Raw genomic sequence first — 72,089 nt, 5'->3', positions numbered from 1 at the left:
CGGATATAGCAGAGAACGGATATATTATATTAAAATAAATAAAAGTTAACTAACAACAACTGCACTGGTCACTGTGGTAAACTCTGTCTGACTCTGCACAATCTCTCTCTCTCTTCTAATCTAATTTCTAATGGAGAGGACGCCAGCCACGTCATCTCCCTATCAATCTCAATGCACGTGTGAAAATGGCGGCGACGCGCGGCTCCTTATATAGAATCCGAGTCTCGCGAGAATCCGACAGCGTCATGATGACGTTCGGGCGCGCTCGGGTTAACCGAGCAAGGCGGGAGGATCCGAGTCTGCTCGGACCCGTAAAAAAAACATGAAGTTCGTGCGGGTTCGGTTTCAGAGAAACCGAACCCGCTCATCTCTAATAACAACAACAAGACCCTTACAGTGTTGCTGTGTTTTCCTGCATCAGACCAGTGGTAGTGTTCTGTGCATCAACCATCAGTCATTCCAGTGACCAGTCACAGTGGTATACTCTGCTGCCATATGTCCAGTGCTGCTGTATAATAACAACAAGGCCATTACAGTGTTGCTGTGTTGTCCTGCATCAGACCAGTGGTAGTGCATACCTCCCAACTGTCACGATTTGACAGTCCCATTTCTTGGGGACTGTCCCGCTGTCCCACCCGCGGGCCGCAGTGTCGCGCTGGGGGGGGGGGGGGGGGCAGTTGGTAGTCTCCGTCTCTCGCTGCCCTGCTTAGCAGAGCAGCGGTGAATAGACGCTATGCGCATGCGCACAGCGTCTTTTCAGTGCAGACAGAGGGAGAAGGGGTATACCAGCGGCTCACAGAGCGCTGGGCATGCCCCCTCAGTGACGAAAACGGGAGCGTGGCTCGCGATCGTTGGTCCTCAGTGAAGCCACGCCCCCTTTTCCATAGGTCACACCCCCTTTTCGGGAGCGTGGGCGGCTTCGCCGCGCATGTGTCCCTCTTCCCGACGGGACAGAGTTGGGAGGTATGGTAGTGTCCTGTGCATCAATCATCTGTTATTCCAGTGACCAGTCACAGTGGTATACTCTGCTGCCATATGTACAGTGCTGCTGTATAATAATTACAACAAGTCCCTTACAGGGTAGCTGTGTTGTCCTGCATCAGACCAGTGGTAGTGTCCTGTGCATAAGCCATCAGTCATTCCAGTGACCAGTCACAGTGGTATCCCCTGCTGCCATATGTCCAGTGCTGCTGTATAATAACAAGTCCCTTACAGTGTTGCTGTGTTGTCCTCCATCATACCAGTGCTAGTGCCCTGTGCATCAGCCATGCCAGTGACCAGTCACAGTGGTATTCTCTGCTGCCATATGTCCAGTGCTGCTATATTATAATACCAAGACCCTTACAGTGTTGCTGTGTTGTCCTGCATCAGACCAGTGGTAGTGTCCTGTGCATCAACCATCAGTTATTCCAGTAACCAGTCACAGTGTTATTCTCTGCTGCCATATGTCAAGTGCTGCTGTATAATAATAAGTTCATTAGAGTGTTGCTGTGTTGTCCTGCATCACACCAGTTGTAGTGTCCTGTGCATCAGCCATCAATCATTCCAGATAACAGTCACAGTGGTATCCTCTGCTGCCATATGTCCAGTGCTGCTGTATAATAATAACAACAACAAGACCCTTACAGTGTTGCTGTGTTTTCCTGCATCAGACCAGTGGTAGTGTTCTGTGCATCAACCATCAGTCATTCCAGTGACCAGTCACAGCGGTATCCTCTGCTGCCAAATGTCCAGTGCTGCTGTATAATATAATAATAATAATAATAACAAGGCCCTTACAGTGTTGCTGTGTAGTCCTGCATCAGACCAGTGGTAGTGTCCTGTGCATCAACCATCAGTCATTACAGTGACCAGTCACAGTGGTATACTCTGCTGCCATATATCCAGTGCTGCTGTTTAATAATAACAAGGCCATAACAGTGTTGCTGTGTTGTCCTGCATCAGACCAGTGGTAGTGTCCTGTGCATCAGCCATCAGTCATTACAGTGACCAGTCACAGTGTTATAATAATAATAATTGTATAATAATAAGTCCCTTACAGTTAGTGATGAGCGGGTTCGGTTCCTCGGAATCCGAACCCCCCGAACTTCACCCATTTTACACAGGTCTGAGGCAAACTCGGATTCTCCCGTATGGCTCGGTTAACCTGAGCGCGCCCGAACGTTATCATCCCGCTGTCGGATTCTCGCAAGATTCGGATTCTATATAAGGAGCCGCGGGTCGCCGCCATTTTTCACTCGTGCATTGGAAATTATAGTGAGAGGACGTGGCTGGCGTCCTCTCACTTTGTTTCAGGGGGCTGCAAATATCTTTATTCTGGGGACCAGCAGTATTATAGGAGGAGTACAGTGCAGAGTTTTGCTAACCAGTGACCACCAGTATTATACATTCTCTGCCTGAAAAACGCTCCATATCTGTGCTGCATTGTAGTATATAGTAGGAGTACAGTGCATAACTTTGCTGACCACCAGTATATAATATATAGGAGTACGGTACAGAAGGCCACTGCTCTACCTACCTCTGTGTCATCACGTATACTATCCATCCATACCTGTGGTGCATTTCAGTTTTGCACAATTAGCTGACCACCAGTATATAATATATAGCAGTACGGTACATTAGGCCACTGCTCTACCTACCTCTGTGTCGTCAAGTATACTGTCCAACCATACCTGTGGTGCATTTCAGTTTTGCACAGTTTGCTGACCACCAGTATATAATATATAGCAGTACAGTACAGTAGGCCACTGCTCTACCTACCTCTGTGTCGTCAAGTATACTATCCATCCATACCTGTGGTGCATTTCAGTTTTGCACAGTTTGCTGACCACCAGTATATAATATATAGCAGTACGGTACAGTAGGCCACTGCTCTACCTACCTCTGTGTCGTCAAGTATACTATCCATCCATACCTGTGGTGCATTTCAGTTGTGTGCAGTATATATATATAGTAGTAGGCCATTGCTATTGATACTGGCATATAATTCCACACATTAAAAAATGGAGAACAAAAATGTGGAGGGTAAAAAAGGGAAAGATCAAGATCCACTTCCACCTCGTGCTGAAGCTGCTGCCACTAGTCATGGCCGAGACGATGAAATGCCGTCAACGTCGTCTGCCAAGGCCGATGCCCAATGTCGTAGTAGAGAGCATGTAAAATCCAAAAAACAAAGTTCAGTAAAATTACCCAAAAATCAAAATTAAAAGCGTCTGAGGAGAAGCGTAAACTTGCCAATATGCCATTTATGACACGGAGTGGCAAGGAACGGCTGAGGCCCTGGCCTATTTTCATGGTTAGTGGTTCAGCTTTACATGAGGATGGAAGCACTCCTCCTCTCGCTAGAAAAATGAAAAGACTTAAGCTGGCAAAAGCACAGCAAAGAACTGTGCGATCTTCTAAATCACAAATCCCCAAGGAGAGTCCAATTGTGTCGGCTGCGATGCCTGACCTTTCCAACACTGGACGGGAAGAGGTGGCGCCTTCCACCATTTGCACGCCGCCTGCAAGTGATGGAAGGAGCACCCGCAGTCCAGTTCCTGATAGTCAAATTGAAGATGTCCCTGTTGAAGTACACCATGATGAGGATATGGGTGTTGCTGGCGCTGGGTAGGAAATTGACAAGGAGGATTCTGATGGGGAGATAGTTTGTTTAAGTCAGGCACCCGGGAAGACACCTGTTGTCTGTGGGACGAATATGGCCATTGACATGCCTGGTCAAATTACAAAAAAAAAATCTCTTCGATGTGGAATTATTTTAACACAAATGCAGACAGCAGGTGTCAAGCCGTGTGTTGCCTTTGTCAAGCTGTAATAAGTAGAGTTAAGGACGTTAACCACCTAGGAACATCCTCCCATATACGATACCTGCAGCGCATTCATCATAAGTCAGTGACAAGTTCAAAAACTTTGGATGACAGCAGAAGGAGTCCACTGACCACTAAATCCCTTCCTCTTGTAACCAAGGTCCTGCAAACCACACCACCAACTCCCTCAGTGTCAATGTCCTCCTTACACAGGAAAGCCAGTAGACCTGCAGGCCATGTCACTGGCAAGTCTGACGAGTCCTCTCCTGCCTGGGATTCTTCCGATGCATCCTTGAGTGTAATGGCTACTGCTGCTGGCGCTGCTGTTGTTGCTGCTGGGAGTCGATCGTCATCCCAGAGGGGAATTAGGAAAACCACTTGTACTACTTCCAGTAAGCAAGTGACTGTCCAATCCGCTGTCGGATTCTCGCAAGATTCGGATTCTATATAAGGAGCCGCGGGTCGCCGCCATTTTTCACTCGTGCATTGGAAATTATAGTGAGAGGACGTGGCTGGCGTCCTCTCACTTTGTTTCAGGGGGCTGCAAATATCTTTATTCTGGGGACCAGCAGTATTATAGGAGGAGTACAGTGCAGAGTTTTGCTGACCAGTGACCACCAGTATTATACGTTCTCTGCCTGAAAAACGCTCCATATCTGTGCTGCATTGTAGTATATAGTAGGAGTACAGTGCATAACTTTGCTGACCACCAGTATATAATATATAGGAGTACGGTACAGAAGGCCACTGCTCTACCTACCTCTGTGTCATCAAGTATACTATCCATCCATACCTGTGGTGCATTTCAGTTTTGCACAATTAGCTGACCACCAGTATATAATATATAGCAGTACGGTACATTAGGCCACTGCTCTACCTACCTCTGTGTCGTCAAGTATACTGTCCAACCATACCTGTGGTGCATTTCAGTTTTGCACAGTTTGCTGACCACCAGTATATAATATATAGCAGTACAGTACAGTAGGCCACTGCTCTACCTACCTCTGTGTCGTCAAGTATACTATCCATCCATACCTGTGGTGCATTTCAGTTTTGCACAGTTTGCTGACCACCAGTATATAATATATAGCAGTACGGTACAGTAGGCCACTGCTCTACCTACCTCTGTGTCGTCAAGTATACTATCCATCCATACCTGTGGTGCATTTCAGTTGTGTGCAGTATATATATATAGTAGTAGGCCATTGCTATTGATACTGGCATATAATTCCACACATTAAAAAATGGAGAACAAAAATGTGGAGGGTAAAAAAGGGAAAGATCAAGATCCACTTCCACCTCGTGCTGAAGCTGCTGCCACTAGTCATGGCCGAGACGATGAAATGCCGTCAACGTCGTCTGCCAAGGCCGATGCCCAATGTCGTAGTAGAGAGCATGTAAAATCCAAAAAACAAAGTTCAGTAAAATTACCCAAAAATCAAAATTAAAAGCGTCTGAGGAGAAGCGTAAACTTGCCAATATGCCATTTATGACACGGAGTGGCAAGGAACGGCTGAGGCCCTGGCCTATTTTCATGGTTAGTGGTTCAGCTTTACATGAGGATGGAAGCACTCCTCCTCTCGCTAGAAAAATGAAAAGACTTAAGCTGGCAAAAGCACAGCAAAGAACTGTGCGATCTTCTAAATCCCAAAGGAGAGTCCAATTGTGTCGGCTGCGATGCCTGACCTTTCCAACACTGGACGGGAAGAGGTGGCGCCTTCCACCATTTGCACGCCGCCTGCAAGTGATGGAAGGAGCACCCGCAGTCCAGTTCCTGATAGTCAAATTGAAGATGTCCCTGTTGAAGTACACCATGATGAGGATATGGGTGTTGCTGGCGCTGGGTAGGAAATTGACAAGGAGGATTCTGATGGGGAGATAGTTTGTTTAAGTCAGGCACCCGGGAAGACACCTGTTGTCTGTGGGACGAATATGGCCATTGACATGCCTGGTCAAATTACAAAAAAAAATCTCTTCGATGTGGAATTATTTTAACACAAATGCAGACAGCAGGTGTCAAGCCGTGTGTTGCCTTTGTCAAGCTGTAATAAGTAGAGTTAAGGACGTTAACCACCTAGGAACATCCTCCCTTATACGATACCTGCAGCGCATTCATCATAAGTCAGTGACAAGTTCAAAAACTTTGGATGACAGCAGAAGGAGTCCACTGACCACTAAATCCCTTCCTCTTGTAACCAAGGTCCTGCAAACCACACCACCAACTCCCTCAGTGTCAATTTCCTCCTTACACAGGAAAGCCAGTAGACCTGCAGGCCATGTCACTGGCAAGTCTGACGAGTCCTCTCCTGCCTGGGATTCTTCCGATGCATCCTTGAGTGTAATGGCTACTGCTGCTGGCGCTGCTGTTGTTGCTGCTGGGAGTCGATCGTCATCCCAGAGGGGAATTAGGAAAACCACTTGTACTACTTCCAGTAAGCAAGTGACTGTCCAACAGTTCTTTGCGAGGAAGATGAAATATCACAGCAGTCATCCTGCTGCAAAGCGGATAACTGAGGCCTTGGCAGCCTGGGCGGTGAGAAACGTGTTTCCATTATTCACCGTTATTTCACAGGCAACTACAGACTTGATTGATGTACTGTGTCCCTGGTACCAAATACCATCTAGATTCCATTTCTCTAAGCAAGCGATACCAAAAATGTACACAGACCACAGAAAAAGAGCCACCAGTGTCCTAAAAAATGCAGTTGTACCCAATGTCCACTTAACCACGGACATGTGGACAAGTGGAGTAGGGCAGACTCAGGACTATATGACTGTGACAGCCCACTGGGTAGATGTATTGCCTCCCGCAGCAGCGGCACCAGTAGCAGCATCTCGCAAACGCCAACTCGTTCCTAGGCAGGCTACGCTTTGTATCACTGCTTTCCATAAGAGCCACACAGCTGAAAACCTCTTACGGAAACTGAGGAACATCATTGCAGAATGGCTTACCCCAAATGGACTCTCCTGCGGATTTGTGACATTGGACAACGCCAGCAATTTTGTGCGTGCATTACATGTGGGCAAATTCCAGCACGTCCCATGTTTTGCACATACATTGAATTTGGTGGTGCAGAATTATTTAAAAAACAACAGGGGCATGCAAGAAATGCTGTCGGTGGCCCGAAGAATTGCGGGCCACTTTCAGCATTCAGCCACCGCGTGCCGAAGACTGGAGCACCAGCAAACAGTCCTGAACCTGCCCTGTCATCATCTGAAGCAAGAGGTGGTAACGAGGTGGAATTCAACCCTCTATATGCTTCAGAGGATGGAGGAGCAGCAAAAGGCCATTCAAGCCTATACATCTGCCTACGATATAGGCAAAGGAGGGGGAATGCACCTGACTCAAGCGCAGTGGAGAATGATTTCAACGTTGTGCAAGGTTCTGCAACCTTTTGAACTTGCCACACGTGAAGTCAGTTCAGAGACTGCCAGCCTGAGTCAGGTAATTCCCCTCATCAGGCTTTTGCAGAAGAAGCTGGAGACATTGAAGGAGGAGCTAAAACAGAGCGATTCTGCTAGGCATGTGGGACTTGTGAATGGAGCCCTTAATTCGCTTAACCAGGATTCGCGGGTGGTCAATCTATTTAAATCAGAGCACTACATTTTGGCCACCGTGCTCGATCCCAGATTTAAAACCTACGTTGTATCTCTCTTTCCGGCAGACACAAGTCTGCAGAGGTTCAAAGACCTGCTGGTGAGAAAATTGTCAAGTCAAGCGGAACGTGACCCGTCAACAGCTGCTCCTTCACATTCTCCCGCAACTGGGGGTGCGAGGAAAAGGCAAAGAATTCTGAGCCCACCCGCTGGCGGTGATGCAGGGCAGTCTGGAGCGAGTGCTGACATCTGGTCCGGACTGAAGGACCTGCCAACGATTACTGACATGTCATCTACTGTCACTGCATATGATTCTCTCACCATTGAAAGAATGGTGGAGGATTATATGAGTGACCGCATCCAAGTAGGCAAGTATACTGGCAGGAAAAAGAGGCAATTTGGAGGCCCTTGCAGAAAATGGCTTTATTTTACCTAAGTTGCCCCCCTCCAGTGTTTACGCCGAAAGACTGTTTAGTGCAGCCGCTCACCTTGTCAGCAATCAGCGTACAAGGTTACTTACAGAAAATGTGGAGAAGATGATGTTCATCAAAATGAATTATAATCAATTCCTCCGTGGAAACATTCACCAGTAATTGCCTCCAGAAAGTACACAGGGACCTGAGATGGTGGATTCCAGTGGGGACGAATTAATAATCTGTGAGGAGGTGGATGTACACAGTGAAAGGGGTGAGGAATCGGACGATGAGGAGGAGGTGGACATCTTGCCTCTGTAGAGCCAGCTTGTGCAAGGAGAGATTGATTGCTTCTTTTTTGGTGGGGGCCCAAACCAACCAGTCATTTCAGTCACAGTTGTGTGGCAGACCCTGTCGCTGAAATGATGGGTTTGTTAAAGTGTGCATGTCCTGTTTATACAACATAAGGGTGGGTGGGAGGGCCGAAGGACAATTCCATCTTGCACCTCTTTTTTCTTTCATTTTTCTTTGCATCATGTGCTGTTTGGGGACTATTTTTTAAATCGACCATCCTGTCTGACACTGCAGTGCCACTCCTAGATGGGCCAGGTGTTTGTGTCGGCCACTTGGGTCGCTTAGCTTAGTCATCAAATGACCTCGGTGCAAATTTTAGGACTAAAAATAATATTGTGAGGTGTTCAGAATAGACTGGAAATGAGTGGAAATTATGGTTATTGAGGTTAATAATACTATGGGATCAATATGACCCTTAAATTCTATGATTTAAGCTGTTTTTGAGGGTTTTTTTGTAAAAAACACCCGAATCCAAAACACACCCGAATCCGACAAAAAATTTTCAGGGAGGTTTTGCCAAAACCGCGGAACCGAATCCAAAACCAAAACACAACCCGAAAAATGTCCGATATCTTGGAGGAAAGAATTTGATTCTAAAAAAATTAAAATAAATTGAAATTAAAATAAATTGAAATTAAAATAAATTAATTCTAAAATATTGTCTTTTTTATTCTTTGCCTTAGTCATTTTTTTGTGAACTGAAATCTTGAGCCTTTTTTAAGTCCACCCAGTACTCAGATGTTCCCAGTTCTTAATGTGGACAAGGAAACTATTGGAGACTGAGCAAGTGCAAGGAATATGCTGGACTAGACACTCACCTGGCTCAGAGTGGCTTAAAGCTGGACAGATAGGCACACAGTAGATGAGGACTAGGCAAAACTGGACTGGCAGTTACTGGTAAATAGCAGGAGTATAGCAATCAGTGGGATCAGGACTGGATAAGACACACATCAACTGGTACATAAATGACAAGGAATGCTCTGAACTCACAGTGGTCACTACAGGCAACAACAGAAATGCATGACAATAGAATACAGACAGAATGCTCCAAGCCAGTGGATGTTACTCCTGGCAACCGCATTTACGAACACAAAGGAGCAGAGAAGACTGAGACAAGGAATTGTTCAGAAGGGTGGTCTTCTGGTTGCCGACTGTCGGGATCCCGGTGCCCAGTATACCGGCGCCGGAATCCCGACAGCCGGCATACTGACAGATTTTCTCCCTCGTGGGGGTCCACAACCCCCCTGGAGGGAGAATAAATAGCGTAGCGCGCCACCGTGCCCGCAGCATGGCAAGCACAGCGAGCCCGCAAGGGGCTCATTTGCGCTCACCACGCTGTCGTTATGCCGGCAGTCGGGCTCCCGGCACTGGTATGCTGGTCACCGGGAGCCCAGCCACTGGCATACCATACTACACCCGTTCAGAGAACAGACTAATAGTACTATGACAATGTACACAGATAAACAGGTCAGAGAGAGACTGTAGTGGAATGGTACTGTGATAATAGAGACACAGGTGGCGGTATGTGTAAAACAACTTTATGTAATGAAATTATACTGAATAACAGAAAGACCAAGATACAGACAAGACAAACTATAGTGTGGCGAAATCCCCACTGCAGCTAAAGCCAAGACAGACAGGAACCAGACAGGTCTGGCTCTGACAAGGACACTTTAGCACAGGATCTTACAGGACAAGAATATAAAATAGAGAGCAAAAGGCTTCCACGGCAAACAGGATCTATGACCAGCAGGGAGTAATGGGCAGACTGGGAATATAAAGAGAGCACCAACCAATGACGTGGTTCAATGCAGCTAGATCACCTTTAATTACTAACTCAGTACAACTGTGCTACTGCACATAACCCAGGCTCCTGACTTAAACAAAAACCACATGCTGAAGTCGGATAACGAAGCACTCCCAGACAGGTGTGCTGCAACACACAGAAACCAGTCTTCAGGTTGCTAGGAGACAGCCAGATCGGCAAGCAGGAATGAGCTGCTGCTGCAACTCAAAACAGTACCTCGGTGCAACCTTTTGGCCTAAACTGGATGCAAACAATATATTGTGAGGTGTTCAGAATAGTCTGGAAAAGGAGATTTATGGTAAGAACTTACCGTTGTTAAATCTTTTTCTGTGAGGTACACTGGGTTCCACAGGGATAACATAGGGGTGTAGAGTAGGATTTTGATCCGAGGCACCAACAGGCTAAAGCTTTGACTGTTCCCAAGATGCTCAGCGCCACCTCCTCTATAACCCCGCCTCCGTGCACAGGAGCTCAGTTTTATTAACCAGTCCAATGCAGTAACAAGCAAAAGAGACAACCGTTAGTAGCCACATACACCACATTCTCACGATAGAAGGCATCAGCGGCTAATGCCATACAAACTCAAAGAAGCTAAGTGTGTCAGCGTGGGCGCCCTGTGGAACCCAGTATACCTCGCAGAAAGATTTAACAATGGTAAGTTCTTACCATAAATCTCCTTTTCTGCAGCGGGGTACACTGGGCTCCACAGGGATAACATCGGGGATATCCTAAAGCAATTCCTCATGGGAGGGGATGCACTGTAGCGGGCATAAGAACCCGGCTTCCAAAGGAAGCATCCTGGGAGGCAGAAGTATCGAAGGCATAGAAACTTATGAACGTGTTCACTGAGGACCACGTAGCTGAATTGCACAATTGTTCAAGGGTCACAACGGCGGGTCGCCAAAGAAGGTCCAACAGACAGAGTAGAATTTGCTTTGATGGTAGCAGGAGCTGGGAGGCCAGCCTGTACATAAGCATGTGCAATCACCATTCTAATCCATCTGGCCAGGGTCTGCTTATTTGCAGGCCAGCCACGTTTGTGAAAACCAAAAAGGACAAAGAGAGAATCAGACTTCCGAATGGAAGCTGTTCTCTTTACATAGATACGGAGAGCCCGTACCACATCCAAAGGCCGCTCTTTGGACCACAATCTCTTGGTTAAGGTGGAAAGAAGACACCACCTTAGGTAGATAACCAGGGCGTGTCAGAAGAACCGCCCGGTCACGGTGAAAAATTAGAAAGGGAGACCTACAGGATAAGGCACCCAAATCTGAAACCCGTCTAGCAGAGGAAATAGCCAGCAAAAATAAGACCTTAAGCATAAGCAATTTAAGGTCCACAGACTCAAAAGGTTCAAATGGAGACTCTTGTAGGGCATTCAGAACAACGGACAAATCCTAAGGAGGGACAAAGGGGGGCTGAATCCGTAAAAAACACCCTGAGGGAAAGTATGAAGGTCAGGCAGAGATGCACTTTTCTCTGAAACCACACCGACAAGGCTGAAATATGAGCCTTGAGGTAGGCCAGACAAAGGCATAAGTCCTGGCCCTGTTACAGAAAAGCCAAAAGTTTGGCAGTACTTAACTTGTATGCATCGTAATTCTTAGCTGCACACCAGATGAAGTAAGAATTCCAGACCCTATAATAAATCTGAGCCGAAGCTGGTTTACGGGTATGTGTAGGTAAGCATCCTGTATGTCCATATAGTCCCTGGGCTCCAAAGCCAGAACAATAGAGTTAAGAGTTTCCATACAGAATTTGGATACCTTCACAAATGTGTTTAAAGACTTGAGGTTGAGAATGGGCCGAGAGGATCCATTTGGCTTCGGGACTAGGAACAGCGTTGAATAGTACCCCCTGCCCCTCTGAGACAGAGGTATCGGCACTATCACTCCTGTGTCCAGGAGGGATTGTACCACCAAATGTAGAGTTTTTGCTTTTAACGGATCCGAAGGGATAACCGAAGCAAAACTGGTGAGAGGGACGTGTCTTGAAAGAGATGGCGTATCCATGAGTGACTACTTCCCTCACCCAGGCATCTGAAGTGGTTTGTAACCATACCTGGGTGAACCCCAGAAGTCGGCCTTCCACCCTGGGAGGGCGAGGCACAGGGCGAGGCACACCACGTCATGCAGTAGGCTTGTCTGGTTTGGAATAGAGATGTGCACCGGAAGTTATTCGGGTTTTGTGTTTTGGATTCGGTTCCGCAGCCGTGTTTTGGATTCGGACGCGTTTTGGCAAAACCTCCCTGAAAATTTTTTGTCGGATTCGGGTGTGTTTTGGATTCGGGTGTTTTTTTACAAAAAACCCTCAAAAATAGCTTAAAATCATAGAACTTGGGGGTAATTTTGATCCCATAGTATTATTAACCTCAATAACCATAATTTCCACTCATTTCCAGTCTATTCTGAACACCTCACACCATTATTTTTAGTCCTAAAATTTGCACCAAAGTCGCTGGATGACTAAGCTAAGCGACCCAAGTGGCCGACACAAACACCTGGCCCATCTAGGAGTGGCACTGCAGTGTGAGACAGGATGGCAGATTTAAAAAATAGTCCCCAAACAGCACATGATGCAAAGAAAAAAAGAGGTGCAATGAGGTAGCTGTGTGACTAAGCACTGTATAGTACTGCGCACAACTAAAATGCACCACAGGTATGGATGGATAGTATACTTGACGACACAGAGGTAGAGCAGCGGACTACTGTACCGTACTGCTAGATATTATATACTGGTGGTCAGCAAAATTATGCACTGTCCTCCTACTATATATACTGCGCACAACTAAAAGGCACCACAGGTATGGATGGATAGTATACTTGACGACACAGAGGTAGGTAGAGCAGTGGCCTACTGTACCGTACTGCTATATATTATATACTGGTGGTCAGCAAAATTCTGCACTGTCCTCATACTATATATATATATATATATATATACTGCGCACAACTAAAATGCACCACAGGTATGGATGGATAGTATACTTGATGACACAGAGGTAGGTACAGCAGTGGACTACTGTACCGTACTGATAATACTGGTGGTCACTGGTCAGCATAATTCTGCACTGTCCTCCTACTATATACTACAATGCAGCACAGATATGGAGTGTTTTTCAGGCAGAGAACGTAGATATTTTCAGCACACTGAGCACAGATATTTGCAAGCACACTGAGCACAGATATTTGCAGCACACTAAACACAACTGAGAGAATGCTGCACATCCTCTCCCTATCATCTCCAATGCATGAGTGAAAATGGAGGCAACACGCGGCTCCTTAGAAACATAGAAACATAGAATTTGACGGCAGATAAGAACCACTTGGCCCATCTAGTCTGCCCCTTTTTTATTTTATCCTTTAGGCAATCTCAACCCTTTTTTAACCTTAATTCTTTGTAAGGATATTTATATGCCTGTCCCAAGCATGTTAAAATTGCCCTACAGTCTTAGCCTCTACCACCTCTGATGGGAGGCTATTCCACTTATCCACTACCCTTTCTGTGAAGTATTTTTTCCTTAAATTTCCCCTGAACCTCCCCCCCCCCCTCCAGTCTCAATGTATGCCCTCAAGTTCTAATACTTCTTTTCCTTTGAAGAATGTTTCCCTCCTGAACTTTGTTAAGACCCTTGATATATTTGAAAGTTTCTATCATGTCCCCCCTTTCCCTTCTCTCCTCCAAACTATACATGTTAAGATATTTTAGCCTTTCCGGGTAAGTTTTGTGATGTAGGCCATGCACCATTTTAGTTGCCCTTCTTTGTACACTCTCTAATGTATTTATATCCTTCTGGAGATAGGGTCTCCAGAACTGGACACAGTATTCTAGATGGGGCCGTACCAATGACCTATACAGTGGCATTATCACTTCTTTTTTCCTGCTACTGATTCCTCTCCCTATGCAACCAAGCATCTAACTTGCCTTTCTCATTGCTTTGTTGCATTGCTTTCCTGCCTTCAAGTCACTTGAAATAATTACTCCTAAATCTCTTTCCTCCTCAGTAGTTTCCATTATTGTACCCTTGATACTATTCTTAGCCTTTGGGTTTTTGAAACCCAAGTGCATGATTTTGCATTTTTTAGCATTAAACTGTAGTTGCCACTTTCTTGACCATTTCTCAAGCCTACCTAGGTCATTAATCATTTGTTTGACCCCTCCCGGTGTGTCTACCCTGTTGCATATCTTTGTATCATCTGCAAAAAGGCATATCTTCCCTTCAATACCATCTGCAATGTCACCAACAAAGATATTAAAGAGAACTGGACCAAGTACAGATCCCTGGGGTACTCCACTGGTAACATTTCCCTCCATAGATTGCACTCCATTAACTACGACTGTCTGTTTCCTAACCTGCAACCAGGTTCTTATCCATTTAACTGATTTATAATCCACCACCAGGCTTTCAAGTTTATTTAGCAGTCTGCGATGTGGGACAGTGTCAAATGCCTTACTAAAGTCTAGATATGCTACATCTACAGCTCCCCCTTGATCTATTATTTTCATCACAGAGTCAAAAAAGTCAATAAGATTTGTTAGGCATGATCTCCCACCAGTAAATCCATGCTGTTTTGGATCCTGTAAGTTGTTTGATTTAAGATATTCCACTACTCTTTCTTTTAATAGTTTTTCCATTACTTTCCCTACTACTGATGTAAGGCTTACTGTCTGTAGTTACTTGCTTCTTCCTTGCTTCCACTTTTGTGCAGTGGAACTACATTTGCTCTTTTCCAGTCCTCTGGAATAGCACCTGTATTTAGTGACTGGTTAAATAATTATAATTCTGTTAAAGGTGTAACCAGCACATCTTTTAGCTCTTTGAGTATCCTTGGGTGTATCCCATCTGTTCCCATTGATTTATCCACTTTTAGTTTTGAAAGTTCTGTTAGGACCTTCTCCTCTGTAAATGTATTTTCATCTACCTTATTTTTATGAATGTCCTTGCAACTTAACTGTGGCCCCATCCCTTCTTCTGTAGTAAATACTGAGCAAAAATAATTATTTAGGTGATCTGCTATTGCCTTGTCTCCCTCCACCAAATGCTCACTCTCTGTCTTAAGTTTTATGATTCCTCCATTTGATTTTCTCCTTTCACTTATATACAGGTTGAGTATCCCTTATCCAAAATGCTTGGGACCAGAAGTATTTTGGATAAGAGATTTTTCTGTATTTTGGAATAATTGCATACCATAATGAGATATCATGGCGATGGGATCCAAGTCTAAGCACAGAATGCATTTATGTTTCATATACACCCTATACACACAGACTGAAGGTCATTGTAGCCAATATTTTTGATAACTTTGTGCATTAAACAAAGTGTGTGTACATACACACAATTCATTTATGTTTCATATTCACCTTATACACACAGCCTGTAGGTCATTTAATACAATATTTTAATAACTTTGTGTATAAAACAAAGTTTGTGTACATTGAGCCATCAGAAAACAAAGGTTTCACTATCTCACTCTCACTCAAAAAATTCCGTATTTCGGAATATATGGATATGGGATACTCAACCTGTACTTAAAAAAGTTTTGCCCCCTTTATCTACTGACTGGGCCATTTTCTCCTCAGCTTCTGCCTTTGCACGTCTGATCACTTTCTTAGCATCCTTCCGTCTGTCCAGATACACCTCTGTCGTTATTATTTTGAGTCTGTTTGTATTTCCTAAAAGCCATCTTTTTTGCTCTCACACTAGTTGATACTTCTTTTGTGAACCAGACTGGCTTCCTTTTCCTGGTGCTTTTCCTAACCATTTTGATACAAAGGTCTGTTGCACTTAGTATTACACTTTTCAGTTTTTTCCACCTCTCCTGCACTCCTTCCAAGTTTCTCCAGTCTGCCAATGAATCACTTAAACATCTCCCCATTTTTGCAAAGTCAGCATTTCTAAAATCCAACACCTTTGTTTTTGTGTGACAGGAGTTGGATCCTGTTTTTATACTAAACCATACTGCTTGATGATCACTGGATCCCAGGTGCTCACCCACACATATATCAGATATCCTATCACCATTTGTAAGAATTAGATCTAATATTGAGTCTTTGCGAGTGGGCTCCCTCACCAATTGCTTGAGAGATGCTCCCTGTAAGGAATGTAGAAATTTGCCACTTGTAGCTGAACTTGCAAAAGACCCCTCCCAATTTACATCAGGTAAATTAAAGTCTCCCATGATTATGACTTCTCCCTTTAAAGCCATTTTAGAGATGTCCAGCAATAGGTTCCTGTCCAAATCCTGCCACTGGCCTGGTGGTCTATAGATCACCCCAATGCGAATAATATCCTTCTTCCCAGTTTCTATGGTGACCCAAAGGGCCTCAGTTTTGGCCTCAATATTTTGTATTAAAGTAGCATTTATGTTTTTTTTCACATACATTGCTACCCCTCCTCCTTTTCTTCCTATTCTATCCTTCCTAAATAAATTGTATCCTGGTATAGCCAATTCCCAGTCATGATTCTCATTGCACCAAGACACTAATTGCCACAAAATCTAGGTTATCCCTTGTCATTATCGCAATTAGCTCTGGAATTTTGTCTCCTAAGCTCCTAGCATTTGCAGACATAGCTTTAAGAATTTGGTCTGTGCATTTGTTATTAGTAGCCATGTCCAGAGCGTACAAAATAAATGACAAGTTTAAAGTTGAAATTACCTGTTTGGGGATGTTGCTCAGTATTTGTTTTCTTTTACTAATCAGTAATCATACTCTGTCCTTTACACCATGACTACACCTTATTAAATATTAGAGATGAGCGCCTGAAATTTTTCGGGTTTTGTGTTTTGGTTTTGGGTTCGGTTCCGCGGCCGTGTTTTGGGTTCGAACGCGTTTTGGCAAAACCTCACCGAATTTTTTTTGTCGGATTCGGGTGTGTTTTGGATTCGGGTGTTTTTTTCAAAAAACACTAAAAAACAGCTTAAATCATAGAATTTGGGGGTCATTTTGATCCCAAAGTATTATTAACCTCAAAAACCATAATTTACACTCATTTTCAGTCTATTCTGAATACCTCACACCTCACAATATTATTTTTAGTCCTAAAATTTGCACCGAGGTCGCTGTGTGAGTAAGATAAGCGACCCTAGTGGCCGACACAAACACCGGGCCCATCTAGGAGTGGCACTGCAGTGTCACGCAGGATGTCCCTTCCAAAAAACCCTCCCCAAACAGCACATGACGCAAAGAAAAAAAGAGGCGCAATGAAGTAGCTGTGTGAGTAAGATTAGCGACCCTAGTGGCCGACACAAACACCGGGCCCATCTAGGAGTGGCACTGCAGTGTCACGCAGGATGTCCCTTCCAAAAAACCCTCCCCAAACAGCACATGACGCAAAGAAAAAAAGAGGCGCAATGAGGTAGCTGTGTGAGTAAGATTAGCGACCCTAGTGGCCGACACAAACACCGGGCCCATCTAGGAGTGGCACTGCAGTGTCACGCAGGATGTCCCTTCCAAAAAACCCTCCCCAAACAGCACATGACGCAAAGAAAAAAAGAGGCGCAATGAGGTAGCTGTGTGAGTAAGATTAGCGACCCTAGTGGCCGACACAAACACCGGGCCCATCTAGGAGTGGCACTGCAGTGTCACGCAGGATGTCCCTTCCAAAAAACCCTCCCCAAACAGCACATGACGCAAAGAAAAAAAGAGGCGCAATGAGGTAGCTGACTGTGTGAGTAAGATTAGCGACCCTAGTGGCCGACACAAACACCGGGCCCATTTAGGAGTGGCACTGCAGTGTCACGCAGGATGTCCCTTCCAAAAAACCCTCCCCAATCAGCACATGATGCAAAGAAAAAGAAAAGAAAAAAGAGGTGCAAGATGGAATTGTCCTTGGGCCCTCCCACCCACCCTTATGTTGTATAAACAAAACAGGACATGCACACTTTAACCAACCCATCATTTCAGTGACAGGGTCTGCCACACGACTGTGACTGATATGACGGGTTGGTTTGGACCCCCCCCAAAAAAGAAGCAATTGTGTACTTTGTGGAGGCAATTGCTGCTGGTCAATGTCTCCGCGGAGGAATTGATTATAATTCATTTTAATGAACATCATCTTCTCCACATTTTCTGGATGTAACCTCGTACGCCGATTGCTGTCAAGGTGAGCGGCGGCACTAAACACTCTTTCGGAGTACACACTTGTGGGAGGGCAACTTAGGTAGAATAAAGCCAGTTTGTGCAAGGGCCTCCAAATTGCCTCTTTTTCCTGCCAGTATAAGTACGGACTGTGTGACGTGCCTACTTGGATGCGGTCACTCATATAATCCTCCACCATTCTATCAATGTTGAGAGAATCATATGCAGTGACAGTAGACGACATGTCCGTAATCGTTGTCAGGTCCTTCAGTCCGGACCAGATGTCAGCATCAGCAGTCGCTCCAGACTGCCCTGCATCACCGCCAGCGGGTGGGCTCGGAATTCTGAGCCTTTTCCTCGCACCCCCCAGTTGCGGGAGAATGTGAAGGAGGAGATGTTGACAGGTCGCGTTCCGCTTGACTTGACAATTTTGTCACCAGCAGGTCTTTCAACCCCAGCAGACTTGTGTCTGCCGGAAAGAGAGATCCAAGGTAGGCTTTAAATCTAGGATCGAGCACGGTGGCCAAAATGTAGTGCTCTGATTTCAACAGATTGACCACCCGTGAATCCTTGTTAAGCGAATTAAGGGCTCCATCCACAAGTCCCACATGCCTAGCGGAATCGCTCCGTGTTAGCTCCTCCTTCAATGTCTCCAGCTTCTTCTGCAAAAGCCTGATGAGGGGAATGACCTGACTCAGGCTGGCAGTGTCTGAACTGACTTCACGTGTGGCAAGTTCAAAGGGCATCAGAACCTTGCACAACGTTGAAATCATTCTCCACTGCGCTTGAGACAGGTGCATTCCACCTACTATATCGTGCTCAATTGTATAGGCTTGAATGGCCTTTTGCTGCTCCTCCAACCTCTGAAGCATATAGAGGGTTGAATTCCACCTCGTTACCACTTCTTGCTTCAGATGATGGCAGGGCAGGTTCAGTAGTTTTTGGTGGTGCTCCAGTCTTCTGTACGTGGTGCCTGTACGCCGAAAGTGTCCCGCAATTCTTCTGGCCACCGACAGCATCTCTTGCACGCCCCTGTCGTTTTTTAAAAAATTCTGCACCACCAAATTCAAGGTATGTGCAAAACATGGGACGTGCTGGAATTTGCCCATATTTAATGCACACACAATATTGCTGGCGTTGTCCGATGCCACAAATCCACAGGAGAGTCCAATTGGGGTAAGCCATTCCGCGATGATCTTCCTCAGTTGCCGTAAGAGGTTTTCAGCTGTGTGCGTATTCTGGAAACCGGTGATACAAAGCGTAGCCTGCCTAGGAAAGAGTTGGCGTTTGCGAGATGCTGCTACTGGTGCCGCCGCTGCTGTTCTTGCGGCGGGAGTCCATACATCTACCCAGTGGGCTGTCACAGTCATATAGTCCTGACCCTGCCCTGCTCCACTTGTCCACATGTCCGTGGTTAAGTGGACATTGGGTACAGCTGCATTTTTTAGGACACTGGTGACTCTTTTTCTGAGGTCTGTGTACATTTTCGGTATCGCCTGCCTAGAGAAATGGAACCTAGATGGTATTTGGTACCGGGGACACAGTACCTCCAACAAGTCTCTAGTTGGCTCTGCAGTAATGATGGATACCGGAACCACGTTTCTCACCACCCAGGATGCCAAGGCCTCAGTTATCCGCTTTGCAGTAGGATGACTGCTGTGATATTTCATCTTCCTCGCAAAGGACTGTTGAACAGTCAATTGCTTACTGGAAGTAGTACAAGTGGGCTTACGACTTCCCCTCTGGGATGACCATCGACTCCCAGCGGCAACAACAGCAGCGCCAGCAGCAGTAGGCGTTACACGCAAGGATGCATCGGAGGAATCCCAGGCAGGAGAGGACTCGTCAGAATTGCCAGTGACATGGCCTGCAGGACTATTGGCATTCCTGGGGAAGGAGGAAATTGACACTGAGGGAGTTGGTGGGGTGGTTTGCGTGAGCTTGGTTACAAGAGGAAGGGATTTACTGGTCAGTGGACTGCTTCCGCTGTCACCCAAAGTTTTTGAACTTGTCACTGACTTATTATGAATGCGCTGCAGGTGACGTATAAGGGAGGATGTTCCGAGGTGGTTAACGTCCTTACCCCTACTTATTACAGCTTGACAAAGGGAACACACGGCTTGACACCTGTTGTCCGCATTTCTGGTGAAATACCTCCACACCGAAGAGCTGATTTTTTTGGTATTTTCACCTGGCATGTCAACGGCCATATTCCTCCCACGGACAACAGGTGTCTCCCCGGGTGCCTGACTTAAACAAACCACCTCACCATCAGAATCCTCCTGGTCAATTTCCTCCCCAGCGCCAGCAACACCCATATCCTCCTCATCCTGGTGTACTTCAACACTGACATCTTCAATCTGACTATCAGGAACTGGACTGCGGGTGCTCCTTCCAGCACTTGCAGGGGGCGTGCAAATGGTGGAAGGCGCATGCTCTTCACGTCCAGTGTTGGGAAGGTCAGGCATCGCAACCGACACAATTGGACTCTCCTTGTGGATTTGGGATTTCGAAGAATGCACAGTTCTTTGCTGTGCTGCTTTTGCCAGCTTGAGTCTTTTCATTTTTCTAGCGAGAGGCTGAGTGCTTCCATCCTCATGTGAAGCTGAACCACTAGCCATGAACATAGGCCAGGGCCTCAGCCGTTCCTTGCCACTCCGTGTCGTAAATGGCATATTGGCAAGTTTACGCTTCTCCTCCGACAATTTTAATTTAGGTTTTGGAGTCCTTTTTTTTCTGATATTTGGTGTTTTGGATTTGACATGCTCTGTACTATGACATTGGGCATCGGCCTTGGCAGACGACGTTGCTGGCATTTCATCGTCTCGGCCATGACTAGTGGCAGCAGCTTCAGCACGAGGTGGAAGTGGATCTTGATCTTTCCCTAATTTTGGAACCTCAACATTTTTGTTCTCCATATTTTAATAGGCACAACTAAAAGGCACCTCAGGTAAACAATGGAGATGGATACTAGTATACAATTATGGACTGCCTGCCGAGTGCAGACACAGAGGTAGCCACAGCCGTGAACTACCGTACTGTACTGTGTCTGCTGCTAATATAGGCTGGTTGATAAAGAGATGTCTATGTAACTATGTATGTATAAAGAAGAAAGAAAAAAAAAACCACGGTTAGGTGGTATACAATTATGGACGGACTGCCTGCCGAGTGCCGACACAGAGGTAGCCACAGCCGTGAACTACCGCACTGTACTGTGTCTGCTGCTAATATATAGACTGGTTGATAAAGAGATAGTATACTCGTAACTAGTATGTATGTATAAAGAAAGAAAAAAAAACCACGGTTAGGTGGTATATACAATTATGGACGGGCTGCCGAGTGCCGACACAGAGGTAGCCACAGCCGTGAACTACCGCACTGTACTGTGTCTGCTGCTAATATAGACTGGTTGATAAAGAGATAGTATACTCGTAACTAGTATGACTATAAAGAAAGAAAAAAAAACCACGGTTAGGTGGTATATACAATTATGGACGGGCTGCCGAGTGCCGACACAGAGGTAGCCACAGCCGTGAACTACCGCACTGTACTGTGTCTGCTGCTAATATATAGACTGGTTGATAAAGAGATAGTATACTCGTAACTAGTATGTATGTATAAAGAAAGAAAAAAAAACCACGGTTAGGTGGTATATACAATTATGGACGGGCTGCCGAGTGCCGACACAGAGGTAGCCACAGCCGTGAACTACCGCACTGTACTGTGTCTGCTGCTAATATATAGACTGGTTGATAAAGAGATAGTATACTCGTAACTAGTATGTATGTATAAAGAAAGAAAAAAAAACCACGGTTAGGTGGTATATACAATTATGGACGGGCTGCCGAGTGCCGACACAGAGGTAGCCACAGCCGTGAACTACCGCACTGTACTGTGTCTGCTGCTAATATAGACTGGTTGATAAAGAGATAGTATACTCGTAACTAGTATGTATGTATAAAGAAAGAAAAAAAAACCACGGTTAGGTGGTATATACAATTATGGACGGGCTGCCGAGTGCCGACACAGAGGTAGCCACAGCCGTGAACTACCGCACTGTACTGTGTCTGCTGCTAATATATAGACTGGTTGATAAAGAGATAGTATACTCGTAACTAGTATGTATGTATAAAGAAAGAAAAAAAAACCACGGTTAGGTGGTATATACAATTATGGACGGGCTGCCGAGTGCCGACACAGAGGTAGCCACAGCCGTGAACTACCGCACTGTACTGTGTCTGCTGCTAATATATAGACTGGTTGATAAAGAGATAGTATACTCGTAACTAGTATGTATGTATAAAGAAAGAAAAAAAAACCACGGTTAGGTGGTATATACAATTATGGACGGGCTGCCGAGTGCCGACACAGAGGTAGCCATAGCCGTGAACTACCGCACTGTACTGTGTCTGCTGCTAATATATAGACTGGTTGATAAAGAGATAGTATACTCGTAACTAGTATGTATGTATAAAGAAAGAAAAAAAAACCACGGTTAGGTGGTATATACAATTATGGACGGGCTGCCGAGTGCCGACACAGAGGTAGCCACAGCCGTGAACTACCGCACTGTACTGTGTCTGCTGCTAATATATAGACTGGTTGATAAAGAGATAGTATACTCGTAACTAGTATGTATGTATAAAGAAAGAAAAAAAAACCACGGTTAGGTGGTATATACAATTATGGACGGGCTGCCGAGTGCCGACACAGAGGTAGCCACAGCCGTGAACTACCGCACTGTACTGTGTCTGCTGCTAATATATAGACTGGTTGATAAAGAGATAGTATACTCGTAACTAGTATGTATGTATAAAGAAAGAAAAAAAAACCACGGTTAGGTGGTATATACAATTATGGACGGGCTGCCGAGTGCCGACACAGAGGTAGCCACAGCCGTGAACTACCGCACTGTACTGTGTCTGCTGCTAATATATAGACTGGTTGATAAAGAGATAGTATACTCGTAACTAGTATGTATGTATAAAGAAAGAAAAAAAAACCACGGTTAGGTGGTATATACAATTATGGACGGGCTGCCGAGTGCCGACACAGAGGTAGCCACAGCCGTGAACTACCGCACTGTACTGTGTCTGCTGCTAATATATAGACTGGTTGATAAAGAGATAGTATACTCGTAACTAGTATGTATGTATAAAGAAAGAAAAAAAAAACACGGTTAGGTGGTATATACAATTATGGATGGGCTGCCGAGTGCCGACACAGAGGTAGCCACAGCCGTGAACTACCGCACTGTACTGTGTCTGCTGCTAATATATAGACTGGTTGATAAAGAGATAGTATACTCGTAACTAGTATGTATGTATAAAGAAAGAAAAAAAAACCACGGTTAGGTGGTATATACAATTATGGACGGGCTGCCGAGTGCCGACACAGAGGTAGCCACAGCCGTGAACTACCGCACTGTACTGTATCTGCTGCTAATATAGACTGGTTGATAAAGAGATAGTATACTCGTAACTAGTATGACTATAAAGAAAGAAAAAAAAACCACGGTTAGGTGGTATATACAATTATGGACGGGCTGCCGAGTGCCGACACAGAGGTAGCCACAGCCGTGAACTACCGCACTGTACTGTGTCTGCTGCTAATATAGACTGGTTGATAAAGAGATAGTATACTACTAATATTATATATACTGGTGGTCAGGTCACTGGTCACTAGTCACACTGGCAGTGGCACTCCTGCAGCAAAAGTGTGCACTGTTTAATTTTAATATAATATTATGTACTCCTGGCTCCTGCTATAACCTATAACTGGCACTGCAGTGCTCCCCAGTCTCCCCCACAATTATAAGCTGTGTGAGCTGAGCACAGTCAGATATATATATACATTGATGCAGCACACTGGGCTGAGCAGTGCACACAGATATGGTATGTGACTGAGTCACTGTGTGTATCGTTTTTTTCAGGCAGAGAACGGATATATTAAATAAAACAAACAACTGCACTGTCTGGTGGTCACTGTGGTCGTCAGTCACTAAACTCTGCACTCTCTTCTACAGTATCACAGCCTCAGGTCAATCTCTCTCTCTCTCTCTCAACCCTAATCTAAATGGAGAGGACGCCAGCCACGTCCTCTCCCTATCAATCTCAATGCACGTGTGAAAATGGCGGCGACGCGCGGCTCCTTATATAGAATCCGAGTCTCGCGATAGAATCCGAGCCTCGCGAGAATCCGACAGCGTCATGATGACGTTCGGGCGCGCTCGGGTTAACCGAGCAAGGCGGGAAGATCCGAGTCGCTCGGACCCGTGAAAAAAAACATGAAGTTCGGGCGGGTTCGGATTCAGAGAAACCGAACCCGCTCATCTCTATTAAATATAAAGATATAGTACACCTGACCACAATGGATAAATGTTCAAAGGAGGTAAACACCAGTCAGTATGCAATAAACTGTTTCACCGAGCAACTTCCCCACACATGCAATGACATTTACAAGAAATCATTACATCAAGAAACATACACAAGTTTGCATAAGAGAGAACTGTAGTGAGCAGATTTGGAATGCCTTTTCATAGGTTTTTAAAATCAGATAATATGCATACGATGAATTACATACTTTTGAGGCATTAAGGCAGACCATTTGTGGTAGTGTTGGTGTGTTGATGTTTCCCTTCTGTTTTCCTTCGGTTTAACGCTATTTTTATAATAACACTTTTATGTCAGCACTTCTATGGAAGCACTACCAGCCGATGGCTATCCAGCCGTATACTAGACTTTAAATAGGAACAATATCCATGTGAATGCAATGATTGCAAACTCCACCCAATACAATCCCCCTTTAAGCTAAGGCCATAAATTAGCTTAGAAAAACAGACATTACATACCAATAAGGCAGCCAACTATATCTTTACACAGAGAAAAACATACAAAAAAAAAACCTTGCTTTTTCAATATACCTAAACTATTCAATCATGATATTCATTTGACATAATCAGCAAATGCAGTACAACTTGCTGGGATGTGCAGTTCCACGAATCATACCTAAACTATTCAATCATGATATTCATTTGACATAATCAGCAAATGCAGTACAACTTGCGGGGATGTGCAGTTCCACGAATCATACCTGTTGAGCACAAAGAGTGATGAGGAGTTGGCTCACAAAGTTCACAATCGATAACAGCTGATGATATAACTTAACGCAGGTATAACGCTATTTTTTTAATAACACTTTTATGTCAGCACTTCTATGTAAGCACTACCAGTCGTCGATGGCTATTCCTTATATAGAATACGATTCTCGCGAGAATACGACAGCGGAATGATGACGTTCGGGCGTGCTCGGGTTAACTGAGCAAGGCGGGAAGATCCGAGTCTGCCTCGTACTTGTGTAAAATGGGTGAAGTTCGGAGGGGTTCGGATTCCGAGGAACCGAACCCGCTCATCTCTAGTTTGGAAGCAGGCGGACGGGCAGCCCAAGAACGTTTAGGCTTGGGGTTACAGGTTTTGGAAATGCGAGCCTGTTTTGGGTACGCCTGACCCTTTGCTTTACTTGGAGGTCGAAAAAGGAACGAAAGGAGGTACTTTTAGCCTTCGGAGCCGAAGGATTAGTACTTGGCAGACATGCAGTCTTAGCAGCTAAGTCAGCAACAATCTTGTTCAAATCTTCCCCGAATAGTATGTCTCCCTTAAAAGGGATCACCTCCAAGGTCTTTTTAGAGACCAGGTCCACTGACCAGGACCGCAACCACAGAAACCGGCAAGCCAGAATGGATGTAGTAGACGCTTTGGCCGTCTGAATACTGGCATCAGAGGCCGCCTCCTGAATGTAATGAGAAGCTGTGGTAATATATGAAAGACACTGTCTACCATTATCAGAAAAACTAAGAGGTAGCTCTACCTCAACAGCTTGAACCCAGGCTTCAATACCTTTAGCAGCCCAAGAAGCTGCTATAGTGGGTCTATGTATGGCACCCGCAAAATAGACTTCAAGCAACCCTCCACACGCTTATCCGTCGGTTCCTTCAGAGAGGTGACTGTAGTGACAAGCAGAGTAGTAGACACCACAAGAAGAGCGACATGTGAGTCCACAGATGGTGATGTTTCCCATTTCTTACCTAACTCTGCAGAGAGGGGGTAACGAGCTAGCATCTTTTTAGACAGGGAGAATTTCATTCCTGGAGACTCCCAGGATTCCGGACGTATGTCAACTAAATGGTCAGAATGTGGCAAAATTAATTAAGTAACCTTCTGTCGTTTGAACTTATCAGGTTTCTTACATGTATCTGGAGGTTCAGTTTCATCATCAATCTGAAGAATCAGTTTGATGGCCTCCAATAGGTCAGGAACATCAACCTGAGTTGTAGATTCCTCAACAGAGGCATCTGCATCAGTGTCTGATAGGTCAGTATATATCCCATCTTTATTGGATGAAGTTTCCGAAACATGAGTGGATTGTGAGGAAGAAGTGGCCTGCTTAGATGACCCTTTGGTCCTAGGAGGGCGAGGGTTAGGATTTTGTTTAACCAAAGACTGATTTAACCACTGTAACTGAGTTGACAGAGTATCTGCCCAAGGCGGATTAACTACAGGTACAATATGTGGCTGTAATGGCACAGGAGGTCCCACAGGGGGCAGAAGTCTCATTATAAGCGTAGTCAGTAAATTAGAAAAAGCAGCCCAAGGTGGGTCTTGGTGTGCCACCGGTGCTGCAGACTGACTGAGGGGTGCAGAACCCCCGATACTTGGACCCTCAGCTGGAATATTTTCCTCAGCTAAATCTGCGGCGTCAGCCCTGTATGAGGCAGGATCAGCCACGGATCACCCGCCCTGTGTAGCAGACATTATATGGAAACGTAGCCTTAGGGCATAACAGTACAAAATAGTCAGGCACAGTACCTGACAAAAAAATCCCTGCGGAGTGTGACTGCAAATGCAGAACACAAACAGAGGCTTTAAGTGGTATATGGTGACTGAAATACACAGAGGAAAATACAACAGTATATCCTGTGACACATACATACACACACACACACACACACACACACATTATATATATATATATATATATATATATATACATACATACATACACACACACACACACATACATACATACATACATACATACATACATATACATGGGACCCTGACGCACTTAGCCCCCTCAGGGTACAGAATATAGTGATAGCAATATGTGATACACGGAATGGAAACCACACAGCAGCTATAGGCACACACAGTCACATGTACAATGCAGAAATTATTACACACAACAATAAGACTGCACTGGACTAGTAATACTACATACAACTATGTATGTATACAGATATAACAATGCCCAGTAAATACTGGATGTATATCACAGAATACTTGTACTAAATATTCCTGTAGCAATGCACTTGTTCTTAACTAACACTGTCTAAATGACATGTAGAATACTTAAGTGTCCTGTAACTGCACAGCGCTGATGAGGCAGGTGGCTTTACAGAAAAGACAGTGCCCAGCAATCCAAGAATCAGTGCAACTCTTGTAATGGCGCCCAAGCGCTGACAGGGAGTGAGGGAGAGAGATGCAGCTCCAGGGTGGGAACATCTGCTGTAGATGGCGCCTGGGGCTGGGGGAGGGACTACAGGTCAGCGCCTTATCCCATCTGCTGGACTTCACCACCGGGTACTATGGAGCCTGTAATAAACGGATTTTAGTAAATCCAACCTGTGCTCCCTGCCCTGGTGGATATAGTGGGGACCCTGCACAGTTAGTGTCCACGCCTGCGACGTGGTCCGTCTGGCGTTGCCTAGCAACCTAAGCAAGGGGAAGCTGTTAACCGATTCAGCTGCACTGTGCCAGCTAGTGAGAAGTGAGGGTTTCTTTTAGGAAAAATGTAGGTGTCTCACCCAGGTTGTCTCCAGTATATGGGTAAATGGTACCTATATAGCCACATATCCCCATAAATCCAAGTTAATAGGATATCCATGTCAGAGTGTCACATGTATGTAATGTGGTGGCTACGTATGTAATGTGGTGCTATTTGTGTAATGAGGTGCTACAGGTGTAATGTGTTGCTATTCCTGTAATAATGTGGTGGCTACGTATGTAATGCAGTGCTATTTGTATAATGAGGTGCTATACGTGTAATGTGGAGCTATTTGTGTAATGCTGTGCTATACATCTGATGTGGTGCTATTAGTGTAATGTAGTGCTATTTTGTAATAATGTGGTGACAATGGGGGCTATTTGCTAAGCCTTGGCTGGAGATAAAGTGGATGGAGATAAAGTACCAATCAGCTCCTAACTGACATGTCACAGGCTGTGTTTGAAAAAATAAGATTTTACTCACCGGTAAATCTATTTCTCGTAGTCCGTAGTGGATGCTGGGAACTCCGTAAGGACCATGGGGAATAGACGGCTCCGCAGGAGACTGGGCACATCTAAAGAAAGATTTAGGACTATCTGGTGTGCACTGGCTCCTCCCCCTATGACCCTCCTCCAAGCCTCAGTTAGGACACTGTGCCCGGAAGAGCTGACACAATAAGGAAGGATTTTGAATCCCGGGTAAGACTCATACCAGCCACACCAATCACACCGTATAACTCGTGATAGGAACCCCGGTTAACAGTATGATAACAAATGGAGCCTCTGAACAGATGGCTTGCCATAACAACCCGATATTTGTAACAATAACTTTGTACAAGTATTGCAGACAACCTGCACTTGGGATGGGCGCCCAGCATCCACTACGGACTATGAGAAATAGAATTATCGGTAAGTAAATTCTTATTTTCTCTAACGTCCTAGTGGATGCTGGGGACTCCGAAAGGACCATGGGGATTATACCAAAGCTCCCAAACGGGCGGGAGAGTGCGGATGACTCTGCAGCACCGAATGAGAGAACTCCAGGTCCTCCTCAGCCAGGGTATCAATTTTTTAGAATTTTGCAAACGTGTTTGCCCCTGACCAAGTAGCAGCTCGGCCAAGTTGTAAAGCCGAGACCCCTCGGGCAGCCGCCCAAGATGAGCCCACCTTCCTTGTGGAATGGGCTTTTACAGATTTAGGCTGCGGTAGTCCACCGCAGAATGCGCAAGCTGAATAGTGCTACAAATCCAGCGCGTTTAGTCTGCTTAGAAGCAGGAGCACCCAGCTTGTTGGGTGCATCCAGGATAAACAGCTTGTCAGTTTTCATGACTCCAGACGTCCTGGAAATAAAAATTTTCAGGGCCCTGACTACGTCCAGTAACTTGGAATCCTCCAAGTCCCTAGTAGCCGCAGGCACCACAACAGGTTGGTTCAAGTGAAAGACTGATACCACCTTCGGGAGAAAGTGAGGACGAGTCCTCAACTCTGCCCTATCCATATGGAAAGTCAGGTAAGGGCTTTTTCATGACAAAGCCGCCAATTCTGACACATGCCTGGCCGAAGCCAGAGCCAACACATGACCACTTTTCATGTGAGATATTTCAAATCCACGGTTTTAAGTGGCTCAAAACAATGTGATTCCAGGAACTCCGAAACCACATTGGGATCCCAAGGTGCCACTGGGGCACAAAAAGGGTCTGAATATGCAGCACTCCCTTACAACGTCTGAACTTCAGGCTGACATCCTTCCTGGCTTTGATCAGGATAAGAATGACTTCCTCCGGAATGCCTTTTTCACTCAGGATCCGGCGTTCAACCGCCATGCCGTCAACGCAGCCGCGGTAAGTCTTTTAACAGACAGGGCCCCTGCTGCCGCAGATCCTGTCTGAGTGGCAGAGGCCATGGGTCCTCTGAGATCATCTCTTGAAGTTCCTGGTACCAAGCCCTTCTTGGCCAATCCGGAACAATGAGTATAGTTCTTACTCCTCTTTTTCTTATTATCCTCAGAACCTTGGGTATGAGAGGGAGAGGAGGGAACACATAAACCGACTGGTACACCCGTGGTGTCACTAGAGCATCCACAGCGATTGCCTGAGGTTCTCTTGACCTGGCGCAATATCTTTTTATTGAGGCGGGACGCCATCATGTCCACCTGTGGTCTTTTCCAACGGTTTACCAGCATTTGGAAGACTTCTGGATGAAGTCCCTATTCTCCCGGGTGGAGTCTGCTGCGGAAGGCTGCTTCCCAGTTGTCCACTCCCGGAATGAACACTGCTGCCAGTGCTACCACATGATTTTCCGCCCAACGGGGAATCATTGTGGCTTCTGCCATTGCCCTCCTGCTTCTTGTGCCGCCCTGCCTGTTTACATGGGCGAGCACCGTGATGTTGTCTGATTGGATCAGTACGGCTGGTTTTGAAGCAGGGGCCTTGTTTGGGGTTAGGGCTTTGTAAATGGCTCTTAGCTCCAGAAAATTTATGTGAAGTGAAATCTCCTGTTTGGACCACAGTCCTTGGAATTTCACTCCCTGTGTGACTGCACCCCAGCCCCGAAGGCTGGCATCCGTGGTCACCAGGACCCAGTCCTGTATTCCGAATCTGCGGCTCTCTTGTAGATGAGCCCTCTGCAGCCACCACCGCAGCGACACCCTTGTTCTTGCCGACCGGGTTATCTACTGCTGTATCTGGAGATGGGACCCGGACCATTTGTCCAACAGGTCCCACTGGAAATTCCTTGCGTGGAACTTTCCTAATGGAATTGCTTCGTACGAAGCTACCATTTTTCCCAGGACTCGTGTGCATTGATGTACCGACACCTGTCCCGGTCTTAGGAGGTTTCTGACTAGAGATGACAACTCCACGGCTTTTTCCATTGGAAGAAACACTTTTTTCTGGTCTGTTTCCAGAATCATTCCCAGGAACAGAAGACGTGTCGTCGGGACCAGCTGTGACTTTGGAATTGAGAATCCAGCCCTGCTGTTGCAGCACTTCCCGAGAAAGTGCTACCCCCACTACCAACTGTTCCTTGGAGCTCGCCTTTATCAGGAGATCGTCCAAGTACGGGATCATTAAACTCCCTTCTTGCGAAGGAGTATCATCATTTCGGCCATTACCCTGGTAAAGACCCTTAGTGCCGTGGATAATCCAAACGGCAGCGTCTGGAACTGATAGTGACAGTCCTGTACCACAACCTTGAGGTACTCCTGGTGAGGAGGGAAAATGGGGACATGCAGGTAAGTATCCTTGATGTCCAGAGAGACCCTGTAATCCCCCTCGTCCAGGTTCGCAATAATCGCCCTGAGCGATTCCATCTTGAACTTGAATCTTTTGTTATATGTGTTCAAGGATTTTAAATTTAAGATGGGTCTCACCGAACCGTCCGGTTTCGGTACCACAAACATTGTGGAAAAGTAACCCTTTTCCTGTTGAAGGAGGGGTACCTTGATAATCACTTGCTGTGAATACAGTTTTTTGGATAGCCACCAACACTGCCTCCCTGGCAGAGGGAGTTGCCGGTAAGGCAGATTTTAGGAAACTGCGGGGGGGAGACGTCTCGAATTTCAGCCTGTACCCCTGAGACACTGTTTGAAGAACCCAGGGATCCACCTGTGAGAGAGCCCACTGTGCGCTGAATTTCTGAGAGGGGCCCCCACCGTACCCGGGTCCGCCTGAGCAGCCCCAGCGTCATGCTGTGGACTTACCGGACGCAGGGGAGGACTTCTGCTCTTGGGAACTAGCTGTGTGCTGCAGCTTTTTCCCTCTACCTTTTCCTCTTGGCAGAAAAGATGAGCCTCTAGTCCTCTACTTTTCTGGGGCCGAAGGGACTGTACCTGATAATACAGTGCTTACTTTTGCTGTGGGGTAGCTTGTGGCAAAAGTTTTGATTTCCCAGCCGTAGCTGTGGAAACGAGGTCTGAAAGACCATCCCCAAACAGTTCCACCCCCTTATAGGGCAAACTGCCATGTGCCGTTTTGAATCGGCATCGCCCGACCATTGCAGAGTCCATAACCCCCGTCTGGCGGCAATGGTTTTACATATCGCTTATTAGTGATGCCAGTCGGCAAATATCCCTCTGTGCATCACGCATGTATAAGACAGCGTCTTTTATATGCTCTATTTTCAGCAAAATATTGTCCCTATCCATGGTTTCAATATTATCCGACAGGGAATCTGACCACGCAGCTGCCGCACTGCACATCCATGCCGAGGCAATAGCAGGTCTCAATATAATGCCCGTGTATGTGTATATAGCTTTAAGGGTAGTTTTCTGCTTTCTATCAGCAGGTACTTCAGGGCGGCCGTATCCGGAGACGGTAGTGCCACCTTTTTTTTTTAATAAGCGTGTAACCGCTTTTTCTACCCTAGGGGGTATTTCCCAACGTGACCTATCCTCTGGCGGAAAAGGGTACGCTGCTTAGAAATTATCAATTTCTTATCGGGGGAAGTACACGCTTCCTCACACACCTCATATCAATTCCTCAGATGCAGGAAAACTACTGGTAGTTTTCTGTCACCAAACATAATACCCTTTTTTGTGGTACCTGGGGTATTATCAGAAATGTGTAATACATTTTTCATTGCCTCAATCATGTAACGGGTGGCCCTATTGGAAGGTACACTAGTCTCATCGTCGTCGACACTGGAGTCGGTATCCGTGTCAACATCTGTGTCTGCCATCTGAGGTAGCGGGCGTTTTAGAGCCCCTGATGACATTTGAGACGCTTGGACAGGCACAAGCTGAGCAGCCAGCTGTCCTATGTCGTCAAACCTTTTCTGTAAGGAGTTGACACTGTCACGTAATTCCTTCCATAAGTCCATCCACACCGGTGTAGACCCCGCAAGGGGGTAACATCCCATTTACAGGCATTTGCTCCGCCTCCACATCATTATCCTCATCATACATGTTGACAGCAGTACCGACACACAGCACTCACACAGGGAATGCTCAGACAGAGGACAGGACCCCACAAAGCCCTTTGGGGAGACAGAGGGAGAGTATGCCAGCACACACCAGAGCGCTATATATCACAGGGATATCACTATACAGAGTGTTTTTCCCTTATAGCTGCATAATATATTTATACTGCGCCTAATTTGTGCCCCCCCCTCTCTTTTTAACCCTTTTCTGTAGTGCAGGACTGCAGGGGAGAGCCAGGGAGCGATCCCTCCAGCGGGGCTGTGAGGGAAAATGGCGCCAGTGTGCTGAGGGAGATGGCTCCGCCCCTTTTTCAGCGGGCTTTCTCCCGCTATTGTAAAAGTTCTGGCAGGGGTTAATAAACACCAATATAGCCCCTGGGGCTATATATGGTGTCAGTTCGCCAGCCAAGGTGTTAATATTGCTGCTCAGGGCGCCCCCCCCCCCCCCAGCGCCCTGCACCCATCAGTGACCGCAGTGTGTGGTGTGCATGAGGAGCAATGGCGCACAGCTGCAGTGCTGTGCGCTACCTTGGAGAAGACAGAAGTCTTCAGCCGCCGATTTTCCGGACCACCTTCTTGCTTCTGGCTCTGTAAGGGGGACGGCGGCGCGGCTCCGGGAACGGACGACGAGGTCGGGTCCTGTGTTCGATCCCTCTGGAGCTAATGGTGTCCAGTAGCCTAAGAAGCCCAAGCTACCACCACTTAGGTAGGTTCGCTTCTTCTCCCCTTAGTCCCTCGGTGCAGTGAGCTTGTTGCCAGCAGGTCTCACTGAAAATAAAAAACCTAACATATACTTTCTTCCTAGGAGCTCAGGAGAGCCCCTAGTGTGCATCCAGCTTAGCCGGGCACAGAAATCTAACTGAGGCTTGGAGGATGGTCATAGGGGGAGGAGCCAGTGCACACCAGATAGTCCTAAATCTTTCTTTAGATGTGCCCAGTCTCCTGCGGAGCCGTCTATTCCCCATGGTCCTTACGGAGTTCCCAGCATCCACTAGGACGTCAGAGAAATGACAGTTGGGAGCTGATTGGCTGGCACTTTCTCTCTGTCTACTTGATCTCCATCCAAGGCTCAGTAAATAGACCCCTATGTATGTAATCAGGGGCGGATTGGCCACTGGGACAGATTCTGCTGAACTGGTCCTCTGTGTCTATGTTTCACTACTTGTGTGTGCTCAGTCCCTGTACTGTTCTGTGCTGTATGTAGTGTGTGCTCTGTCCCTGTACTGTGCTGTATGTAGTGTGTGCTCCGTCCCTGTACTGTGCTGTATGTAGTGTGTGCTCCGTCCCTGTACTGTGCTGTATGTAGTGTGTGTTCCGTCCCTGTACTGTGCTGTATGTAGTGTGTGCTCCGTCCCTGTACTGTATGTAGTGTGTGCTCCGTCCCTGTACTGTGCTGTATGTAGTGTGTGCTCTGTCCCTGTACTGTGCTGTATGTAGTGTGTGCTCCGTCCCTGTACTGTGCTGTATGTAGTGTGTGCTCCGTCCCTGTACTGTGCTGTATGTAGTGTGTGTTCCGTCCCTGTACTGTGCTGTATGTAGTGTGTGCTCCGTCCCTGTACTGTATGTAGTGTGTGCTCCGTCCCTGTACTGTGCTGTATGTAGTGTGTGCTCCCTCCCTGTACTGTGCTGTATGTAGTGTGTGCTCTGTCCCTGTACTGTGCTGTATGTAGTGTGTGCTCCGTCCCTGTACTGTGCTGTATGTAGTGTGTGCTCCCCCTCCTTGTACTTTGAAACATATAAGGTTGAAAAAAAATTGGTTTGTAGAATGAAAAATAAATAAAACCAGAAGTAGATTAAAAAGCATAACTGCAGTGTCAGTAGACACTGAAAGTGGGCATATCATTCCTGGTATATTCAGAAGTACGGCTGTACAGTACATCAGGGAAGGGTACTGCAGCAGCATATGCAGGTAAACATTAGCATAACGTAAAACAAAGGAGGCCCCAACTGTGTCTAACTCAGAATCAGGACCTCTGAGGAGTGACCCAGCCTTATTGACAGACTCCTCCCCCTCCGACTTAACCCCCATTTAGGGCTGCTTTCATAATTTTCCCGGGCAGGTGTTCATTCCCAATCCGCCCCTGGGTTCAGCCAATAAAGTTGCAGCTTCCACTGTAAGCAATAGAGACTCCTTATGGAGGACTGTGATGCACGAACAAAACTCTCCGGAAACACTGCTACAGATTTGTCGATTTTATTTTTGTTTCACAAGTAAATAATACCAGAGGAAACCTCTTTATGTACATGGCACGAGCTACACCGGGAACAAACATAGTAGTGACAGAGACTGTGACCAGGGACATCTACTGATCTATTCATTATTGACGGAGTGTGAAAATTTGTAAAATATTTTTGTGGTCAGACAAGATTTAATTTGTTCAAATCACAAAGCATCCATTTTGCGTAACCTTAAAAATAATGGATTGTTACTTGTGTAGAGAGATACATTAACATTCCCCGCATCTTATCCTTCCTATTGCATACGCTTATGAATAACAGATCAGAATAGCATTTTTCAATGATTAGAAAAGAATGATCTCTTCAGCTGTGTAATGTATCAGGCTGTAATCAGGTTTCTGTTGTGTTTCTTATACTGTGATCAGGCTTCTTTCATTTGCTGGTGCCACCCGGGTTATTACTGCAGAAAGAATAGAGAGAGTTACTATAACGCCATCACTGTCCTCCACCTTTCATAAATGACCATGCAGGAGAGTTGTACAGTGTTGTCAGACCAAGACATTTCACCAAACAATTTCATTTCAAGTCCATTAGGAAACAGTTGGAACAAGTAATGCGCACCTGAAAACCTTTCAAAGTCAAACTCTGGACAATACAGTCCTACACCAAATCCACTCAATCCTACAGAGACACACCCGCCCTTCTTTGTATGCCAACAAATCCACGCAAACTCCCATTTTGGAATCCACGTAGAAAACGCTCACAAAATCAGAACTATTGGAATTTACTTTTTAATTTATGACCCTAGATATTATCTACTATGCAGATGCATCCTCATACACTGTTGAGCTCGCCGAAAAAGGGGTGGGGCTTCAAATGAAGGGGCGTGGCCTCACCAGAATGACCACCTTTTTCATCAGTTTTGGGGCGTGCCGAGCGCTAGCTGGGTAGCCCCCACCTCATTCCTTGCACTGTTTAGATGCCGTGCACACGGCATCTAATTCATTGACTACTGGCTGCAGAGCAGTAGTGATCACATGATCTCCCAACTGCCCCGCCCCCCTGCCCACAGGATTCTGCGACCGGTGATTCTTGCAGGAAATTCAGGAATAAAACAAGGATTACAAGTCTAACAATTCAATTACTAATTCAGCCTAGAAACCACTGACTGGAAAAAAACGAATACATTTTTCAACCTGCTAGTGCGGGTTCTGTTACCCCTGAAGCATTTATTAGAGGGCATTACTGTAAATAAAGCACAACTGGGATACCAGCAATAATCTTATTGGTCTACATCAGGCTCCTCCTCCCAAAAAAGTCCTCCAAGTGGGGCAAAGTTTAACCACCCTATTAATGGAATTCCATGAGAATGCTCTCAATAACACATCTAGAAACTCCTAAGGATTTTTCTCGGCAAACCTACATCCTGCAATCTTGTTAGGAAGAAAAGCTTCTGGGCCTTCCCAACCAAAGAAGAGTGTCATGAGCATGATAAATCTGCAGAGATGCTAACACCTACCTCGGTGCCATTCACACATAGCATCTACAGGTCTTTCTAGATCTGCTCAAGTCAGTCCCTTGATACTTAGGGACAAATTTTTGTTTCCGCCTCATTCCTATACTTGACTTCATCCCCACAACAAATCAGATCCAGCCCAGAGGTGTTGTCTGCATTCTTCACTATTGCGTTCAATTGTGAACTACAATACTACATTTTGTTGGAAGGAAGTAATGGGGTTATTCATTACATAGACATGATATTTGTTGCGTTGCCTGTTTCATACTTACCTACTTCCGGACTGCTCTCTCCGAGAGAGAGCAACCAAATCAGCTCAGCAGGGGGGCAGGGCAGGGCAATGACAAATAGAGGGAGTAGAGGCGGATAGGGGGTGGGACGGGGTTACCACATAACATATTTTAAGCCACGCCCCCACTCTGTAATGCCGCTATTACTGGCATTATACTGCAGGGGCGTGGCTATGATGACACGATTCAACAAGAATAGAGTCATTGACTGCCCGGACCGCCCACTTTACTCACTAAGTGGGTGGCCGGGCAGGGCGGGACCAGAAGAATCGGGAGACTTGCGTGCTCTTCCAGTGTGCCGAGAGGGTTACCTGATTTTCAGGAGCCTCCCGGCCATTCCTGGAGAGTAGGCAGGTATGGTCTATTTCCTGATTAGCTCGATACTGAATGCAATTGCTGAAAAGCAGCATTCGTCCAATGAGATCATATTTACAATTTAGTTTGTTGGTAACTGAAACAGGAAGTTGTGAGCAGCAGTGATCTCTCCTTACCTTTTCCTGGTTACAGGGGTAGCTATACCAAGCAAATGCAGACGTGTGCGCTGTGGGGAAAGAGACAAGAAATGGTCTGAGAACAACAAAGTCACATTTTGCCCAAATACCAATCTCTGTCAATATGTTTTATTAGACACACTGGGTAATGTTAACTTAGAGGACTGTACGTGTCGTGCACCCGCTAACTGAGCGGACTGTAAGGATACCAGGTGCAGTGCAATGCGGCAGATACAGCAGTGTTAAAAGGAATGGGTGCAGATGCATAATAATAATAATAATAATAATAATAATAAGTTGGCGGCATATAATTGGGAAATAATATGGGCTTTCCCACTGCATCGAGGTCACCTCTATAGAGCAAGTCTCTAACACTTTCGGGGTGCCCTGCACCTCGGATGTGAACCCCAAACCAGCCCAGCCACACAAAAAAAGGAAAAAAAAAAACCAGGGTATCACACTAGTAGAATATAAGGGATGTAGTTGTGTGACCGGTGGTCAGGAGACCGCCAGTCACAATGCCTCCCCCTACATCCCGCAGCCTCACAATCCTGATGGTCAGCAATCGGGCAGAGGTCCTGTACTTACATGCATTGCTGACAGTAGCATGGATGTGAAAAAATATATACATAGACGATAAAACAGACCTAGAGGTAGTGATAAAAATAGTGAATGTAAGTGTTAGGGTGTGATGCCCTGGAGTGGCCCAGACAAAACAGCTCAGAGGACCCCACGCTCCACTGTTTACCCCAAACTAGGAGTTACTTTGTATTATGTCTGAATCATTCATGTGCAGTCAGATGTACTGTAGGTCCCTGCTTAAAACCAGTTGGGAAGGTGGGGGGAGAGGTGCTAGTCTAAAATGAAGCAATCTCAGACTTCAGGTGTGTATTTACACATAGTATGGACTATACAAGGGTAATGTGTCTAGACTGCACACCCGACGCGGTGGGCAAGCCCATATTATTGCCCAATTATATGCTAACAACCTCTCATAATATATATTCTAATTTATAGTAATGTTTGCATAGTACATCTGCACCCATTCCTTTTAGTGTAGTACCATAATCTCAGCAGATCGCACATCTCATTACAACCGCTAGGGTGCGCTAGACCCATTCCCCTCGTATAGTACATACTGCAGTGTACCTGCTACCTGAGTGTACTGTAAGGATACCAGGTGTAGGGACGATGACACGTATAATGCCGCCATCTCACACACTGGGCTGTTTTGTATCCAAAATAAGTTATCTGCAAAAATGACAGTTAGGAGCTGATTGGCTGGAACACCATTTATCGTACGTAATGAGTAACAATAAGAATATCACTTAATTCCGCTCCTTAAGTCTTCAGCTGTACAAGACAGTATATGGAATCTAACATAAACCCCACAATCCAAGCACACATCAGACACACAGATGGCCCAGCAGTGATGCTCAGTGTGAGTGTACCCCTGTGCGCTCACACTCATGTCACTAGTCACAGGGACTTTACCGTCAAATGAGTCTTGTATAATTGCATAACTCCTCTGCATGGTGTAAACTTGGCTCGTCACGTATGAGGAGAAGGTGAAGCAGCGTTCCTCACCTTGGGGAAACTGTAGAAGGAAAGCCAGATTGTTACTCAGAGAAGATGAGTAGAAGAGAAGATTAGTAGAAGAGAAGATGGAGAGATCACAGACAGATGTACAACAGGATGATACGATTGTCACTCACAGGGTCCAGATTAATAGTCATGTGATCATCCACTATTTTATAATCGCAGATAGTTTTGTTTTCCAACAACTAGAAAAAAATAAAAAATAAAATAAGGGTTAAGTTGGCTCTATAATTAGCATTCATTCATCTAAGCTATGGTATGGTGCATTTGGACGTATTACAATATTGTCTATATCTTTATGAAGTAGCGTATAAATACATAATACAGGAGGCGCCATAAGTGATCTTATGTGTATCACAGCATCTGTTTCACTACACACAAGCTCACTTACTATTCTCATTTGTTCTGTACTCGTCATACATCATTTACGTGCTACCATACATCAAATATTCTATCCTTGTGGATCCCTATGGAACCCAAACAAAGAAATTCTATTATATTCTTGCTCTACAAAAACCCTAAACTACTCCAATGTGCCTTACAAATAGCCTAACACTATACATCACTTAACAGCCTAATCCATTTTCACCACAATCTCCAAAAAGCCCAACCCACCACTCTAATGTGGCAAACATGACAATGTTGATATAATGGGCGTGGATTCAAAAGTGACCATAGTATTGTGTATTGGCACAGAGTGCCAAGTGTCTTTAACCATTGGAACCCTAGGGCGCAGGCAACAGTGCCTTGGAAAAAAAACAGATTGATGGGTCCCTAGTCCCTGAGGGCCACTAGTCAGCTCTATGGATAATACAGCCCTGGTGGTCGCCCATCTGCAACATTATGCAAAAGGAGTAGAAACTCATCTATGCAGCCAATTGCCCATGACACTTCCATAACACGCAGGAACGCCCATCACTAATCCGCCACACTTCTGATACAGTCTACACGATTGCTACAGCGTCTTTATGTGTACACTCTAACGAATGATCCATAGACTTCAGAATTTTTCATTCACGCGCAGTTGCAAATAATTGCCAGTATTGAGCGAGTTTTGTGCATGCCTCGGAGACAGGCCCACCGTATGAATAATCAAGTATTGACCCACTCTGACTTTAAAGAAAACCCACAAAATTTGCCATCTTGTGTTAACACTCACCTTGTACATTGAGTATCCATCAACCGTGCACCCAGTAAGTGATTTAAAGTCAATTTGTACATTGTTGGTAGTAGTTCGATTTCCTATGTAGCTGGATAGAAGATTGAATTGAGTGAGCTTAAGAAAGATGATATCCAGGAGAAAGTTTAGTTAGATGAGTGGGCAAAACAGCAAATGTAGAACAATGACATACAAGGTAGACAGAATAAATGCATGCAATGATGGGAAACCCAAGGGTGCGGAGGGCCCTGCTTCTCAGAGTTTAATATCCAGTGGGAAAAAGGCAGAGGTTAGACAAGAGGAGGGAATGTGGTGGATATTCAGCTTATTTGCCACTAAGCACTAGCTGGCATGCCCAAAAGTCAGCCTGGCTGCGGGTAGACATCCATGCTACTGTCAGCATTGCATGTAAGTACAGGACAAATTACATGGCTGGTGTATCATGATATTGCTGGGTTGGGCATGATCTCTGTATTGTGTGGTGATCACTAAGGTGCTCTTTGTATTTTGCATAGCAGTCATAAGGATACTTTTTTCCTGTGTGGAAGATATAAGGATGCTCTTTGTATTGTATAACGGTCACTAGGATGCTTTCTGTATGGTATTATGGTCAATAGGCTGTTCCCTGTATTGTGTGATGGTCACAAGGATGCTATATATTTTGTGGTTTCAGTCAAAAGGATGCTCTGTGTGTTGTGTGGTAGCCACAAGGATGCTCCATGTATTCTGTGGCGCCACAAGGACAATCTCTGTATTGTATGGTGGGAATGAGCAGCCAGGTGTATCTAGTAATAATTTATGGAAGTATTAAATATATAATTACATCTCAGGGATGCCTTCTGTATTGTATATTGGTCACTAGGGTGCTCTAGGTATTGGGTACAATGTTATCCCTGAGGTGCAACAAGTTACTTATCAGTGTCCTAGACTATAAACTTCTAAGTGGAATACATCTAATGGGTTGGTGATGAAATATCAGCAGATGGGCTGCCGGCTGTCAGTATACCAACAGCGGTATACCAACAGCGGCAACCCGTCTGCCGGAACTCCAGCAGACAGGATGCCACTCGCCACAGGTTCTATTCCCACTCTGTTGGTGGCTCCATGCCACCAGCCGAGTGGAAATATCTGGGGGGAGGGGCAGGATTCCGGCAATTTGCATTTTTCCGGTTGTTGGTATTCTGGCGTCCGTCTCCTGTACGCCGGTATTACAGCTACATCCCCTTCCTACAGATAGAGCCCTATAAATTGTAACCACCTCTCTCTGATCTTTTTTTCTTATGGTCACTTGAGAATTCATTGCAATGCAACCTTGCACAATCAGCTGCTATGCAGATTTCTGGATATTACAGTGCAGGAAATCTCACTTATGTGCTCTATAGGGTGTGAGCTAAAGCAACAAGGATTTCCCTGCCTGGAAATCCTAACAGATACTTCTCCAGAGCCGTGGAATAGAACTATACATTGACATAGGTTTATGCAGTGTTACCTGGCACAGATTGAGACGTTATAGACCGTAGCAACTCCTCCTATACACTCAGCCTGTGCCGTTACTGTAAATGAGAAGGGAGAATCCTCCTTGGGAATCATGGTGTTGTACGTATTGGTTATCTGCGGAAAGAAAAAGCCGGCCAATGATCGGATACTATTTTTCCCCATTTATAGTAATCAGTCTGTCTAAAAATGTATATAGAGAATAAATAGAGAAGAGTGAACTATCTCAGAAAGTTACATCATATGACGTTTTACAGGCACAAATGTTTTTGAAAGTTCCAAGAAATGTTTAACAACACAATAAAGTATATAATTTATATATTACACACACACACACACACACACACACACACACACACACACACACACACTCTTTGGCACTGTCCAGCAGCCAAAAAAAAAAAAAAAAGGAGACCAGCGCACCACCTTTTCATTACAACAAAGTGCTATATATAGCGATCCTGTGTGGTGGAACTCTGTATAAAATAAAGAACCTACTTAGACCATAGCTTTGAACAACGTTTCAGCTCTTAGGTTGAGCTGTTTAAATGATTTGGTTTTCACTATTTATTTGTATGTTGGCTTGACAAAAGCTCAATCAGGTGTCAGTACCTGTCGGTAACGAGGCTAACATCTTTAAAACACTGCTTGTGTCTTTCAGGTACAGATGGCGCCGTGCCCATCTGAGGCGGCTCCATTGCAGACGTGCACTCCTGGCACGACTAGGCAATCCGTTCCCCTAGACACGCCATGTGTGCACAGAGACACTCCCATTCTGAGCGTCTCTATCCGGCCGTCAGCTCCTGTCAATTTGCATATTGGAGCAGATTGGCTTGTGCGTTTATCACCTTGCACTTATCACTGGTTTATCACTTCCTTATGCCATCTCCGGGTTAATACAGTCTGTAACATGGCAGTTAGGAGCGGATTGGCTGGTGCAATTTATCACTTTCAGTGAAATGCATCACTCATTGATAAATAAGGGCATAAATTTACATTGTATCAATCGTCCCTCGGTTGGTAACAATAACCTTTATTGATTATAGTGTCTTGCCAGCGGATTCCTGGAGAGCCTCAAGCTTTGTATATCTACAGGCAATAGCCCAGTAACAAGTTTACTGGATGACCTCTAACTTTGTTCCTTTACGTAACATGGACACTGACAGCCATTTGCTTTTCTAGGTATAGCCTTTTGGAATGGACCCACTTAATTCAGCCTATTTCACTAGTCCATGAGCTGCAGCTGTGAAGGAATAGTAATAAGCTGGTCAGTGTCTAGGCTGCTTCGGTCTGCAGCAATCTTTTATGCTATGTGGAAGTCTGTGTGTACATGTCAGCTGGCAACTATTAACTACACAGATTGCTGCCCCCTGGTGTACAGGGTTAGTTACTGTGACATTTGGAATGGATGACTAAAATGCAGAGGCTGTGCAGGGTGATTTTCTACAGACCTTTCCATTGTTTCAAGGGATATCCATCTATGCCTCAGCAGCAGCTGTTATCCTTGCTTGTTCCTCTACTCCCGACTGTTGCTGCGGTTATCGCCAGTCACTGAGAATGGAAGCTCTCTGGTAAAAGCCCTACTCCCTCACAGCCACCATCTCACCTCTAAGATGGCTGCTCAATGACTGTCAACTGCCAGCATGAGCCAGCCTCTCTGTAATTGCATGTGACCTCCAACTGTCACAACAGCCAGCATGAGCCAGCCTCTCTCTGCAATTGCATGTTACCTCCAACTGTCACACCAGCCAGCCTCTCTCTGCAATTACATGTGACCTCCAACTGTCACACCAGCCAGCCTCTCCCTGAAGCTGCTTGCGACATCTGTGTAGCCAGTGTGCGGGTGATAGTTCCCATTCACCATGTGCTAGCTCTGTAGCTCTAGTCCCACGGTCACCAATGATGACCTGGCTCCTTTAAATGTATATAAAGGTAGAATTTAGACATTATCAAAAGGAGTGGAGTATCACAAAAAGTTATTTGTTCTAATGTATCATTGTTAAGTTTGTACTGATGATTTGTATTTGTATCATATGTACTGTAAGTAAACTTACAATCACAAAGGGGTTAAGATCTTTGGTAAAGGTGTATCAGGGACTGGAAATAAGCATGGCCAGCTTGACAACCTGACAGGTTGAGCTGTTTAAATGGTTTGGTTTTCACTATGTCTTTGTATGGGAAGCGGTTAGCATAATGCTACTCAGGATCCCGATGGTAACAATACAAAAGGCCAGAATCCTGATTAGTGGTGAAATGCCACTGCCAGACTACCGGCAGCACAGGCTTCACTCCCTCTATGTACACAACACCCATAGAGGGAGAATATAACCTGTGCAGAGTACAGCGAGGCACTATGCCCACAGCGTGGTGAGCACATACTACAGTCTATGATGCCACTCTCAGCAAATTGACAATCTGCATTCCAGTCACCGGTAATTTGTATGTATTTCCTTTTTCTGTCGGCTTAATAAAAGCTCAAATAAAAAAAATAAAAAAGCTGAATAGTTGTTGTCCAAAGCTATGGTCTGAGTACAGAACATGGGGGGTGGGTGCAGGGATTTGGCGCTGGAAGGGATGGGAAATGGAGCTGATGATTCAGCTGGGGAGTTATGGGGTTTATGGAGAAATGAGAAGAAATACTTATCTTGGAAGTTTTCTGAGAGAAGAATGGTTTTTCCTCCAAAAATGATGCAGTTAAGCGGCCTTAGATGTTTTCGGTGAATTTCTGATTTCTGAGAGAAGGATGGTTTTTTCTCCAGGAAGGATGCAGTCAAGCAGCGTGATGTTATGAAAAACACAAAATAGCAAATTTTGGGTTTTAAGAAGCCTCAATGGGGATGGTAAACACTTCTTTATGGGTAGGGAAGGATCTCAGATAGATCAATCGTACCTCACTTACAAAAGTGAGAGAGGTTGGAAGTACATAAGGGTTTCTTTAGGAAATGCTGCTAAAAAAATGTCAGCGTACCTAACTTACAATAAAAAGTAAAGGTATGGACACATCAAGGTATCTTTGTAAGCTGTACTGCGTACCGGTACTCACTGTAGAGGGTGTATTCAGTCTGCACATCAAGGTTTCTTTTATCCAATCAGCATGCTTAATCAGCCTCCCGTGCAGGTTTCCAATCCAAGTGGACCAAGATTCTCCTCCCAGCTAACGCGTTTCGAGAATACTCTCTTTATCAAGGCTGGTGATCTCTCTCTAAGAATACATATTTATAATAAATGTCCAAGTGACCTCCCAATTGCGTCACTTCCGGTTTCGGAGCTAACCGGAAGTGCGTGTCCGCCGCAAAAGGACAACACCTGGCTGGTAATGATGTACTGGACATAGGCTAGTAATCTTAACACTAAGTCAACTTTTAGTCTTGTAAATATGAAGGGTAAAAGGAGGTTTTCTTAAGTGTTCGCAGTGATTTCAGCTGCGACCGGAAGTAACCATCTGGAATTGTGGGTGATGTAGTTTGCGTGCTTGAAAGTTCCGTCGGCGGAAGTGATCGGCAGGCGTAATGAATGACGTGATCCACAATGGGCGGTATTCGAATCTCTTTAACGGAAGTGACCGCCAGGCATCATGGGAGCTGTAGTTCCGTCGGGATGGTTATAAAAAAACTTTAATCCTGCTGCTGATAAAAGGTTGTTCCCCAATGGGGAGGAGTTTAAACCGGAGGTAGCTTCTGAGACTTGTGGGAAATGTAGTCCCTAGAGTCTTTAGCGATCTTTTCTTTAAAAAGGGAGTTCCTATAGATCTTAAATTGAGGGACTGAAAAGATGTCTTCTTTATATCTTTTTTTATCATTTCTCAGGAAATCAATGAAAAAAATATCAGTGATGTTTAACCATGAAGGCCGTTAGGCATGCTGGGAGATGTAGCTCTAAAAGTTTTGGAACTTCTCTTCTCGGTGGGCCTTCTTAGTAAAAAGTGGGATTTTGACTAAAAAGAAAAAAGAAAAAGAAAAGGAAAAAAGGGCATTGTGTGAAAAAATTAATTAAGTAATATGAAAGAAATTAATATAATGGGGAAAAAACAGTGTTTAGTATGAAAAGACATAAGGTGAAAAGACGGTGGGATGTAAATATGAAAATAAACTGAAATGGGTTTAAAGGAACCATTTGAGTTCGAAGTCATGATTGAGACCTTGTGGGCTTAATGTCTTTAGTTCAAAGATGGTGCGCATTTCTGTTTGTGACAACTTTTTTTCTATGTTCCTGTCTTTCCATGTTGCTTTAACATGTTTAAGGCCTATAAACCTTTTAATATGGTTGATGGAGCAGCTGTGAGCATTTTTAAAATGATTGGAAAGATGATGTGTAGTGAGTCCTTTTTTTATATTTCTTAGATGTTCTGATATTCGTGTTTTTAGAGGTCTTGAAGTTCTTCCCACATAGGTGAGACCACAGGAACATTCCACAAGGTAGATCACGTTAGATGTATTACACGTAATAAAGTCTCTGATCCTGATTTTATTATTATTGATCTGTATTTCGGTGTATTTACTGGTGGTGTCGCTGATGTTTCTGCATCCGATGCACATCCCACATCTATAGAATCCCTTACTGCGAATAAGATTCTTCGTGGGTATGGGTAGGGCACTCCTGACCAGTTGGTTTTTTATATTTTTAGATTTACGGTATATAAAGGTTGATTTTTGAGGGATGATTCCCTTGAGTATCGGGTCACGTTGTAAAAGATGCCAATTCTTCCGGATGATGCGTTCTACCTGTGAGTGTTGTGCATCAAATTGAGTGATAAATGACCATTGGAGACTGTCTTTGTTACTGATGGTGGGAGTTTTTTTTAACTAGTAGGGTGTCTCTGTCTCTATTCTGGGTTTCCTCCATGATGTTATTGAGGGTTTCTTCCTTATACCCCTTGTCCATAAAATCCTGTTTCATAAGTTCCATTTGCTCTTCGCGGATTTTTTTCTGACTGCAGTTGCGTCTGATTCTAAGGAATTGGCTTTTAGGAACTCCTTTCAGCCAAAGGTAATGATGTTGGCTGTCGGTGGGTATGTAGGTATTACAGTCGGTGGGTTTTTTGAAAGTCTTAGTGTGGATGGTTTCTCTTTCTATATAAATGGTCAGATCAAGGAAATTGATCTGTTCTTGACTGTAGGTAAGTGAAAAATGGAGATTGAAACTGTTGTGGTTAAGTTCTTGAAAGAAAATATTCATACCCTCTTCCTCTCCCACCCATAGTAATAGAACGTCATCAATATATCGAAGCCATTCTATCAGGGTGGTGCCCCAAGCTACATTTCCAAAAATGTGGGATCTCTCCCATAAACTCATATATAAATTAGCGTAGCTTGGGGCAAACTTGGTTCCCATAGCGGTCCCTGTGCATTGCAAGAAATAATCTCCATTGAAAAAGAAAAAAATATTCTCAAGGATGAACTTGATTCCATCAATGATGAAATTCTTCCTTTCTTGTGGGAGTTCTGATTGATCTAGGAACCATGTGATAGCTTCCAATCCTTTAGTGTGATCTATGCAGGTATAGAGGGAGGTCACGTCAGCAGATGCGAGAAAGGTATTAGAGCCCCACTTGAAATTCTTTAGTTTTCTGAGGGTGTCGCCAGTGTCCTTGAGGTAAGATTGGGTCTGAATAACAAATGGTTGGAGAAGTGAATCTATGAGTGATGAGAGATTGGAGGTCAGGCAGTTCGTTCTGGCAATAATAGGTCTACCGGGCGGGTTAGTTGCACTTTTGTGTACTTTGGGGAGTACGTATATAGTGGGGGTAAGGGCATCTGATATATTAACATACTCAAATTCATTTTGCGTGATGCTCCCATTTTGCAGTTGTTTTTGTAGAAAAAGTTGGAAATTTTCTGTAATAACCTTGGAGGGGTCGTTTTTCAGTTTCTTATATGTCTTGACATCTTCTAATTGCAGAAGACCAACAAATCATTGTGAAACCATATGATAAGGGTGGGGGGATAGCCATTCTCAACAAGGAAGACTACGTTCAAGAAATTTACCGACAATTAGAAGATGTCAAGACATATAAGAAACTGAAAAACGACCCCTCCAAGGTTATTACAGAAAATTTCCAACTTTTTCTACAAAAACATCTGCAAAATGGGGGCATCACGCAAAATGAATTTGAGTATGTTAATATATCAGATGCCCTTACCCCCACTATATACGTACTCCCCAAAGTACACAAAAGTGCAACTAACCCGCCCGGTAGACCTATTATTGCCAGAACGAACTGCCTGACCTCCAATCTCTCATCACTCATAGATTCACTTCTCCAACCATTTGTTATTCAGACCCAATCTTACCTCAAGGACACTGGCGACACCCTCAGAAAACTAAAGAATTTCAAGTGGGGCTCTAATACCTTTCTCGCATCTGCTGACGTGACCTCCCTCTATACCTGCATAGATCACACTAAAGGATTGGAAGCTATCACATGGTTCCTAGATCAATCAGAACTCCCACAAGAAAGGAAGAATTTCATCATTGATGGAATCAAGTTCATCCTTGAGAATATTTTTTTCTTTTTCAATGGAGATTATTTCTTGCAATGCACAGGGACCGCTATGGGAACCAAGTTTGCCCCAAGCTACGCTAATTTATATATGAGTTTTTGGGAGAGATCCCACATTTTTGGAAACGTAGCTTGGGGCACCACCCTGATAGAATGGCATCGATATATTGATGACGTTCTATTACTATGGGTGGGAGAGGAAGAGGGTTTGAATATTTTCTTTCAAGAACTTAACCACAACAGTTTCAATCTCCATTTTTCACTTACCTACAGTCAAGAACAGATCAATTTCCTTGATCTGACCATTTATATAGAAAGAGAAACCATCCACACTAAGACTTTCAAAAAACCCACCGACTGTAATACCTACATACCCACCGACAGCCAACATCATTACCTTTGCCTGAAAGGAGTTCCTAAAAGCCAATTCCTTAGAATCAGACGCAACTGCAGTCAGAAAAAAATCTGCGAAGAGCAAATGGAACTTATGAAACAGGATTTTATGGACAAGGGATATAAGGAAGAAACCCTCAATAACATCATGGAGGAAACCCAGAATAGAGACAGAGACACCCTACTAGTTAAAAAAACTCCCACCATCAGTAACAAAGACAGTCTCCAATGGTCATTTATCACTCAATTCGATGCACAACACTCACAGGTAGAACGCATCATCCGGAAGAATTGGCATCTTTTACAACGTGACCCGATACTCAAGGGAATCATCCCTCAAAAACCAACCTTTATATACCGTAAATCTAAAAATATAAAAAACCAACTGGTCAGGAGTGCCCTACCCATACCCACGAAGAATTTTATTCGCAGTAAGGGATTCTATAGATGTGGGATGTGCATCGGATGCAAAAACATCAGCGACACCATCAGTAAATACACCGAAATACAGATCAATAATAATAAAATCAGGATCAGAGACTTTATTACGTGTAATACATCTAACGTGATCTACCTTGTGGAATGTTCCTGTGGTCTCACCTATGTGGGAAGAACTTCAAGACCTCTAAAAACACGAATATCAGAACATCTAAGAAATATAAAAAAAGGACTCACTACACATCATCTTTCCAATCATTTTAAAAATGCTCACAGCTGCTCCATCAACCATATTAAAAGGTTTATAGGCCTTAAACATGTTAAAGCAACATGGAAAGACAGGAACATAGAAAAAAAGTTGGCACAAACAGAAATGCGCACCATCTTTGAACTAAAGACATTAAGCCCACAAGGTCTCAATCATGACTTCGAACTCAAATGGTTCCTTTAAACCCATTTCAGTTTATTTTCATATTTACATCCCACCGTCTTTTCACCTTATGTCTTTTCATACTAAACACTGTTTTTTCCCCATTATATTAATTTCTTTCATATTACTTAATAAATTTTTTCACACGATGCCCTTTTTTCCTTTTCTTTTTCTTTTTTCTTTTTAGTCAAAATCCCACTTTTTACTAAGAAGGCCCACCGAGAAGAGAAGTTCCAAAACTTTTAGAACTACATCTCCCAGCATGCCTAACGGCCTTCATGGTTAAACATCACTGATATTTTTTTCATCGATTTCCTGAGAAATGATAAAAAAAGATATAAAGAAGACATCTTTTCAGTCCCTCAATTTAAGATCTATAGGAACTCCCTTTTTAAATAAAAGATCGCTAAAGACTCTAGGGACTACATTTCCCACAAGTCTCAGAAGCTACCTCCGGTTTAAACTCCTCCCCATTGGGGAACAACCTTTTATCAGCAGCAGGATTAAAGTTTTTTGATAACCATCCCGACGAAACTACAGCTCCCATGATGCCTGGCGGTCACTTCCGTTAAAGAGATTCGAATACCGCCCATTGTGGATCACGTCATTCATTACGCCTGCCGATCACTTCCGCCGACGGAACTTTCAAGCACGCAAACTACATCACCCACAATTCCAGATGGTTACTTCCGGTCGCGGCTGAAATCACAGCGAACACTTAAGAAAACCTCCTTTTACCCTTCATATTTACAAGACTAAAAGTTGACTTAGTGTCAAGATTACTAGCCTATGTCCAGTACATCATTACCAGCCAGGTGTTGTCCTTTTGCGGCGGACACGCACTTCCGGTTAGCTCCGAAACCGGAAGTGACGCAATTGGGAGGTCACTTGGACATTTATTATAAATATGTATTCTTAGAGAGAGATCACCAGCCTTGATAAAGAGAGTCTTCTCTAAACGAGTTGGCTGGGAGGAGAATCTTGGTCCACTTGGATTGGAAACCTGCACGGCCGGGGAAAGGTACGACCTTTTTGAATTTTCCCAAGTTCTTTTTGGTACCGGGCCATATGAGCTTTGTGGATGGTCCTATCCATTTTCCCTGTCTGACGGTTTCTTCCTCGTGGCCAACACTCCCCTTGTGTTTTAATTTAATTGTTTTATTCATTTGTTTTTATCCAATAAACCCTTTTTAAATATGGGAGGCTGAATAAGCATGCTGATTGGATAAAAGAAACCTTGATGTGCAGACTGAATACACCCTCTACAGTGAGTACCGGTACGCAGTACAGCTTACAAAGATACCTTGATGTGTCCATACCTTTACTTTTTATTGTAAGTTAGGTACGCTGAATTTTTTTTAGCACCATTTCCTAAAGAAACCCTTATGTACTTCCAACCTCTCTCACTTTTGTAAGTGAGGTACGATTGATCTATCTGAGATCCTTCCCTACCCATAAAGAAGTGTTTACCATCCCCATTGAGGCTTCTTAAAACCCAAAATTTGCTATTTTGTGTTTTTCATAACATCACGCTGCTTGACTGCATCCTTCCTGGAGAAAAAAACATCCTTCTCTCAGAAATCAGAAATTCACCGAAAACATCTAAGGCCGCTTAACTGCATCATTATTGGAGGAAAAAACATTCTTCTCTCAGAAAACTTCCAAGATAAGTATTTCTTCTCATTTCTCCATAAACCCCATAACTCCCCAGCTGAATCATCAGCTCCATTTCCCATCCCTTCCAGCGCCAAATCCCTGCACCCACCCCCCATGTTCAGTTCTAATTCTTTGGATTATTTTTGGGATTAATCCAGTGGTGCAAGAGATAGGCAGCAGGTATATCCATTTACCAGGAGCGCCTCCTTCATTCTACCAAATCTCTGTCCAAAATGATCTGAGTACAGTCTTTATTTAATCGGAGTGCCACCATTGAGGATCGATATATATTGGTAATTGTGAAGGAAAGTGTTTTTTTTGCAGATCCCAAAATTGGCACAAAGAAAATGCTGCTTATAGAAAATATTGGTCCAATTGGATGTCACTCCTACTCCAAATTATTATGAACACAAGACCAAAACAGGATAGGATCAATAATTTCATTAAGCACATAAAAAATGGAAAAATTGTGACAATGTTCAATCACTTTCCTAAGAAAATGGGTAGAATTCTTATATTTTGCTTACCCCCATTCACGCTGTTAAGGGGTATGTAAAACACATCAAGGTATCTCTGTTCTTCTAAACACAGAATCTGGATATTCACAGTCTCAATATCTGGAAGATAAACCTGGGTATCGTACCCCAACTCACACAGCTGTAGAGATGTGAACTCTTATCAAGGTTTCTTTTCCCTTTTGTTTCAAGGTATAGTTCCTGGTGTGTGTTCCTGCCCCCAGGATAACCTCATACGAAGAAGAAAAACAACCAATGTGTAGTATCCTCTGTACCTTACTGGAATTTTTTATATATAAAACGGTTTGTGTGTCTACAAACACACCTGAATCAACCTTAACGTGTGTTAGGTCATTAATGTGCACCATCACATAAGGACCCTCCACCGATCTTTAAAACAGGTATGCGTACCTCCAGCTCACACAGTGATCAGTGGGGTGACTCCCATAAAGGTATCTTTAAGATAACTCAACGTATCCTATGGGCATACCCCAACTCACAAATAGGTCAGCAGCATGATTTCTTCTACAGTACTTCTACAGTTAATTTTCTTGACAAAGGTCTAAGGACTGAAATGCGTTTGCAGACTGCTGTGTTAGCCATTTTTCCAACAGTGATGAATATGGACTTTTCATGTTTGATGTCATTTTTTTTATTTTTTTTAACATCTTTTTTTATGGAATTGTTTTTACTATCATATCTGCATATTTTTATATTGCTGGCATTGTTTCATATGTTCCCTTGAGGAACTAATAAATTGCTATAAGATATAGAGAACCTATTTTACGGAAGGACTCAATAAAGATACCTTGATAGAATTATTCTGCTGACCTACTTGTGAGCTAGGGTACGCCCATAGGATACGTTGAGTCACCTTAAAGATACCTTTATGGGAGTCACCCCACTGATCACTGTGTGAGTTGGGGGTACGCACACCTGTTTTAAAGATCGGTGTTTTAAAGATGGTGCAAAATTAATGACCTAACACACGTTAAGGTCGATTCAGGAGTGTTTGTAGACACGAAAACAGTTTTATATATTAAAAAAATCCAGTAAGGTACAGAGGATATGACACATCGGTTGTTTTTCGTCTTTATTTTCCCCTTCATATGAGGTTATCCTGGGGCAGGAACACACACCAAGAACTATACCTTGAAACAAAAGGGAAAAGAAACCTTGATAGGAGTTCACATCTCTACAGCTGTGTGAGTTGGGGTACGATACCCAGGTTTATCTTCCAGATATTGAGACTGTAAATATCCAGATTCTGTATTTAGAAGAACAAAGATATCTTGATGTGTTTTACATACCCCGTAACAGCGTAAGTGGGGGTACGCAAAATATAAGAATTCCACCCATTTTCTTAATTGTCACAATTTTTCAGTTTTTTATGCACTTAAGGAAATTATTGATCCTATCCTGTTTTGATCGATATATATGGTTAGTCCGCAGAGGCTTATATCGGAGGGCACCCGCTAAAGATACAAGTAGTATTCCACGAGTGCCAGATTTTGGAAGTCGTATATACAGAGGTCGTAATAGGGTATAAAAGTGTTTAACTGTAAGTGGGTCATTGAGAAACATCACAGAATATTATAAAGACATTTTAGCAATCTTTATTCCAAATATTTCACTCATGTAAATTTATAGTAATAAATTTTTCAAGCAACAATTTTGTAAAATAGATACCTTTGTCTATTTGGGGGAGGGGCTTAGAAATTGAAAGATTTACTACAGTGAAGCCTTTATAAAATCAAGTTGCAAATTGACATTTAAAATCCATGTCACAGAATATATTAACCTGCTGACTCCTCCTCCTGGGAGCCGGGGTACTACACTGACATCACAGTGCAGCATCCGGCTCCTGTCCCTGAGGAAGAGAGTCAGCAGTGCCAGCAGATTCTCCGGCAGTAGCCCAGCATTTCCATGAATGGAGGGCATGCCGCAGAGTGATGAAAACAGGGGCTTCCTATGAGGCCATACCCCCTCTTAGGGCATCCACGTGGGGGATATTAGTTGCACCGTGTGCCACAGACTCCGGTAACACCATTGCACAGATGTCCACCCCTTAGCCTTTTGTCAACTTTTTTTTCAGACATACAGCCAATCTGCTATGCCCACATATAACTCCACTCTCTCACCGATTAGCATATTTCATGTGCCATTAAAGCCTCCACTTTTTTTATGCATATTCACAATCTTGGATACAAGACCAAATATTTGTCAGTCATGAAGCTACATTAGTTACAGGGACAGAGAAAAGGGCTGGACAAGTGGGCTCTTATTGGGTTACTTGGAAAGTTTAAGGCAGTGCTGTGATTTACAGTACATGGGAATGTGTCCTTAACTTCCCTGGTCAGTCTTACCTGTACCAGAAGATTTCCACTGCCAGTGGCAGAAATTTTGAATGTTCCATATGAGTTATTACTCAGCTTCTGTGACTGGACCACAAACTTGTTATCTTCATTCACAGTTACGTTGGCAACTACTGTATCCCCATTTTTCACAGAGACTTCAGCATTAGTATCACCTACATTGCCTAGCAGTCTTCCATAAAGTGTCAATGCATCCATAGCTTCTACTGTGTCCTGGTAGAAAGAATACAGTAAGTGGTTATATAATGAAGATAACTATGAAGAAAATTTACTGTAGAAGTACCGTAAAAGAAGTAGAAGTACTGTAGAAGAAATAGAAGTACTGTAGAAGAAGAATATAAGTACTGTAGAATTAGAAGATTAGGAAAATTACCAGGTCGGCGCTTAATACCAATTGGTGAACACAATGATAAAAATTAAACCAATTTATTGACAACAAATCACAAAAAACACATAAAAATAAATAAAATTATACATAAACAGGACCACAATATAATAATATAAAACTGAGGTTCCAGGAACCTCTAAATTAAGCAGTAAATTGAACCTTAATTGGGTATACTCAGAGGGCCGTCACAGTACCTATGTTAAAGGATAATTCTTTTTTAGCTGTTTAGCTACATGAAGTTTTCTTGCCAAGATGTAAAAAGGCACAACAGTACTTAGCACAATTGTGCATATAGGTGTCCTCACTTTATAATTTATTTTCCAATTGGGAAAAGTTCATCACTTGCCAATTTTAGTGTGGACTGTGCAGAGGTAAGCAGTAAAGGGATAGCTGTTACTCACAAACTGGACGGTATTTTCTCTTGTTGTACCGCAATGGTACCGGCGTGCATAGCCGCTCTCTATCACCCTTAGCACGGGTGAGACATCCGTCAGCGGTAGGACTCGTCCGTGACGTGAGTAGTTGGTAGCGTCAGCTAAACGACCGCTCTCTCCTCCGGCAAAGTGTGAGTATACCGGTACAGCGTGTTCCACTCTCAGTATTGGTGGAATGATGTTCACCAAATTCAGGTGTTCCCAGTGTGATCCGAGGGACTAAATGAATCAGTCACGCTAGAAAGTGTAGCAATTACCGGCAATGGTTTTTGATAAGCTGCTGGGAGGACACACTTCAGTTCTTATTGGCAGTAGGTACTGGGGCTCCTTCTCTCTGTATCCTCAGAGTGTTCCTAATTGCTTTGTTTGTTGAGGAGGCCGGCTACCTCCTCACCAGGTGGCAGCTAATCCCAGGGTGCACACACACACAGGCCTGCCAGCGCCACCATTACCTCTTTTTCCTTTTTTTACTGTAGAATTAGAAGATTATAATTGCTTATCTGGTTTATAATATTTCACCCCAGTAAAAGTGATGAAGCCGAACATACTGTAGCTCCTTGAATACCTGTGAGTTCTGGAAACCACCACTTGGGTTCAGTTGTGAAACCAAGTATACTGCTACTGGGTCAAGGAAGTCATTTATTTCCGGAGTCATGTCAAAACACTTCAAGATGCCTGAACATATGTTGGCTGTGACAACTACATTCTCGGAGGAGGACTCACATTCCCAGTGGGCCAGGAGACCTGTGGGTGTGAAAATTAGAAATATTATTATCAATGATTATTTATATTGCACTTTTCTCAAGGTAAGGCTCAAATTGCTTTATATTTGTATTTTGAATGTACGTACAAAAATCCTATTTTTGTATCATGTGTTTTCAATCCTTTTCCCATCTCAGGGACACTGTGCACCATGGGTTGCAAAAGGGGTCCGAAGGAGCTAGTACCTATTAGACTACATTAAGAAAGAAAATCCTTTCCTCTGTAATACCTGGTCGTCCGTACAACTTCAAAAGTAGCCCGGATCCAAAGGAAAGCATAATGTAACTTGCAGACCACCAAGAACCATTAATTAAAAAAAAAAAAACACTGGAGCCTAAGTGTGGTAACATGGAGTCCCCCAGATTGAATCAGAAAGGGATTTAACGGTAAGCACAAAACTCAATTTTCTCTTACATCTAATCTGAGGGACACTGCTTACTATAGGGCGCATCCACATTAACACCAATGCACCCTGCACTTTACCCACCCCCGGGACAGAGCTATAGAAGTCTATTTATTAAGCCTTGTTTGGAGATAAAGTTGCTGGAGATTAAATCAGCTCTTAACTGCCATGCCACAGGCTGTGTTTGAAAAATTATAATTAGGAGCTGATTGGTTGGTACTTTATCTCCAAACAAAGCTTACTAAATAGACCCCTAAGTCATTAAGTAATTGCCCTCTAGCTGCTTATTAAAGCATCCTACAGATGTTCCAAGCAGCTGAACAGCTGCCATGGCACTTGGAGAGAAAAGACAGTGTCTCTTTCTACACAGTGCAGGAGTCATGAGCCGAGGGATGGGATGTGCTGCAGCTGAGGGCAGGTACGGCTGTTACCACTACCCTCTCTGTCCCACTCTGTGTGGCTCACCACCCCCACCCCCCACACCCCCCCCCCACACACACACACACACACACACACACATACACACCTCCTTTTGGCCCTGGTGGGACATTTTTTAAGTCACCCACAGTAGAGGTAAAGCTAAGACAACCTGAACACAGAATATTTCATTTGAAACTGGCATCCCTGGTTGCATACAGCTGAAATCAGTAACATTTGGTGAAAGTGTGGCAGAGGATCAGGCGGCGAACACAACACAACTGCTCAACAGAGGCCCCATTTGTGCAGCTCTAGTGTGCCAGAGTTAGTAGCCTTGTACTGGGGTAAGTTGGGAGGATAACAGAGCAGATTTACTGCTCAATAATCTGTCTCGCCACAAGCCAACCACATTTATGCACATCATAAGTAGCAGGAGGGAATCAATCCACCTAACCGAGGAAGCAGCTTCTTGCATGCAATATGTTTTGTCCAATAGGAATACTATACACAAGGAAATGTTTGTTGATTTTTACTTAATTTGCTTTTAAAATTCAATATTTTTTAAAATAGGAGATTTTATGTTCAATTTTGAAATGGACATCCAATACAGAACAAGAAACCACCAGTCAAAAATGACACATCGAATTCAATTTTTTAAAAATAATGATTTGGACAGTGAAAAATAATGTCAATTTGAATTGAATTCCAAATTGACTGCGAAATCGAAATATAAAGAATTGAGGGGGTAATTCAGAGTTGATCGCAGCAGCAAATTTGTCAGCAGTTGGGCAAAACCATGTGCTCGAGTGGCATTGCTCACGTGATGTAGTAAAAACATTTTATAATTTGACAATGACGTTGAGGAATGGTTCAACAGCCAAAAGGCCAGAGTGTTGGGAAAATAAGTTTTAATTATATCCCGAGAGACAGCTATAAAAGAACTCCAAAAGGGTCGGAGTAAGGGGCAATTTCACCAAATATGCAATAGAGAGCCAATAGCAATTTGGAATCTCCAACAGTTATCATATACAGTGGGATACATAGCAAGTATTAGGGAAGGATGTCTATACCATTGCATTCAAATTATATGGAGTTTCCCTCACTTGTATATAGATGGAGCTATGGTGAGTTTTGAGGAATATAGCTTCCCATTCTTTGTCTGAGAGTGATACCTCCAAATCTTTTTCCCAAGCAAAGATACAGGAAGGAGGTGTCAGGGAGTTGGGATTCTGTAACAACTTATTTAAAGGTGGAGATTTTATGCATAGGGTACACAAAGCTATACATAGACTTTCGATTGATGGCAGTTCTTTAGGGGCTAGGGGGGCTCTACCGCCTGAGTTTAAGAAATGTATGACATGCTGGTATTTCCAAAAGTCAGAATATGGAATTTCCCATTTTGATCTAATACAGTATCTGAGAATTGTTTAACGCCTAATGATGTCACCTGCTGGTCGACTCTGAAGAGCCCCTCCATCGCCCTTGTGCCATTAAAATAGACTCCGTCCAGCCATCAAACCTTGCGCATAATGTCATATTTTTGGGAATAGTAATGTAATGTAATCGGCATATGACATCACGAGGTCGGTCTGTTTGGAGCCCTCTTGTTTTAAGTACATGATGGGCCCTATCAAAAAAGATAAGGTCTCACTTGGATCATTTCCTAAGATCTTTGTGAGGGCATCCCAACTGAGCGACATCTTCTGGCAAGCCTCAACACAAATGTTATTCCTCCTCCCCCAATTATCAAGATCTGTCAGCCAAATTTGTAGCAATCTAATTTCTGCCGAATGGGCTGAATCAACCTCTTGTAACGATCTAAAAAATATTAAAAATAACAAAAAGTATTACCACATCACATGCCCCAGAATAATAGGCTCAAGTGCTTTATGAGAATGTTATCTGCAGTGCTAATGGCTATTGCAACCTGGGTGCTACTAACACAAAATATAAAATGTAGTGGGGAGGTATCCTAAGGGGACTGAACTGAAGGAGAAATGTATGAGGAAAGGAGAGAGAGTGCAGTAGGGTCAATGGAATGCTAGCGGCATTCCCTGTAGTACTACAGCATCTCACCTCACTAGCCCTCCAAGATGGCTGACGCAACTAAGCAGCAAGCACCTCTGGATTGTCCACACCACTGGGGGCCGGGAGCCATGAGGACCGCGTCTGGAGTCAGGGTAACAGCAGCAGATAGGAGAGCATGCGTCCCGGTCTTCAGCCTTGCCACAGCACCAGTAGAGAGGCACACTTGAGATCCCAGTTCAGCAAAGGGGAGCGGGCCGCAACCTGCAGGGATTGGGAATCCCGACCCACGGCTCTGCAGCACTCTCTCACCACTCCAGGGAAATCAGGCTGACAGGGGGGAGCCTTGTGAAGGATATAAGCATCCCAAGGACAACAATAAAGCCCTGTATGAAGGAACTTTAGCAGCATCTGTCCCACTTGCTAGCAGATGAAGTTTTAAGCTGTGCACACTGAAGGCAGGTTGTAGATGTTTGAAGCTGAGTGCAGAGCACACTGAAGGCAAGCTGCTGGGTATGTTGAAAATATACCGTTATGGTCAGAACTTAACGTTGATAATGGGATTTCTCCTATGTCCACAGGATAACATTGGGATATGCCGGAGTCACGAGCTTTCTGGCCTCCCAGGAGGGATCAGGGCTTCTCCATATAATCCCGCCCACTGACTCAGTCAAATCGGTTATTTCCACAGCAATTAGGCAGGAGCATCAGGTAGAAACCTATTCAGGCGATAAGAACACACATGCACACCCTTCCATGCAAGAGGGAGGAGGTTTAGTGATTGTAAAAATCCTCAAATTAGGTGCGTCAGGGTGGGACCCCTGTGGACATAGGAGAAATCCCGTTATCAATGGTAAGTTCTTACCATAACGGTATATTTCTCCGGCTGGGTCCACAGGTTATCCACAGGATAACATTGGGATTCCCAAAGCCAGTTTTAGTGGTGGGGACGCTCCCGATTATACAGGAGAACCTTTCGCCCGAATTCAGCTTCACGAGAGGCAAAAGTATCCATGACCTAATGTCTAATGAAAGTGTTAATGAAAGACCATGTGGCTGCCTTACAAATCTGTTCTGCTGAAGCACCATGTTGTGCTGCCCATGGAGGACCTACCTTATGTATAGAGAGAGCAGAGACATTAGCCGGAGTAGACATTAGCCGGAGTAGGGAGATCAGCACGAGAATAAGCTTCTGAAATTACCATTCAGAGCCATCTTGCCACCGTCTGTTTACTAGCAGGCCATCCTCTTCTATGAAATCCGTAGAGGATGAAGAGAGAATCTGTTTTTCTGATGGCACTAGTATGATCTATGTAGATTCTTAATGCTTGGACCACATCCAGCGACGCTTCTCCCGGAGACAGTCCCGATACCTGAAAAGCTGAGACTACAATCTATTCATTATGGTGAAACTTTGAAACCACCTTCGGAAGATAATCAGATCTAGTTCTGAGAACTGTCTTATCTGGAAAAAAACTTAGCTTTAGGAGCACTGTCGTGCAAGTCTCCTTTCCTGACACTCTTCTGGCTGACGCCATTGCCAGTAGAAAGAGCACTTTAGCCGTTAACCATTTAAGATCTGCTCTCTTAAGTGGTTCAAACGGAGGTCCCTGAAGAATTTTAAGAACCAGATTCAAATCCCAGGGAGCTGCAGGAGGAACAAATGGAGGTTGAATATGTACAACTCCCTGAAAGTACGCACATCCTGTAAGTCAGCAATCTTTCTCTGAAACCACACAGTTAATGCTGATACTTGAACTCTCAAGGAAGCTACTTTCAATCCCTTATCCAATCTTGCTTAAAGAAAATCCAAAATCCTGGATACTTTAAAAGATCTTGGATTCAAACTTTTTTCACTACACCAATGAATATAGGCTTGCCATATTCGATGATAAATACGAGCTGAAGAAGGCTTTTTTGCTCTAAGCATAGTTTGAATTACTTGTTTTGAAAATCCTCTAGCTTCTAGGATAGAGGTCTCAATAGCCATGCCGTCAAGGACAGACGATCCAGATGGCTGTGATAACAAGGACCCTACATTGAGGGAGCAGTATTGGAGCTTCCACAGACATCCTTAGTAGATCTGTGTACCAATGCCTTATGGGCCAAGCTGGAGCTATTAGAATTATGGCTCCCTTTGCTTGCTTTATTTTTCTCACTAACCTGGGTAACAGGGAGATTGGAGGAAACAGATATGCCAGATGAAACTTCCAATTCACTGACAGTGCATCTACAAAGGATCGCTCCATGACCCTTTGTTCTTGATCCGTATAATGGAACTTTGTTGTTCAGAGAAGATGCCATGAGATATATCTCTGGTAGACCCCATCTGTTTACTATGGTCTGAAACATTTCTGGATGTACTGCCCATTCGGTTTCCTGAATGGTGAGTCGACTGAGAAAAACTGCTTCCCAGTTCAGTACTCCTGGAACAAACACTGCTGACAATGCTGGAAAATGGAGCTCTGCCCACCTTAGTAAGTGAGCTACTTCCTCCATCAATCTTTTGCTGTGAGTTCCTCCCTGATGATTGAGGTACGCTAACGCTGTTGTATTGTCTGAGTGGATCTGGACTGGTCTTCCTTGCAAACTGTCCTTTGCCTGAACTAGAGCCATATAAATGGCCCTTATTTCCAACAGATTTATTGGCAGGAGACTTTCCCTTAAGGTCCATTTTCCCTGGAACCAAAGGCTTTCGGGCTCCGCTCCCCAGCCCTGAAGACTGGCATCTGTTGTCAGGACTTGCCATTTCTTTATCCAAAAGGGTCTCCCCTTGTTTAAAATGGTCCATCAGTAGCCACCAAGCTAGAGACCTTTTTATGTTGACTGGAAACTTTATCATCTGTCTTTTTATTGTTTGATGATTTCCATTCCATTTGGTCAGAATAAGGTGCTGTAGAGGTCTGGAGTGGAATTGTGCATATTCCACCATGTTGAAGGTTGACACCATCAGACCCAACAGTCGCATTGCTGCATGGACTGACATTGTCTGAGTGTGCAACGACTCCTGAATCATGACCTGCACTTTGGCTATCTTTTTCTCTGGTAAGAAAACCCTCTGTAGACCTGAATCCAATATGGCCCCCAAATGAACCATCCACTGTGACGGATTCAGAAATGACTTTTCCCAGTTTATGAGCCACCCGTGTCTTTGTAGACAAACTACTGTCTGTTGAAGATGTCTCAAAAGTAATTCCTGCGAATGTGCTAGGATTAAAAGGTCATCGAGGTATGGAAATGTTTTTATCCCCTGCTTGCGGAGATAAGCTGCCATAACCACCATAATTGTGGTAAACACCCTGGGTGCTGTTGCTAGCCCAAAGGGTAAGGCTTGGAACTGAAAATGTTGCTGGAGGATGGCAAACCTGAGGTAACATTGATAAGACTTGCTATAGGCACATGTAGGTAAGCATCCTGTATATCCAGAGATACCATGTAATCTCCTGGTTCCATAGCCAACACTATGGATCGTAACGTCTCCATGTGGAACCTTGGAATCCAAATGTATTTGTTTAACATTTTGAGATTGAGAATTGGTCGGAATGACCCATTTGGCTTCTAAATCAAAAATACATTGGAGTAAAAACCCTGTCCCCATTGTGAGGGGGGTACCGGGATAATCACAACAGACTGAAGCAATTTCTGAACTGCTTCTTGCAGGGCATTGGCCTTCAACTCTATACGAGATGGGCTGGTGCAAAAAAACCTTTGAGGCTGCCGCCTCCTGAATGGGAAACCGTAACAGAGAGATACCACCTTCTGCACCCAAGCATCTGTTGTCGACTGTTGCCATATGTGTGCAAAATGAAGGAGTCGGCCCCCAACCCTGGAATCCCCCAGGCATAGGCCAGTCTCCTCAGGCTGATTGCTTTTGTTCAGGCTTGGAAGCTGTCTTTCTACTAGCCTGTTGCTTCCTACCCCTGGATCTATTGAACTGGGGTTGCTTAGGCTCCTCTTTAGCTTATGCTTTGTCTTGCCATCGGAATGGCCGAAATTTTTAATCCCTAGTCTCAGGGTTATAACTAGCTGGAAATCTGACTTTTTTGGATTCGGCTTCCTTTTCTAGAATATCTGACAATTGTTTCTCAAACAATATATTACCAATGAAAGGCAATGCTTCCAGAGCTTTCTTGGATTCTGCATCTGCTTTCCAAGTGCGTAGCCAAACTGCTCTATGAGCGGCTACTGTCAAGGCTGATGCTTTAGAAGCAATCGTACCCATATCAATTGCTGCTTCTTCAAATATTGCGCAGCTTGTCTTATACGGCCTAGATAAGACTCCTGCTTCCTGGTAGGAGGGGAGAGGCCATTCTCTAGTTCCTCCCCCATTCTACCATTGCTCTTTCCATCCAGTCTAAAGCCATAGCATGCCTTGTCATTGCCCCATAGAGAGAAAATATATATTTTTTTTAAGAAACTATCTACTCTTCTATCTGTGACATCATTTAGTGAAGTAGTCGGCAATGGTAAAATAGATTTACGCACAAGTCGAACAACATGTGCATCTACTCTAGGAGGAACTTCTCTTTTTGAACAGTCCGCAGCTGGAAAGGGATAGTAAGAATCCCTAAAACAGTTAAAGCTGCTCCATGCCAGGCTTGAACTCACAACCTTTAGCATTGCTCAACAGATACTGTCTTATAGGTACCACGCACTGCCATTGCATCACTGGAGCACTGTTTAAATACAGGTGCCTTAGATTTTGACACTGCTTTGGCTGATTCTTCCAGAGACAGAATAGCCTTCATGCATCAATAAGGTCAGCTATATCTGATCATCATATGGGGTATTTGAATACATCTTGTGTAGTCTATAACATGGATGTATCTACCCTGGTTTTAATAACCTGGCTATTTGTAAAAGCTGCTGAAACCATAAGGAGGTAGCTGCATGTATGGGTTAATAGTGTAACCTATTCCTAGGGGTGGAACTGCAGGTGCTAATCTGCTAGCAATTGCAGACAAGGTCTGTGTGACCACACCCCTCTTGCAGGGCGTTGCCCCTCATAAGGTCAACTTATCTGGCAAAATCACCTTATCCAACTCCAGTCCAAAAGAACGCTGCTTTTGAAGGGGAGTATTTCAAGAAAACACTAGGACTCCGGGTCCACCTCCCAGAAGTGCAGCCACAGAGCTTTCCCGGTAGAGACAGCCATAGCTGAGACCGTGGAATCCAGTAGGGCCATACCCTGCATAGCCTTTATGTACTCTGCCGCACCCCAGAGTTATTCCACTACAGCTAGCTTATCCTTATTAGACAGGTCCACCTGAAGGCCTGTGAGTAGCTGGTCTGACCAACCCTCTATAGCTCTGAAGTAGCCAGCATACTGTAGGTTGAGTAGACACACCTGTGCCTATAAGTATAGACTAGAAGAAACCTTCCAACTTTTTGTCCAGGGGGGGTCCCTAAAGAACACTTACTCAGGGATTATTGTGGTGGTCTTGTCCAATTAGGTCACTGGAGCATCCACACTGAACAATTTTGTTGGAATAGGGAACTTTTTATATGGGGCTTGTCAGGCCTCCTCAATTAAATCTAAAAGACTTCCATACCAATAACACATGCAAGGCCCACTCTGGTACCGTTGACCCAGTAGAGTGAAGTCAACCTACACAGCATATTGAAGAGGATCGCCTCTCACCAATACAGTAAGATTTGAATTGGCCATGGACCACCAACCCAGGGAACCCCTGCAAGTGTCCAGAGGCACCCCAAGGTGCCACGGCACACAGTTTGAGAACCACTGTCTTGCGGTATTAGCTTCTATTTTTCTATATGTTCATTTGTTAAAAATTTTTTTATCTTTCTTGAATATATGGTATGACACCAGCAGTCACCGATATCCACTTTCTCTCTATAATGTATATATAACTTTGCTTCTACATAAATTAAATACATTCGTATGCAATAACTCTTTATCCTGCCTGATGGGGGTTATGTAATTACTTAGGGGCCTTATCATCGGGGGTCTTGACAGCTCACAATATTAAGTATATTAAGTAAAAAGCACTTAACATAACTTGCGGCGGCAGATACTTACAGAAGTGTTCTTTTCTGTTATTGTGATGAATTTTGCACATTGCGTCATGCGTCTCCCGAGATTCGTGGGTGCGTGCGTACACTTGCACCTGAAATCCATTTGCTATGGATGGAAGACCCACAGGTGCGAATGATTGCTGCCTCCTGCGGCATAGCATTACCGCAATACAAATGTAACACTATAAGGGGACACATCTCTAAGTCCTAGAGAGCAATTCATTATTGCCCCGGTGTAGGGTCAGCTTCTTTTCAGAGCATGATCACTAACCCCCTGGAGCCAGATGACTGCGCATGTTTGAATTGAGGTTAAGCATGAGCATGACTGCCCGACTCTCAGTGAGGAGAAAGGAGTAGGGGAGCCAGAATCAACGTCATCTGAATATGGTGTTGATTCATGCAAGCAAACTCTGCAAGCTTTAAGTATCCAGAGTATGTGCTGATTAGGTGACCCTATCAGACCCCTAATAATGAATGGACCTATTACATTAAAATTTTTTTTTATATATATATACATACACACACACACATTATATATATATATATACACACATACATATACATACACACACACACATTATATATAATCTATACACATACATACATACATGCACACACACACACACACACACACACACACACACACACACACACACACACGTGTAGCCATCTCATATCAAATGATGAATAGACCCTTCAGACTTTACTCCTTATAAATCAAAACTATCTTAATATCATGGAAAGAGCCATGGATAATACCTTCTCTGATGACTTTTCCCTGTAATATAGCATACATGCTTTCATACTTGTCTGTCTGTTTCCGTACAGCTGCGGCATGGAATAAGTAGGCTTGGGTGCATGTATCCTGTTCTTCAAAACGGACAGCGTCAATACACTGCATGGTGCCATCTAAAATTGCCGGCTACGAGAAAGATAACCAGACTTATTACACAATGACACTACAGTATCTTACAAAATGTTATCTATCTTTGTGCACATTTTTCTCCCTAGAGTCCGTATCTACAGATGTAGCCACACTCATTCATCCTGCGACATGGCCGCACGTGCACAATTGCCGCCGGTGTGACTTAGTTCGCCGAGCTGTGGCTAGTCAAACCTGCAATCTGCTCTATAGAAAGCCTATGGTTGCGGGTGTAAGTTAGGCGCACACACGGTGGAATGCACATACATCACGCCATACAAGTCACACAGGCGGCTAGGCGCAGGATAGAGGAGTGCGGCTACATCTGTACAGTAAATACAATATACAAGTACTGACATGGTAAAATACATGGTTCCTAGTGAGATGCCGGGTCTGATTCCGAGTCGCAAGTAAAAGTGCATGCAGCTGTGCCTATTGGCGGTCGCCCATCTGTGCTTTATGCAAATGGCCTACAAACTCCTTCCCTTGTGTACATCCATGCAAGGACTGAGATGCTCACTATTGGTATCTGTGTTCACTGTAATACGGATTGGTGCACACAGTAGGCCACCATCTGTCGCACCATTGAAACATGCCGCAAACTGGGCTGAACACCATAGAACACAATGGGTTGAGTTGTAAGCTAATACATTCGCAGCTAGATCCCATACACAGATACAGGACCTCATTCAGTAAAGTTTGCAGAATGTGCGTTTCGCAATCCACCCGATTATCGAACGCCTGTGCATGTGCAGCATTCGCATTGTGCGCGCGCTAGCAAAAACCAGCAACTAAAAATGCATAAAGATCGTGATCGCAATGCAGCCGCTGTTTGACCATTAGGAAGCCTGGCATTTACTGGGTGTGTCTGAAGAAAATGCAGGCGTGCCCAGGCATTTTAAAGAGGGCCTCCAACATCAGCGACGACCACTTCCATCCTCTTGTGTAGCAAAAATTGTGGACGACCTTGAATGACTCAGATAGTAAAAATCTTCGATGTTCTGGTAATTGCGTATGGTTTTGCGATTAGACCGCATATTTTGAAGCATTCGCAATTTCTGCAATGGCCATTTTTTCTCTATTTCTGGACGGCTTGATCCCAGAAGCTGCTGCTTAGCAGAAACTGCAATTCTTACTGAATGAGGTCCACTGTACAAAAATATGCAAATGTGGCAGCTGGCAGGATTGGCATTGACACGCCCATCGGCGGCTTTGCTAATCTCAGCAACTGCGTACAAACAAGCAGCAGGATCGCAAATCCTTTGCATAATCTTGGCCAAAATTACGGGCCAATAACAGCAGTCAGTGTCAGCCTTCAGTACATGCTACAGTGTGTCTGGTAGTGCGATCTGGATGCATTGCAATGAATAGTTTACTTACCCCAACGCTGGTCATTGGGCACTTGAGCAATATTAGTGCTGCAGTAGCTGTGAAGCGAATGACATCATTTATCCTGGACAAGGAGAAAAACAAGACAATATATTATAATAAGCAGAATCTGATTATGGGACCTTCTAACCGTTTATTTGTTGTCTATCAACCACCTCACCCCTGCCATACCCCTCCCCTTCCCCAGTACATGAGCCTACCCATCTTACCCCCTTCACGGGTCATAAGTTACCTGCCCCACTCATCCCCTTCCTTCCCCGGCCGCTGGAACATACACTACCCACCATACACCTCCCCTCCCCTGGGACATAGGCTAACCTGCCCTACTTCTCCAGGGTATCAACTGTGTGGCTGCCTTGCGAGTGCACGCATGGGAGTGCTGTGGGCGTGTGCCCAATCTCTTCACTGTTCTTAGGTGCCCGTATGATGGAAGGACGCCTGTTTCAGACAGATCTTCCAGCCGGCATAGGGCTGGTGCTGATACTTATGGAGACAGTTGCGACTGCGGACAGGAGAATGGCTAAAAGCATGAAGCCACGTGGATACTAACATTAGTATAAGGTAGTAGATGTGGCCTCCACAGTAGTCTGCACTTGCTGCCCAGAGCACGTGACTACCTACAGGTATCATGCACCCTTGTGCGCCATGTGGAGCGAGCCGTATTGCGTGACATAGATGTTCTGCCAAGGGTAGCATTTCTCAGATTTTCATACCTATTTCTTTATTTAGTGTCAATGTCGCATCATAGCTGCATCCAAAGTGGCTGATAGTGTCCCGGGTGCTTAGGGCAATGCAGTTGGTAAAGCTGGAGGTTACGCATGGCTACTCATGGTGGGATACATGGCGCAGCTCAGTCATACCGCTTCTCAGCATTTACCCTTGCGTGCAATGCCTGGTACAGTAATTGTGCATTCTACTTTGTCACATTAGTGATACAACCGAGATGCTCATTTGGTATAGTACTGTATGGTGGGTTGCATGGCCTGAGATGTCACTAGGATTGGTGTCACCTAGTACGGTACTGAGGAAACCGCACGCACACCGATAGGGCAATGCCACCTCCCACTGTTTAGGGCTTTTTGGGGGCATGTACCCATGTATCCCCTCCATTCTCATCATGTTGGGGCCTATCCAGTGCTCCAGGAGCCCAAGGGTCTCCAGACAGTGTCACAGCATCACCGTTCAAGAGGGTGTCATCTCTTCGAATGGTGATACTCAGATGCAGTCAGCACCCCCTAATGACGCCACTGCCCATACCTTCACTGGGCTTGATTGAGAGTTGCATTGGAAATGTCCATAGTCGCAGGCAGCCATGGAATCCTGATCTATTGCCTTATGCCAATCAGAGATTCTGTACAGCTAATGTGAGGGTACATGCATCAGCCATGCCGCCTATTCATCGTATGCCAGCCGCTGCAATGGTCATCATTACAATTGGCACATGCACCAGGCCCATGCTAGGTGCATGAGATCGGTCAGTAACAGGCTTCTCTTTACCATATGCACAACTCTGACATGCACAGACCTTTTAAAGCACACCCCTAACACACCCATAAGTAACGGAAGGTCAGTGCGCTCACACTGTCGCTGGAGCCCTGTAACGCCCAATGTCACCAAAACACAGTATCAGCCAAGTTGTCAGACTCAGAAAAAGATGGACACGCAAAGATGCATAAAACCACAACTGCGCTATATGCAAAATCCCGCTACTTGTGCCGTGCAGAGAGATCCGTCTCATTCACATCAGCCCCAGTAGATCAATTGACTTCTGACACGATCCTGAACTGGACACATTCCCATTTATGAATGTTGCCAGTGATTAAACAGAACGTGCATTGTGTGCCTGGTCTGCTTTAGTACTATACCCATGCCTCAGTCACCTGATCTGTAAATGGGCAGCCTATAGGATTTATACAGCCAGAGGTCAAGTTCTGCTGCTGTGATAGTACAAGACCTAATCTTGTTGGGATGATGGGATCCACAAATGTGTAATTCTGTATTTTGCACGATGCTTCTAATGTGTAAATGTCAATCCTACAATAAAGATAAAAAAATAATATATTCAGTAAGCATATGTACAAAGGGCCTAATTCAGACCTGAACGCTGTTGTGCGAATTCACAAAGTGGGCAATTGTCGATAGAATGCACATGCGTATGGATTGTAATGTGCATGCGCGAGCCCAAATTGCGAAAGAATCCAGGTTTTATAGCTACCCGTACGTAAGTTGGTTGACAGGAAGCGGATGTTTGGGGGGTGGTAATTGGCCATTTTCTGGTACGGTCAGAAAAATGCAGGCGTGGCCAAGCGTTTTCGGGAAGGGTGTGTGACGTCAGCTCCGGCCCCAATCGGCCTGGTTCTATCTCACTGTAGCAGTAAGTTCTGGGCTACACACAGACTGGAAAAAAAAACATTCCATGGTGAGTTGCGAACGGATTTGCAGCTGACAGGCGTTTGCAAAACCTTTCCGTACGCAGACTTGCACATGACGGGTATTCACTCTGTCTGGGCGGCGACTATCTGATCACAAACCTCTGCAAATTCACAGAGGAGCGCTCAGGTCTGAATTAGGCCCAAAGTTGGGATGTTGTGCTAATTCTAAAAGTATAAAAATTGTCACTCCATAATGTAATATGTGCTTAATGCATTCAAACAAACAATGAGATACACTTTATATTCTGCCAATTCACAGGGATTTCTAATAGCTAAAGTGGTCTGAGCTCCTTGTCAAATTGGTTTATGTAAGCTAGTATGGTTTGTGAAAGTAGCAGAAAGTATTGTGAAAGCAAAAACAAAAAAAAAAGATTGCTTTTAGGAAATCAAAGCAGACACAAGAGACAAATATATATCTTGTTAGACATGAGACTAAAGGGCCCTACACACAGGACAACATTTTAGACAGCTATGAAAGATATTGTTCAAAAATGAATGACATATCGTTCATATAGTTTAGTGTGGAGGCACCAACGATGAGAGTCACCGCAGTCGTTCATTGGTCTATCATTGTTTATCATTGCAAGACAATTTGGACAATATCTATGTTTGCAATGTGAAATAGCTCATAGAAATCGTTCAGTGTGTATGCAAAAAAATAGTTACTGAAAAATCATTTGTTGTTTATATGGTCAAATCGCAGAGTGTGTAGGCCCCTTAAGAAGGTAATCAGATGTGCAAAGGCACAAGCGGAGGAGAAAATGGCCTAGTCAATGGGTAAAGGAGGTATTTATTTATTTATTTAAGGTATACAAGCAAAAGGAGAAAAACAAAAAGGCAGACTAATAAAACTAAAGACAGGCTGGGAATCTTGTTGAGGGAGACAATGTAAAAGCAGATCATCTTAATTATTTTTGCTTAGTATTCAATACTGAAATGGATGGGAAGGGACCACAGTTAAGTTGCAGGGATATTCAGAAAAATGAAACAAGTACTGTACATTTACAGAGAAGGTCCTTACAGAACCCTCAAAGCAGAAAGATCTGCGTCCATCTTCTCACATGCTGGGGGAAGCTGCCTGGCAATGTGTCCACAATTTAAAAGCATGCGCATCGATTTGAGGTCGATTTTAAACTTGACATCATGCAGCCGCCCCGAAAATGCTGTGACATTGCCCCGTTTGGCACGCTCCAGCAATGCCGCCCCAGAACGCCCACTGATGATGTCAATCACCTTGTGGCCACACTTTTCTGGGATGCAGCTTCAAGGCAAAGGGTCGCTCATGCGCACTGTGGCTGGTACGCATGCATAGACCAGATGGACACTGTGCTGCATACAGACGCAGCTGCTACATCCATCTCTGAATTAGCCCCATAGTACCACTGCACAAAAGTGGACGCAAGGAAAAAGTGAGCAACTACCGACCAGTGAGCCTTACATCATTATTAGGGAAATTGATTGAAACATTCTTAAAATAAAGAGTTGTAGATTATCTAAAATCCAGCAATTTACAGGAGGACTGGGTGATGAAAGGGATAAGGAGGAGGTGGTGTGGGGGTAGGGGGTCATAGATATACTGTAGCCTATCTGGACTTTAGTAAGGCTATTAACAATGTCCTACAATGCAGACTGCTATATAAATTTGAAAACTTGCAATTGGATGCTAAAATGGTTGAATGGATAAGATCTTGGTTGCAGGCTAGAAAAACAGAGTTGTTGCAAATGGAATGTGCATTCACATGAGGGAAATATTGCCAGTGGAGTACCCCAGGGATCTGTACTTGGACTAGTGCTTTTTAATATCTTTATTGATGACATGCAAATGGCATTAAAGGGAAAGTATGCTTTTTGCAAATGACACAAGAGGTATGCAACAGGGTAGATACACCAGAAGGGGTAACAAAGGATTGATGATCTAGGTAGACTAGAGGAATGGTCAAGAACATGGCAATTACAGTTTAATGCCAGAAAATGAAAAATCATGCCTTGAGTCTCAAAAATCCAAAAGGCTAAATATAGTATTAATGGCACTATACTGGAAACTGCCGAGGAGAAAAGGGATCTAGGAGTCACTAGTTCAGGTAAAAGCACGTAAGCAATGTACAAAGCAATGAAGAAGGCTAGTCAGATGCTTGGCTGCATTAAGAGAGGAATCAGCAGCAGAAAGAAAGTAATAATGCTACTGTATAGGTCATTGGTACAGCCTCATCTAGAAAACTGTGTCCAGTTCTGGAGGCCATATCTTCAGAAGGACATTTATACAACAGAGACTGTACAAAGAAGGGAAACTAAAATGGTGCATGGCCTACATCACAGAAAAATTACCCAGATAGCCAAAAATAAATAAATCTCTATGTATAGTTTGGAGCAGAGAAGGAAAAGGGGGAACATGATAGAGACTTTCAAATGAATAAAGGGTTTTATCAAAGTCCAGGAGGGAAACATTCTTCAAAAGGAAGAGAAGTATTAGAACACAAGGACATGCACGGAGACTGTAGTTGTTAGGTTCAGGGGAAATGTAAGGAAAAATTACATCAGAGAAAGGGTAGTGGACAAGTGGAATAGCCTCCCATCAGAGGTGGTAGAAGCAAAGACAAAAGACAGTAAAGCAATGTAAACATGCATGGGATAGACATAAGTATATCATTACAAAGAAGTAAGGATCAAATAGCGTTTGAGGTAATATGCTTAAAAAAGGGGCAGACTGGATGGGCCAAGTCAGGGTGTTACCCGTCGTTACAGTCCATGTTTCTATATGTAGTACCCTACACCACAAGTTGCAGGCAGACATGAGAAGTTGGCCACTAGATTTTAAATGTAAATTTTTGACCAGGTCCTTTTAAATAATTAGCATTTAAATCTAGCAGCAACATCACAGGCTAGGCCACACTACTTGCAAACTCTCCCCGATTGCCAGGGAAACTCCCTGAAATAGTAGCACTCTCTCTAACTCCCTGAACAGTTTAACAATCTCCCTGCTTGCGCCTTAGCCAAATTATGTAGCTGTTAAATATGTGAGGAAATAGGATTTTGTATACCTACCGGTAAATCCAT

At 44.2% G+C, this 72,089-nt stretch overlaps 1 protein-coding gene across 1 annotated transcript; it reads right to left on the bottom strand.

Moving 5' to 3' along the window:
- Positions 1-34,972: 34,972 nt before the first annotated feature.
- On the bottom strand, positions 34,973-66,668 carry LOC135058235 (pregnancy zone protein-like). The gene is made up of 10 exons (XM_063963774.1): positions 66,595-66,668; positions 65,052-65,214; positions 55,215-55,393; positions 53,819-54,040; positions 41,517-41,638; positions 40,028-40,118; positions 38,985-39,053; positions 38,764-38,866; positions 37,270-37,319; positions 34,973-35,432 (listed from the first exon to the last, which is right to left on the bottom strand). Exons 1-10 carry the CDS (start codon positions 66,607-66,609, stop codon positions 35,430-35,432), a joined length of 1,017 nt encoding a protein of 338 aa, XP_063819844.1. The 5' UTR covers positions 66,610-66,668; the 3' UTR covers positions 34,973-35,429.
- Between the last annotated feature and the right edge of the window lie 5,421 nt (positions 66,669-72,089).

Source organism: Pseudophryne corroboree, chromosome 3 (genome assembly GCF_028390025.1).
Source record: "Pseudophryne corroboree isolate aPseCor3 chromosome 3, aPseCor3.hap2, whole genome shotgun sequence".
In the NCBI taxonomy this organism is placed as follows: Eukaryota; Metazoa; Chordata; class Amphibia; order Anura; family Myobatrachidae; genus Pseudophryne; species Pseudophryne corroboree.
Note: the sequence above shows the minus strand (reverse complement) of the source record. Positions and strands in the feature narration are given on the sequence as shown.

What these genes read in the sequence shown, in the direction of transcription:
- LOC135058235 (XM_063963774.1), bottom strand. An exon ending in AACGTCTCAATCTGTGCCAG is followed by an intron (nt 40,119 to 41,516) that starts GTAACACTGCAT and finishes TCTTCTATCCAG; the next exon opens with CTACATAGGAAATCGAACTA. An exon ending in TGACTATTAATCTGGACCCT is followed by an intron (nt 38,867 to 38,984) that starts GTGAGTGACAAT and finishes TTCCTTCTACAG; the next exon opens with TTTCCCCAAGGTGAGGAACG.